At 43.0% G+C, this 72,089-nt stretch overlaps 3 protein-coding genes across 3 annotated transcripts; 1 reads left to right on the top strand and 2 right to left on the bottom strand.

Annotated features, from left to right (window-relative positions):
• Positions 1–5,213: 5,213 nt before the first annotated feature.
• Positions 5,214–8,951, bottom strand: LOC134291592 (uncharacterized). Its single transcript, XM_062859542.1, has one exon. It carries the CDS (start codon positions 8,949–8,951, stop codon positions 5,214–5,216), a length of 3,738 nt encoding a protein of 1,245 aa, XP_062715526.1.
• Positions 8,952–17,445: 8,494 nt separating this feature from the next.
• On the bottom strand, positions 17,446–28,965 carry LOC134291590 (uncharacterized). Its single transcript, XM_062859535.1, has 2 exons — positions 27,568–28,965; positions 17,446–17,526 (listed from the first exon to the last, which is right to left on the bottom strand). The coding sequence occupies exons 1-2, from the start codon at positions 28,963–28,965 to the stop codon at positions 17,446–17,448; spliced, it is 1,479 nt and encodes a 492-aa protein (XP_062715519.1).
• A 575-nt stretch (positions 28,966–29,540) lies between these two features.
• LOC134291588 (uncharacterized) lies at positions 29,541–33,530 on the top strand. The gene is made up of 2 exons (XM_062859529.1): positions 29,541–30,587; positions 33,492–33,530. Exons 1-2 carry the CDS (start codon positions 29,541–29,543, stop codon positions 33,528–33,530), a joined length of 1,086 nt encoding a protein of 361 aa, XP_062715513.1.
• Positions 33,531–72,089: the final 38,559 nt, after the last annotated feature.

The following is a 72,089-nucleotide window of genomic DNA, read 5'->3' as shown; positions in this document are numbered from 1 at the left end:
TGGTAGCAACTATGACCATACGAAATAATCTATAAGATTCAGATTGGGTGAAGTACGTAGTCATTTTATCTTGATCTTTAAAATTGCTAAAATTGTCGCTGTACCTGTTTTAATGATTTTTGTTTTGTAAAAAAAGCATGGCTGTGTTATATCTCAGTTCAACCCATGATTATATTTTTCCAAAACTTGATTACATCCCTATGTTGGCAAATTTAAACCAAAATTGGCTTTATATTATGTATTTATGCCTTTTTCATAGATTTAAGCACATTTTGACTAAACTTGCAAATTTATCGCCATATTATTACTGAATCAGCAGTGTAAAACTTTTGTCTATTAATTTAGTTATTTTAATTCAGTATAGTGAGATGTAAACTCAAAAGTCAACGTTTTAGACTTCTGTAGCATGAGTAACTTTTCGAAAATTATTCCAGCGTGCCGGAGCCAACAAACTTTAGATACATCTTAAGCTTATAAAAAAAAATAGAAAAAGACGTTATTCAAAACCATATGCTGCATTTGATCAGTGTTATATGACCTTTCAATATATACAGGGGATGGCCAAAATGTTTGGGATAGGCAACTTTTTTTCTCCCACAAAAAAATTCAACATGCTGTAACTTTTCATAGAGTGCATCAAAATATCTCAAATTTTGACTGTTTGTCAACCTATTATATGTGCATCATTGGTACAAATTTGGGCTCGATTGATTAATGTATCGCAAAGTTAGAACCGTTCGGCTAAAACACTATTTTTAGACAACTCATTTTTGAGCTGTCATATCTCGGAAACCAGTAAACCGAATTAAATGAAATTTTGAACGTTAACTAAAAATATGTATATGCTTCACAAACGATTAAAACATAGGTACTTTTTAAACGTTGAAAAAAGTTATCATGGATTGACACTTTTTGGAATTTTCTCGAAAAAATGTAATTGTTTTACATCAATGTCAATAAATTTGAGTGTTGATATCCAAAGATTTTCCACTTCTGTTCTCAAGTTATCTCTAATCAGATATATAAGAGCCTATTTAGATTGAAGAAAGAACAAATTTAGTAATTTTTGTGTGGTATTGTAAATTTGACTTATTTTCCTCTATATGGGTAAAAATTTCAACCCGGTATAACTTAATTCGCCGTGAGAAAATATAACATTTTATAACGTCGTATTAAGTATCAATATATTGTTGATAAACGTTAAAATTTGTATTCAATTCGGTTCACTGGTTTCCGAGATATGATAGTTCAAAAATGAGTTGTCAAGAGAAATAGTGTTTTACCCGAACGGTTCTAACTTTGCGATACATTAATCAATCGAGCCCGAATTTGTAGCAATGATGCACATATAATAGGTTGACAAACAGTCAAAATTTGAGATTTTTTTATGCACTCTATGTAAAGTTACAGCATGTTGAATTTTTTTGTGGGAGAAAAAAAGTTGCCTATCGCAAACATTTTGGCCATCCCCTGTACATTTACTTTGAAAATCTGAATTACAGATGTGAAATTATTTCAAGTTATATGGTGTATCCTTGTGTCGTCGCTGCTGTGGCGTCGGTCTACTGGGTTGAATCCGAGTTCGAGGATGGAAAGGGGGTAGGTGTCCGGAAGGCCCGAGCACGAACTCCCCATTTCGGATGAGCAGAGCCGTAGCGTGGTCCCATAGCGCCCTTGGCAAGCATCCAGATTGGCGCCCCAGACAATTGGACATTGGTTATTTGCAAAAGTTAGTACTTATTTTTTTTCGGAGTTTTTTTTTTAATTTGGATTTTGGTGTTTCGAAAAAAAAATCCCCCCGATTTTTTATTATTTTATTATAAAGTTTTTCATTCGTGTTTTTCGTTAGGAATTTAAATGGAAGCAGCCCAACAAAATTTCAAAATTTATATCTTTTATAGGTACGAATGTAAATATGTACACATTTTACATTTTAAGAATCACGCTAAGCCCAGCACAATAATTAGAAATGGCATTTCAGATTCCTAATGCTGAATCCTGAAGGAATGATGCATAAATTTGTTCAAGAATATTACAGTATTTTTTTTCTTCTCTGATTTTTTTTAACTGAATTTTGTTTTCGAACATACTTGAGTTCAAGTGCTTTTCAGGAATCTTCAAACTTCTCAACTTCAAACTTTATCAAAGGTTTCTTCTTAACATTGATCAAAATATGTATTTCCCAAAAGATCTGTCATCCTGGATAAATACTAGGAGGAGTTCCTGAAGAAATTTATATATGATTTTATACAGGAATATCCGGTGCATATAAGAATCCGGGAGACATTTCAGCAAAAAATTCAAATGGAATTCATGGAGTAATTCTTGCAGAAATTCCTGGAATAGTTCGTAAAGAAATGTCTGAAGGAATGTTTGCAAAAATTTGTGGAGAACCACTGGAAGAGTTCCCGAAAGAATACTTGAAAGAATTGTTGAACAATCCTTGCAAAAGTTTCTTAAAAAAATCTCATGGAAGTTTTCTAAAAAAATACCTAGAATGTTTTATGAAGAAATTCATCGCGACATTTCTGAAGGAATCCATGGAAGGCTTTCAAAAGAATACTTTGAAGAAATTTTGTATAAAATCAATGGCAGGTTTTCCAGTGGAACACGTAGAGAAATTTCTGCAGAAATTCCAAATTTACTCAAGGAATTTATGAAAAAATACATGAAAGGTTTTCTAGGGAATTCTAGCAGAAATTTATGGAGATTTTTCTGCAATTTCGGAAGGAATCAATGTGTGGCTTCGTGGTCGTGCGGCTAAGGTCACCAAGCCTTTAGTCGCATTGTGCTAAGGAGCGCGGGTTCGATTCCCGCCGCAGCTGTCAGGAAAAAGTTTTCGACTGTGCCACTGGGCGTTGTCGTTGTCGTGCTTCCTTCAAAGAGCAAATAGCTCACTGGAAGCATTAAGCGTGTCTGTGTCTGCTTTTTTTTTTAAGGAATCTCTGCTGAATTTTCTATAGGGATCCATGGTGGAATTATTGGTGAAATTTATTGAAGAGTTTCTAGGTTATCCTTATAAACCCATTCCTGGACAAAAATTGTGAAATAGAAGTATTGAGAAATAGAGTTATGAGGAATTTTCGAAGGAATCTGTGGATGAATTTCTGAAGGTATCCTTGATGAAAATTTACAAATTTATGCCTGAAAAAATATCTACCGAAATTTCTTAAGGAAACTGTGGAAAATTGTCTAATCAAATCCTTGGGGAAATATAGGAGGAATCCTTTCACTCATTTCTGTGATCTTGTACCGATTTTTCGAGCCCTCTAAGCAGAATACCCTCTTTTCTGTATTAATTCCATAATAACTTCCTCAATTTCTTAATTAAAGAAAAATTTCAATGAATGCGAAGAAAATTTTCGAAAGTAACCTCAAGACATTACCCAGTGTAAATATTCAGGAAATTTTTAAAACAATAATCACTGTAATTTTGAAAGCATTTTGATTTTGCTTTGCTCATTAAAAACGCTAAACTAGTTATAAAAAAATAGTAGATAAATTATGATAAATGTTCATTATGATAAATGTTCAAAATAAACTAAAATAAACAAAAGAAATTTAAGAGCACAGAAAACTAAAGAACATATTACCATTCTTAGATACCGTCGTTGGGGGTGAGAATGGGTCAAAAAAGAATACTCAAAGATTGTTTGTTAAATAACAAATGCAATTGAAGTCGGAATAACTTTTTATTAGGTATGTATACTCTTCTGTGTGATATTGATAGTTTAGCAAGAAAGTATCACATTACATGAATTGCTTACCAAACTACAAATGATAGAAAATTGACTCAATCTCACCCCTTAGAGGGGGTGAGAATGGGTCAAAGTATTCGAAGTCGCCTATCAAAGAATATAAGTTTATTTTATTGATCATATCTAGTAAACCTACTTAAAATACAATGTAGCCATGACGAATAAAACTTTAGGTAATTTCAAAAGATGATTAATCCACCTAATACCACCGAAAACAATGTTGAAATTTGATAAACTAACGTTTGTATGTTGTATCGCCATTTCTAGTTACCATAATCATCCTCATTAAAAGTTTCACCTCCATGAGAGGAGAGGGGTGATAACAATGAGGGAGGGACGCATTGAAAGATTGCATAAGAAATGTTTAACCAAACCAAAATTCGACGTTCATTCACTTTCCGACATTGTACTATGTTACCGGTTTTATAGCCCCTGTATTTCCTGAATTCCACTACCGTCCGGTAGTTTCACGATATTTCCTAAAAATTTCAAAAATGAGTGGAGCAGAAGAACGTTATTAATTCTATTTTGTGATCTTATGATATTGCAGTACACTAAACGTTAGACGTTGATTAGAGGAGCTGTCCAAACGCATGGGTTTATTGTTATAAATGATTTTAGGCACTAAACGTATGAACACACTCGCTTGACACTTCTTCGACATATTTTCGAAAAAAAGTATGTGATGGCGCGTATCCCCTACGTTGTGGTTCTTTTTCAGGTTTCACCACTCCGCTGCTTACTCGGGGCTTCAATTTAAGACCACTACCCTAGCTGGCGGTCCAAATACACTCCGAGCCGATATCTTCAGCACATGCAATGCCTACGTCTCACAAGAACCAGAGTGCACAATCACCAGAACGCCGCCGGAGATAACCCAACGAACAGCAGCACACAAAAATAGCACAACGGGAACGTTCTGGCACGATAGCTCGATAGCAGAAAAGATTAAAGTTTAACACGACTTAGTACAGACGACGACCAACTTTATTCTGTAACACTCCTATCAGGTCGCCTCGTTAGGTTGTGAACCAACATACCCGCCGCCTTGAACTAGTTCAACACACAGAAACGTAAACAAAAACAAACAACTTCGATCTTATCGCTAATGTGAAATGAACTAAACAATTTTCTCTTAAACTAACAGGAATTGTGTCTTTTTAGCCTAATTTAAAACTAATGTGCTGGTTGCTGCTCATTGGAAGTGGACGCTGATGGATTTTCGCAGTTCGTGGTGACGACGGTGTTCGGAAGCAGGCATATTTTGGCGATGGGACGAGTGATAGTACCACGGGAAGTGCGCAGCAAAACAACTCGGGCTAGTTGGTCTTTTCCAGGAATCACCGATTCAATGCGCGCAAGAGGCCAACGCAAAGTGGGTTGCATCTCGTCGACTAGGATGACCATTCTTCCGGGGATGATTTCGTCGTTGCGCTTCCAACCACGAGTGTCATGCTACAGCTCTTGGAGATAGTCCTTCCTCCAGTGGACCCAAAAACGTTGAACGTGTTGCTGCAGCTGCTGGTAGTGCTCCAGTCTAGTCGGTGGTACGGTGTGCAGGTCTGGGCCGGGCAGGGCTTGTAGCGACGATCCAATCAGGAAGTGTGCCGGCGTCAAAGCTGCCAAATCGTTTGGGTCCTCGGTCATCGGTAGCAGCGGACGGGAATTCATCACGGCTTCGATTTGAGTGAGAATCGTGCACATGTCCTCGAACGATAATCGTGTCGATCCTAGCTGCCGATAGAGATGTCGCTTTGCTACCTTGACGGCAGCCTCCCAAAGGCCCCCAAAATGTGGGGCTTTGGGTGGTGTTAAGTGCCACAGGATACCTTCGTCGGCGCATGCGGATGTTATGCTGTCTTGCTGTGTTTGGTCGCTGAACCTGTAGAATAGCTCGGTCAATTCGTTCTTTGCCCCCTCGAAATTTTTGCCATTGTCTGAATGAATATGATTTGGACGTCCACGCCGAGAGATGAAACGACGTAATACATTCAGAAAGCCTTGAGTGGACAAATCACTGACCAGCTCCAAGTGAACCGCTTTTGTCGAAAAACAGACGAATAAGCACAGATATGCTTTGGCAGGCGAAGCACGTTTGTGGATGGGACGAAGGTAAAGTGGACCAGCGTAATCCACTCCGGTCACACTGAAAGGCCGGCTTGGAATGACCCGCTGGGATGGTAGTTGGCCGATTTGTTGTACCGTAGGCGTTGGATTCAGACGAGTGCAGTGGAAACAGTTTCTGACAACGGTTTGAGCCAGTCTGCGGCCACGGGGTGGCCAGAACTCTTCACGGATTGCGGTTAGGAGTTGGCGCCCGCCGCCGTGAAGCAACTTGCGGTGAAAATGTTCGAAAACCAGGCGCGTGAACGGGTGTTTGGTAGGCAGCAGTGCAGGGTGTTTGGCTTGGTAGAGCAGTAGGGCGAAGTTCAGTCTACCTCCGACTCTCAACACTCCCTCTGGATCAAAAAATGGACTCATCCGGCGTATGTGTGACTGTTTGCCGACAGTTTTCTCTTTGTTCAGCTGCTTGATTTCCTCTGCGAATCCGTCTTGTTGGGCTAATCGAACGAGAAGCGTTTTGGCTTTGGCAATTTCGGCAACAGTAAGTGCTGCGCCGATGGGAGAACTTGGTGACGATGGCATTGTACGGACTTTGGTACGGATGTTGGTGACGAAACGAAGCATGTATCCGACGACGTGTAGCAGGCGGTTGTAGGAGGACCAGCGGAGGAATAGAGGGTGAACGGATGTTGTTGTTTGGATGACCGCAACGGTGGTTTTGATTTCCAACTCTTCTCCTGATACTCCTGGGGGAATCAACACGGGCCAGTCTTGCGGCAAGTTGGCCAGCCAGCCGGGACCTTGACTCCACAATTCGCTCCGAAGGAATTCGTCGACAGACATGCCGCGCGAGACCAAATCGGCTGGGTTCTCGACTCCGCGAACGTGTTTCCATTGACAGCCGTGGGTATATTGCTGAACTTCTGAAACACGATTGGCCACGAAGGTTGGCCAGGTGTTTGGGGGTGCTCGAAGCCACTGTAGTGTAACCGCTGAATCCGACCAGAAATATGATGACGACACGTTTATACCGATGGCCTTTTTGATGCGGTCGTGTAAATGAGCTGCTACAACGGCTGCACACAGTTCTAATCGCGCAATTGTTAGCCGCTTGAGGGGAGCTACTCGGGATTTTGATGCTAGGAGATGTATACGCACTCGTCCTTGGTCGTCTTCACATCGCGCGTATGTGCAGGCTCCGTATGCAGCTTGGGAGGCATCTGCAAAGGTATGAAGTTGAACGGTCGAATTGGGAAGGAATGCGTAGCGGTCTACTCGATGCTCGGAGATCTTCGACAGGTCTTGGTAGTATGATTCCCATTTGGACTTCACAGGATCTGGCACGGGTTCGTCCCAGTCGCAGGATAATAGCCATAGTTCTTGCATCAGGATCTTAGCGCGAACCACGACAGGTGCAATGAGCCCGAGAGGGTCGAAAAGCTTGGCAATATCGGAGAGGATCGACCGCTTAGTTGGAGACTCATCGGTATTTCGAACTTGGGAATCGAATCGCAGACAGTCGGTTCCTGGTTCCCAGCTAATTCCAAGCGCTTTTATAGTTTCGTGTGGAGCAAACTGAAGAGAAGATTGCGTACCGACTTGCTCATCGCTGAGGCCTTGCAGGACTTCAAGCCGATTGGACGTCCACTTCCGAAGCTCGAGTCCACCCTTCTCCAGTAGTTCGCTGAGTTCGTTTCGTAGCTGGACCGCTTCTTCAACAGTTTGAGCTCCGCCAATAAAGTCATCGACGTAGAAGCTTTTTTTCAATGCCGGGGCTGCCTCGGGGAATGCTTGACCTTCATCATCCGCCAGTTGCTGGAGAGTCCGAGTCGCTAGGAATGACGATGGCGCCAGACCGTACGTAACGGTGAGGAGTTCGTACGATTGCACCGGGGATTCTTTGGAAAAACGCCACAGAATACGTTGGAGTGGTGTATCATCGGGATGAATGAGTACCTGCCGGTACATCTTGGCAATATCGCCCACCAGAGCGATAGGAAAGGTTCGAAAACGCAGAATAATGTTGAGAAGATCGTCCTGCACCACGGGACCAACGCAAAGAGCTTCGTTGAGGGAGAAGCCGGTGGAGGTCTTTGCCGAGCCATCAAACACGACACGGACCTTCGTCGTCGTGCTTGCCTCCTTAATTACGGGGTGGTGGGGCAGGTAATAGGTCGGAGAGTTTTCTTCGTCGTCCGCTTCGACCAGGCGCATGTGGCCGAGGGAGAGATACTCTCTCATGAAATGGTGATAATCTTCCTTCAATTGCGGGTTTCGTTCCAGTTTCCTCTCCAAGCATTCGAATCGTCGTCGAGCGTTTTCCTTGGACTTGCCTAGCAGCTGGTTGAATTCGGGTTTCCGGGGGTATCGGACAACGTAGCGGCCTTCAGAGTTCCGGGAAACTGTAGACTGGTACAGGGCTTCACATTGTCGTTCTTCTACTGAGTAGTTGTCCGAAGATGTCAGTTCTTCTGTCTGCCAAAATCGCTCCATGCTCTCCTCCAGGGAAATCATCGAAACGGTGACGGCTTCACAAGTCGTAGGCGCACAAAAAGCGGGGGAAGCCGTGCTTGAAGATCCAACGACGATCCAGCCGAAGACGCTGTCGACCAGGAGGAGGAGGTTTTGGTCTAGCTGAATACGTGCAGCGCTGGGGAAGAACGCGTAGAAATGTTTTGCTCCAAGTAGCATGTCGATGGGTTGACTTTCATTAAAGGTTGGATCGGCGAGAAACAGGTCTGTCGGGATCTTCCAACCTACAGTTGAAACATTTTGCGAAGGGAGGTTGGCCGTCAATTTGTCCATCACCAGGAAGCTGACGCCGCACGAGAAGTCCCCCTTCCTCGACTGAATCTGGGCAAAGACGGAGTCTCGTACCGAATTTGAGAGTTTGCCGGCCCCTTGGACGGTCACATCCACCTTCTGTCGTCGCAGCCTCAGAATCTTCGCCATACGATCTGTGATGAGGTTTGGTTGGGACGCGCTGTCCAGAAGCGCGCGAGCCAGATGTTCTGCACCGTAGTCGTCGATGACTTTCACAATCACGGTAAGTAGGAAAACGTTTTCACGATGATTTTGCAGAGGCGTGCTGACTTCAACACTTTGTGTAGTTTCAGATGCTGCAACCATGGATTGAGTAGGCGACTCGACTACAGACGAAGCATTCAAAGAGGGTGGAGCTGCTGATGTTGAACAAGGCGTTGTGGCTTGGCTGCCGGACCTGCGTGGAACCTCGGACTGTTCAGGGTGGAGAAGCGTGTGATGGCGTCGGTTACACCTCCGACAAGTAAAACTGGATGGGCAATTTTGAGCGAAGTGGTTTCCTCTGATGCAGTTGTGGCACAAACGCTTTGCTTTAACGAGTTGCTGGCGCTCGTTCGGCGAAAGGTTGAGGAACTTCTGGCACCTAATCACCGCATGCGATTGACCACAGGCGATGCATTTCTCCCCTGAATTAGTAGTAGTTGCACAGGAAGAGACTCGAAACTGGGAATTGTGATGATTCTTCCTCGGCGGCTGAGTGGAATGACTAGCAGAAGGTGCTGAATTCGGTGCGTGGTGGTTCACGGAGATTGATTCCAAAACTCGGGTTCGTCGCTGAAGAAAATCGATGAGGCAGGCGTAGTCTGGGTTCGCCACCGTAGACGCATGGTCCTCCCAAGCTTTCACCGTGTCGTTGTGTAGACGTGTGCACAGCAGATGCTCCAGGATGGTGCTCCACGAATCGGTCGGCTCCCCAAGCTGGTTCAGGATCTTCGTATTCAAATATATTCAAATTCGTCCACCAACCCGTGCAGTGATGCAGCAGACTCCTTCATACAGGGGACGTCGAAGAGTGCCTGCAGGTGCCGCTTCTTAAGAAGATAGTCGTTCGAATACCGATTTTTCAACGTATCCCAAGCCAGAACATAGTTAGCGGAGCTAATCCCAATAGATTCGATCAACTGGGCAGCTTCCCCTTTGACAGCTGCTCGCAAATAGTGGAACTTTTGTATATCCGGCACGTCCGGATTGGAGTGGATGAGTGCGAGAAATGTATCGTGGAATGCAAGCCATTGCATATAATCGCCATCGAACTCCGGCAGAGAAATCGTTGGCAATTTGATCCCAGAGAGAGTGGAGGAAACTTGAGGGGGTTGAGGGACTTGAGCGCCAAAAGCAGAAGGCGGAGGTAATTTGGAAATCAGACTGGCTTTAATTTCGAAAAGTCGAGGCTCGAACTCAGCCCGAACATTTGCATGATATGCCCTACCTTCTTCGGTTGTTTCACTGTCCTCTAGCTGCGACTGCACTGATTCCAGGTTGTTCCAGACGCCGTTAAGGTACTCCAACCTCAGGGGTAGCTGCGCTTGATCACGTTGAACATCGTATCCCGTCGCAAATGCCTCTGCCCGGCCCAATGCAGCCAAAAGTGTCGCTCGGCGTGCTGTGAGTTGGCTCGTTGACTGCAATAGCGGCTGTTGGATCTGCTGCTGATCGTCCATTGTCCTCGGCAGCGGTAGGAGGGATCCGAAGGCGCGCAAAATCAGTCCAGGGAGAGACCTGCCAACCAGAAGACCACAAGTAGACCCACAGAAGGTACGATAAAGCACTTGGAAAGGTACTCACCTTGTCCAAGGCAAGAATTTGCCTTGTATTATTTAAATTCCGCTCGATACAGGAAGTATGCTGTAGCTCAGGCGGTTCAGATCGTCGAACCTGACGAACTGAATGAACCACCGATGTCGTACGATGACCGTTTGAGACACTTTGCTCCGATAGTGTGCGTTGCTGCAGCTGGGGACGCTACAGCACCAAATCAACCGGTCACACTGATGGAATGTTCCAGAATTCCCGCGGCTGGGGACGCCACGGTAGACAATGGCCCAATTGTCTTCAACACTGGGCAGCAAGATGGCGCTTCGAGGCCACAAGCGATGTCACATGCAGGAATGAATGGTAGATATCGTGGAACGGGAGTCGCCGGTAGCAGTTCGTGCATGCAAAAAAGACAGAAACGCAGATCTAAAGGGCACCTGCGATGTGCGCAAAATTTTATCGGACAGGTCGTTACCTTACGCCCGATTAAACGAGCCTTGTATTGAATGACAAGCAGCAGGCAGGATGGCGAACGTTGCTTTGATGAACTGAGGTCCAATATGGCAGCGCCCAGTGGACGGCTCAGCACGTGGTGACTAGGACGAAATCCTGGTCACGGCACCAAAATTATGATGGCGCGTATCCCCTACGTTGTGGTTCTTTTTCAGGTTTCACCACTCCGCTGCTTACTCGGGGCTTCAATTTAAGACCACTACCCTAGCTGGCGGTCCAAATACACTCCGAGCCGATATCTTCAGCACATGCAATGCCTACGTCTCACAAGAACCAGAGTGCACAATCACCAGAACGCCGCCGGAGATAACCCAACGAACAGCAGCACACAAAAATAGCACAACGGGAACGTTCTGGCACGATAGCTCGATAGCAGAAAAGATTAAAGTTTAACACGACTTAGTACAGACGACGACCAACTTTATTCTGTAACACTCCTATGCACTTTATTAACTTTCACTTTCGGTCTTATTGGAATTTGCAAAAGCTGTGCTCTGTCGGGCTGTCTAACTAGGAATGGGTGGGGTGGTCGGTCTGGGTATGCTGGTCCCGCAGTCGGCTGTGAGCCGAGTTGCCAGAACGCGTAAAAAATCTCGCTCAAGTGCGAGCGGCAGCACCAACTACTGCGTGAGATGATGATTCTCACGCATCAGGTCGCCTCGTTAGGTTGTGAACCAACAGTATGGTTTAATGAAGATATGGTAAACATGGTACCACTTTAACGTCAAATTGGGACTGGAAAACAAGTAGAATTTGTTGAGGTTATGTGCACCGATAACTTGCTTGACCCAATCTCACCCCCATTCTTAATATTTAGCCATAGGGTGGAAAATATTGAATTTTTAAATAAAAAGTGCATTGACAGCCCGCTTTTTTCGTTGCATCAACCAAGTAATACCTACAGCTAACTACTTATAAGAAAATTTATGGTTAGGTGCTTGTGTGAAACATTGCGAAGGAGAATTTTTTTCAGAGTGATTTACTAGTAGTTTCATCATATAAGTTTAGCCATAATTTGAACAAAAAACGATTATTGCTAAACATCTTATTCTGCATCATGACGTGTAAAAACATCTCCTCTTTGAAATAATATGAAGTTTTCGATATAAATTAGCGATAGTTGATGAGCTATTTCAAGTTTTATGTTTCTCCGTTTTGACCCAATCTCACCCCCCAGACCCATTGTCACCCCCATCGACGGTACTGAAAATAGTAAAACCTTGATAACATTCAAGAAAACAATAGCATCATCATGATTTCCTCTAGCCTTAGACCTTTTCGGTGCCCCTCTGAGGCTGACGCACTTGGCGGGGGCCAACCTGGCTTACCGCACGCTACGGCTCTGCGGATGAGTTCACAGTTGATGTTAGAGTCCTTTACTGGAACTCGGACATTGAGCATCCGCCCTAACATGGGATACCGACGATGTTGTGAATCGCTCCTATCTTGAAAAACAGTCAATCATGCATGCAGAAGAAACCCCCCTCTTCTTCCCTGTTGGCCTGCGATAAAAGTTCCCACCATGGTAGGTGAATGCAGAAGCTACCCAAGTATTAGACAGTTTGTTGGCACAGTTTTATTTTAGTTCATGTAACATGAATCAATGAAACGCATAACATTACTTTTTTGTGAACACTGTAATTATGAGGCCCCAGGCAGAAGCACAACATTCCATCATAAATCAATCCCATTAGGACCTGGCATGTCGTCGTTGCTCGAATCATCCGACAAAAGAAGGTCCGGTTCGATGATTAGGTCATAGTGCATCACTGACTAACTAGTAGATGTAAGCTAGCACAGGTTGTTGATGCCGTTCAAAAGTCAATCTCACGAACATGAAAGGTCCCGAACTGGTTTACCTTGGTCGGCGGGTCCTATACCAACCGAAAGGAATGTTCTCTCCAATTGGGTTTGTAAACAGAATATGGCTTCCGAGCCCTGCGGCGGCTCTCATCGCGCTGACGGACCATGACGACGCGACGAGGACGACACACGGCCCGGGGAACGATGGCTCCGAAGCACACTTTGCTGCTTCTCACACACTTCTCTTATTAGATTATTCCGAACGTGGCTTCAATTAGCCTTTTTCGCTCAACCGAGACACCGCACCGCACCGGGGAAGATTCGCTTGCCCCCTGTTCGATGATCATCACCATCGAAGTTTGGTTCGAGCTGCAGGGCAGGTGATTTTTTTTAGAATGGACACGGATTTCCAGCCATCATCATCTCCAGTTGAAGCAACCAGGCACGAAGCAGGATGAGCTGTTGTTGGCCCGCTTGTGCTGGCAGGTGAAGGTCTGAAATGTCGTCGTCGTCGTCGGAGGCATTCTACCGAGCGTTTTTCACCATGCTGAGACGTACTAGAGCAATTAAAAGTGATCGGTCTCGACGGTGCTCTCCGATGTGCTGCTGATCATCTTCACCCCGTGCATAGAGCTAAAGGTGATGCTTTGCGTTGGTGGAATGTAGGTGAACGGATCGTGTTCGATAGAGCAAATAATTATAGAGCATCTTAGTCTCAGTCTCGCCGTCTCAGACGGTTGGTAGCCTCTTCTTAAAACGTAGGGCGGTCCAGGGGGGTCTTTTGTTTAGGAGCTTTATTTTTATGCTACTGGACACGAGGCTCTTGTCCAAAGGTTTGTGGTGTAATTTCCTGCCCATTCTTGCGATGGCAAAGCAGTTTTGGACACTTGTTTTATAATGGAACATCACCTGAATGACTCGAGTCAGTGGAATCCTGCACGATTGCGTAGCTGCTATTAGTTATGAAACGTGTCTTCACCTTTTAGGGGGTCGAATATGATCCCTAAAGATAAATGTGAAATATGTCTTCGGCAAATTTATAGAAATTTATTCCATGTATGTTACTGGGTTTAAGACTTTATTGACATCGATAAACATCCTGAACACTAACAAGTTTAAAGTAACAAAATAACATATGCATCAGTAGCGTTTAATGCTACTTTTGGATAAGTCATGTGTGGACCATATTGTCACACTCTGTATCATCCTGAGGCAAATCAATGAATTCCAAGATTCTCTCTATCTGGTGTTCATTGGTTATGAAAAAGCTTTCGACCGCTTCAATCACGAATACATGTGGGAAGCCCTCAGGCGCAAGGGTGTCCCTGAGAAAATCATCGGCCTTATTGGGCTGCCACATCAAGCCACGATTTGACTCATGATCAATTGCACCTACCAGAATCTTGTCGATTACGCTGAGGATCAGTAGCGGAGATGGTATACATCCTTGCTTCGCTACAGCAACGATCCGAATGGCATCGGACTAGACACCGTTGTGCAGTACGCTGCACGAAAATTACCTGCACTATGCTTCAATAAGGCCGATGATTTTCTCAGGGATACCCTTGCGCCTGAGGGCTTCCCACATGTATTCGTGATTGAGGCGGTCGAAAGTTGACAACCGAGAGTAGCGCGGACGATGAATTGTATTCAAGTGATGGTGTCGCCGCCAGGCTGTCAGTGCTGAAAACTAGATGCTATAAAGGTTCTTGTCTACACTCTTCGCTGCTGGCGCTAACTGGGAGCATTCAATAGAAAAGTAAACAGCAATCACTGCCCCATAGAACCGTGGCATGGCCTTAAAGTACCTTCCTGACATATGCCCAGCTTAGGTAGCTGAGTGGAAGTAGATTCAGATGAGCTCCTGAATAGCAATGATCCGGCTCTGAGCTCAGCTCCCATAAGGGTCTGTGCCAACCCTTGGGTGGCCTCCCTGCTTGCATAAATAACCACCAGGATCATTGGAGACTACCTCCGGCTAGGTAGGCTGTTTCAAAAGAAATGACTACTAAATATGTAACCATGTGATCGAGAGTGGAGAGACAGAGAGAACGGCGTTGAACCCCTTCGCGCGAGCAGGACTGGCGAGCTTGCCATTACGAGGGACTGATGTACCCACCAGCGAGCGTGCGGCAGGAGGTTCAACAGGAGGAGCACGAGACAACGCAGCACCGGTCGAGGAAGCGCAGATGACTGGCGGGGACCTCACGTGGGCGCTGAACCGCAACAGGAGCGATCTACCAAAGATGTTGGTTGATGCCAAACAGTTGGACGAACTGATCAGCTACACGAGCGGGCGGACTACCATCACCAAGGACCTCAAACAGGGCCTGCTGAAGCTCCGGAAATCGCTGGCTCTGGCCAAGATGGAGTATGATCTCCAGGTCGAAGAGCGAAGTGTTGCTGATGCGAGCAGGGAGGAACGGCCAACCCAAACGGACAGCTTCATCTTTGCTGGCAACGCGACGAAGCAGTACGAAACCATGCAGCTTACCCGAGCAGTAGAGGACAGGCCAAACCGCCCTACAGCTCGAGCTGCATGGTTGAAACCTGCCGAGGAGACGCGGCCCAAGAAGCGTCCGGCAGAAGCGGGAAAAAGACAAAAAGGAAAAAAGGGACGTCCAGCGCGAGTGACCACGCTGCCAAGTCGATTGCGAAATGCGCAAGGGGCAGGGACTCCAAGCCCCAAGAAGCCAACCCCTAAGAGGAACGGTGGCCAACCGGAACAAGGGAAGGAGAACCCTTGGATTTGCTGGGGCCCGTGGCGTAGTTGGGCACACGTTCGCTTCATATGCGGATGGTCATGGGTTTGATTCCCAGCCCCGGCACTTGCAATTTTTCGTCAGTTACTCTTCTCCCCGAGAGTGGCTGACATTGACCCTCTTCTGAGCCCATGGCTCAAACGAACCCGGATACCTGGACATCGGCAAAATGCAACTCATAATGGACCCCCAATCGGACTGGAAAAGGAACAACAAGCACCCTCGTGCTCATCATTCTACCGAGAAAAGAGTAGAAAAGTGAAAGCAGCACGAAGGCATCCAATTCGATATAGTAAAATAGAATACGTCTAGACGCTGCACAAAGTGTAAGTGCAGCTGTCAATTGCAATCGCTCACGTAGTGCCCTAGTGGACAATAGAGCTGTAAAATAGGTTAAGTGATCAAGAATAAAAAAAAACCCTTGGATTACGGTTGGAAAGAAGAAGATAGTGAGAAAAGCGAAGTCAGCCCGTAAACGCAAACGGAGCGACGCGCTGGTCGAGGCTGACACGTACGCCGAGGTGCTTAGGGCCATGCGTAACTCGGCACCGGCGAACAAGGGTCACACGACGGGCGGGTCAAAATGTTCAGGCACGCGAGGAGGTCGAGCCAACTGACGATCATGCAGATTACACAGCTAACCCAGAACCACTGTGAAGACGCACAACAGGTGCTGTGGCAGTCAGCCTTGGAGTCAAGAACAGCTATCGCCCTACTATCGGACCTATACCACAACCCTCCCGATAACGGGAACTGGGTAGCGGATAAAGCCAAGATAGCGACGATCTGTACAACCGGTCGTTTTCCGGTCCAGGAAATTATTACTACGTCGCACGAGAGCTTCGTTGCAATAGTGAAGATCAACGGGGTGTACTACTGCAGTTGTTATGCCGCTCCCAGGTGGCCGATAGACCGGTTCCCGTCTATGCTGGATTCGCTATCAAGCGCACTAGTGAGATTGAGTCCCGTGGTCATCAGTGGAGACTTCAACGCCTGGGAGTTTAACTAACGCGGGGCGCTGAGCTCTACTTAAAGCTATGGCTAGACTGAACGTGGATATCGCGAACGTAGGCGACAGAAAAACCTACAGTAGGAACAGTGTGTCGGTGTCCATCATTGATGTGACCTTCTAGAGCCCGGATATAAACCCTAGTTCGGACTGGAGAGTCGACGATGGATATATGCGATTCGATACAGGGTAGAACACGGAGGAAGACGGCCACAGCCGAAGATCATCGACTGTTGTCAGGGATGGCTGACCTCGCGCTTCGATAAGCCGGCATTTGTCCATAAGTGATTGATCTATTTGGAACCCTAAGTCGTGCATATGACGCCGCAATGCCAAGGCTACCCAGAAATAGACGCAAACCAGTGTACTAGTGGTGTCCAGAATACGCAGAACTCCGCGCATCCTGCCTAAAAGCAAGAAGGAGGATGCAAAGAACTCGCACCGATGCGGGTAGAATGGAGCGAAGTAAGGCCTACAGAGCGGCTAAACTGGCACTCTCTGCCAGGTAGAAATGTTTCTAGACAGAGGTGAGTTTCCGGAGAGGTGAAAACATTAAAGATTGGTTCTACTGCCCTAACCCGGGAGCCACCTCACGACCCGTCGGCATTTAGACTCATCTGTCTTTCGGGCACCACCGGGAAACTGTTGGAACGAATCATTCTGTCGAGGCAGATGGTCTATACCGAGAAACCAGATGAATCTGGGCTCTCGTTCAACCAGTTCGACTTCCGGAAGGTCGATCGACGGTTGACGCTGTTACCTTGGCTGTAACCAAAACGGCCGAGATAGTGCTCCGAACGAAAGCGACGGGGAAACTGCTACTGCACGGTCGTCATGCTGGACATGAAGAATGCATTCAACAGCGTCAGCAAGGCCACCATCGAGTGGTACCATGCACCAAATAGGATTTCCGGATAGCCTATGCTGGATATTTGAGAGCTACTTCCAGAATAGGGTGCTAAGTCATGACATCGGGGAAAGTGAAAGATGCTACAACAACACCGCGGGCGTAGCTCCGCATCCCATCCTGGGCCCGGTTCTATGAAATGCGAATTGTTTAAATACCTTCAAGCACAGAGAACAGACATCAAGGCTAGAACAAATTTCATTCGGAAAGTTGTGTAAGGATTTGAATCTTTACTTGAGTAAGGTTGCAAACCAATACACGATGACAACACCAACGCCACCAAACATCAAATTGCCACAGTCAGTGGTGAATTGAAACATTTCAAGTGGTGAATTGAATTAGTATGGGAAATTAACCGATTGCAGCGCCACGCTATTGCCACTTGTGTTGCCGATTTCAAATGGCCGTTAAATTCCTTACACAGTTTCGGAACTGGACTTGGATGTCTGTTCTCTGTGCTTCAAGGTATGTAACCTCTATGCGTATATGACCATACAAAGCTGTCCTACAAATGATAAGGAGTGGGGAATGAGAAATGAGCAATTAGGATCAAGGAATAAGCAATGAAGAGTAATGAGTGAATAGTGCAGAGTGAGTAGTTCAGTGAAGAGTAAGATGCTGGTGTTAGATATGAGGCAAGGAGTAACCAGTGAAGAGTGGAGAGTGGGGCAGTAGGGTGGGGCTAATTTCGAAAAATCTCTCCGATATATGATTTCCCAAGTGGCAAGTAATCTACTAGTCGAAATAAGTGAGCTGTACAAAAATGAGCGATTCCGGTTCATACTTAGGGGTGGCGCAAAGGGTTCAAGTGAAATTTTTGCTAGAACAAACTTTCAAAAAACATTTTAAATTAAATTTTCAAACTTATTTTTTCTAGACTAAATCGGTGATTCTAGAACCCAATAGGGTCAAGCTTGGGCTCAAAATTGCGATATCTCCACTGGTTTCCGAGATATTTGAAAAAATATATCATATTTTGATACCCAACCCAAAAAACGACATTTTTTTAAATATCTCAGAAAGATTTTGAGCAGAAATTTGGCCCAATCGGGTTTTTAAATTTAAAAAAATGTCTATTTTTTTTTTTGATTTTATACGAAAGAACACCTTTTTTTGAGCCACTTTGATTTTTTTCAGATTTTTAGAACTTTATTTTGATACCTAAAATCAAAATATGGAATTATCTCAACACCGCTAAAGAAGCCAATTGGGTTCTAGAATCAGCGATTTAGTCTAGAAGGATTATGTTTGAAAATTAAATTTGAAATGATTTTTGAAGGTTTACTCTTGCAAAAATTTCACTTGAACCCTTTGCGCCACCCCCAAATATGAACCGAAATCGCTCATTTTTGTACAGCTCACTTATTTCGACTAGTAGATTACTTGGGAAATCATATATCGGAGAGATTTTTTGAAATTAGCCCCACCCTAGTGAGAAGTCGGTAGTGAGAAATAATCTATGAAAAGTGAAGAATGATAACCAAGAAGTGCAGTGTTTGGAATCAGAAGTTGAAAAAAGGTATGGACACGTTAAATGCTTCCAGTGAGCTATTCGCTTTTTTAAGGAAGCACGACACTAGACTACGGACTATGCCACTAGCCGCACGACCACGAAGACACACAAAAGTTAGTAGTAAGCAGCAAGAAGTGAGTAGTTAGGAGTGAACGACGAAGAGTGAGAAGTGAGTAGAGGGCAATGAAGAGTGAGCGAAGAAGAGAGATCAGTTTAGAGTGAGAGGTGAGTAATAAATAAGGAGTTGGCACTGAGGAGTAAGCAGTGAGGAATGAAAAACTGCAAAGTGAATAAATACAAGTGTGAATCATTGAAAAGTGAGGAGTTAGCAGCAATGATTCAGTAGGGAGCGACAAGGGGTCGTCCATAAACGACGTAGCATTTTTAGAAGATTGTTGACACCCCTTTCCCCTTAGACTATTTTCTCATACCTAATACATGGCTCGTAGCATTTTCGGATACCCCCCTCCCCTTAAATTCTACGCCATTTATAGACGACCCCTAAGGAGTGAGAAAAGATAAATTGAAGTGAGGAGCAAGCAGTTGAGCAGGATCCTGCGCTCGAGTTAAGGGTGTTTCGGTTGAAATTTTGTCACACAATTTTAAGTCTCATGAAGTACATATGCATGTCAAAATGTTGTGTAAAACTTTCATTCGATTCCATCCAGCCGCTAAATAAAATATTATTTGTTTAGGTGGTACCCAGTCCGATTTTTCGACTCGAATTGCAACAGCTTTGGAAGTATTCCTACAAATTAGCTTAACATTTTACTGAGGAAGCATTATTAGAATAGTATTAAACTGTAGAATTTTCGGAATTCGGAGAACTCGGAGCAGCATTGATAGTTCTATATTAAAAATCAAAATTATGCTTTACGGTTCTAAAAGTGCCGAATATAATCTATAGAGCGAAAAGTGCCAAATTTTAGGATGTTGACTTCATCAATATGTCCATCAATACTAAATCGATTTTGATGACAATGTTATGGTAAGCTACATATAATATACTATTGTTGGTCTAAAAATGAGCAGTTTTGGTGTACGCAATATAAAGTAATGAAAAAATAAAAATGCGAGACCAATCTTTGGCCGGAGCACCCTTTATTTAGGAGTGATCAGTAAAGGTAGGGTAAAGATAATACATAGAAAAGAGAGAATAGTGAAGTCAGTAATGGGATGAGTGAGCAGTGACGAGTTAGGTGTGAGAAGTGAGTAGTGAAGAGTGGGCAGTGAAAACTGAAGAATGAGTAGCAAACAGTGAGAACTGACCAGTAAGGAGTGAAAACTGATCTGTGAGAAGCGATCAGTGAGAAGTGATCAATGAGAAGTGATCAGTGAGAAGTGAACGTTGAAAAGTGAAACACAAGGAAAGAAATAAGAGAAGTAATGAGTGAGCAGGGAAGAAAAAGAATTGAACTGAAATCAATGAGCAGTAAAAAGTGAAGAGTGAGGTGTGCAATGAAAACAGGAGTGAAAAGTGTGGACTGAAGAGCGAGCAATGAATGAGAAGTAATTAGGAGTGAGCATTGAAGAATAAGTGTGAATCAGTGAAGAATTCGAAGTGAGTACGTGTGCCGAGAAAATATTAAATTCGCTAGATTGATCGGCAGTTTTTCTTTAAAAAAAATAAAATAAATTGAATGACCTATGAGATTTCCTTCTCTGAAGAGATGAATAGAAATTATCACATTATCCTGATGAATTTATCCCTGTTTTGTACAACACTTATCGGTAAAGAAGCAAATAATGTTGAAACCAAGATTGAAACTTTAATCACGCTTTCTCAGTTTGCTATTTTGAAACATGAGACAACTTAGCTGAGCTGTACACGTCAGTGAAGCCTTTCATCAATCACTGCTATCATGTTGACCACTACCTTTATCTCACGTTTCCGTACAGCACAACTGTTACCGCACACACAATACCTCCAGCCAGAAGAGCCGCCAACGGCAAACAAGAAGCCTCGCGCTGTTCGAATGCAAATCGCCCATTTAGCGTTGGTTAATTCAAGCCCAACAGCCCGCGTAATGGCCCGGTATTAGGAATCGGTGGGATAATTTGATCGCAAATGAGTCATTAATTTGAAAATTGACTTCTGGGCAGCCCAAGCCAAGCCGCAGCAACAGCAATAGACCACCCCGTGGCAGGCCATTCTGCCAAATCACTACGAATTCGTTCGTGGGATCCGAGTACATCTTGATAAGTATTGCTTACTCCGCGAAAGGGGGCGCTACCGAGCGGCCCTGTAAGCCATCACCCATCTGCTACTTCGACAGAGAGCATCCCGGAAGGGGTCACGCAGGCCAAATCGTTTAGCCTAAAACCAGCTGCTGGCAGTAGCAACCAGAGGTTTGCCAAATCGAAATGGATTTCCAAACGTTCCGAGGCAGTTCCATTCGATTCGGTATGCAACTTTGGTGGGTAACTAAGTGTTGAACGCACACGATGCCATTGGCCCGATCGCGTAAAGATCGGATTACCCAAGTCTTATTGGAGGAGAGATGATCATTGCTGCGCGCTAGCCGAGGGAAGTCAGAAGACAGTAAATAGGCAGCAGAGGGCCATCACAGCCCTCCTGCCGTGGCGTGGGCCTTTCTCAACCTTCGCCGAAGCAAATGCGCGTGCACAACTGCCGAAAAAATTATGCACTCCGTCTAAACGATGAATGCGCAGATGGAAATCATGGGAACATTACGGCTCATAAAAAAAGATGATTTTTCTGTATCGAAATATCGAATTAATTAAAAAACGCGAAAATTAAATTATCTCGTTTCTTGCTGCGCCCCCAGCCAGCGATTACTCATCTTTCGGGGGTGAGATGCTCAATGCCATTTGCCATCGGAGTCAGTAGAGGGCGTGCGAGACGGAGTGGCACTCGAGGAGCCAATGTTTGCACCGTTGGTGTATTGACTTGACGCGGTGCAGTGGCGGCGTGGCGCGTGTATGCTTCAAGTGCTGACGACAACCAAGCCGACGACGACGACGACGACCCAGTGATCTTTAGGAGCCGGCAAATGAAATGTAAGTACGTACCTCTGATTGAAAGTGCAGAACTTACCACGCAGGCGCTAGGTAGCTAGGTACCTACCTATTTAAGTGCACTTTTAAACAGTTGGATTGCGCGCGCGTAGTTCGCGAACGAACGATTTGCACAAATTTGGGTTGACTGACACCAATCACCGTGAGATGAGGTACTTTATGACTGATTTTGAGTGCATCATCAACCTCCAGATTTGCTCGCACAGTTGAGCAACGTAGGAAATTAATTCATTATTATTTATTTTACATCATAGTTTTTCAAACTGTCGGCTGTAAAATGATGAGTTTTCAACCTGTAAAAAGTGTTCAATGATCTGGTCCTAAAAATTTCCCACTAGATATGTGCGCCGACTACATTACCTGCAGAAATTACCGAAAAAATCCCGATTCCGATTGCAATTTTAGAGCCAAGAGTTTCCCAAAAGATTTTCAAGGCGAGTCCCTGGAGGATTTCCAAGAAAAAATCCCTCACAGAAATATCTGAAGGGATTCCAGAAGAATTCCCTAAAAGGCTTTCAGAAGGAATTTCTGAATGATTTCCAGGAAGAATTGTGTGGTATTGAATCAGCATTGTTGTTCGACTAGCCTTCCAATTACGCTGGTAACACATGGAACTTCTGTAAGAAATTCTGTCTCATGGCGACAGTCCACAGCGCGTCCGGATGACCGCACTCTTACTTTTGTAAGAAATTCTGTCTCTTAGCGACAGTAAAAACAGTCCACAGCGCGTCCAGATGACCGCACTCTTTTTTTTACCGCACTTTTACTTTTATAAGAAATTCTTTCACATGGCGACAATAAAAACTGTCCACAGTCCACAGCGCGTCCGGATGACCGCACTCTTACTTTTGTAAGAAATTCTGTCTCTTAGCGACAGTAAAAACAGTCCACAGAGCGTCCGGATGACCGCAGTCTTACTTTTATAAGAAATTATGTCTCATGGCGACAATAAAAACAGTCCACAGTCCACAGCGCGTCCGGATGACCGCACTCTTACTTTTGTAAGAAATTCTGTCTCGTAGCGACAGTAAAAACAGTCCACAGCGCGTCCGGATGACCGCACCCTTACTTCTGTAAGAAATTCTGTCTCATGGCGACAGTAAAAACAGTCCACAGCGCGTCCGGATGACCACACTCTTACTTTTATAAGAAATTATGTCACATGGCGACAATAAAAACAGTCCACAGCGTGTCCGGATGACCGCACTCTTACTTTTATAAGAAATTATGTCTCTTGGCGACAGTAAGAACAGTCCACAGCGCGTCCGGATGACCGCACTCTTACTTTTAAAAGAAATTCTGTCTCATGGCGACAGTAAAAACAGTCCACAGCGCGTCCGGATGACCGCACTCTTACTTTTAAAAGAAATTTTGTCTCATGGCGACAATAAAAACAGTCCACAGCGTGTCCGGATGACCGCACCCTTACTTCTGTAAGAAATTCTGTCTCATGGCGACAGTAAAAACAGTCCACAGCGCGTCCGGATGACCGCACCCTTACTTTTAAAAGAAATTTTGTCTCATGGCGACAATAAAAACAGTCCACAGCGTGTCCGGATGACTGCACCCTTACTTTTGTAAGAAATTCTGTCTCGTAGCAACAGTAAAAACAATCCACAACGTGTCCGGATGACCACACTCTTACTTTTGTAAGAAATTCTGTCACATGGTGACAATAAAAACAGTCCACAGCGCGTCCGGATGACCGCACTCTTAGCGGCAGTAAAAATAATTTGTCTCATGGTGAATGGATCTATCATATGGTCTGACGTTGAAACTTCCACTATTTGTTTGTTGTATAATTGATGACCCATTAGAATCCCATTAGACGGTATGACATTTGTAGAAGATACTGCAGTTTAAGAATAATACATGCAGAAGATACACCTAAGGGAAGAGCTATGAGACTTGGGTAATATATTTTGGTTTGGTATGCAGTCATAAATAGTAAAAAAAAGTTTATTATCAAAGCTTTGCAAGTTTATCGTGATGAATGATCCGTGCTGATTAAAATGCGAAGGCTGCGCACAACTTCCACCACGAATAAAAAAATGTCGTGTCGTGGCTCAGTTGTGCGACGTCTGATTTAATGACAGTACTATAATACTAGTGTGCGCAGGTATTCAGTAAAGCTTTGCTGATGGCAGACATGTGTACATACAGTAGATATATATTACCGCTCAGTGCTCATCGATTATCAATTCTGATAATACAAATTAAATAAAACAGCAACAACATCAAAACATGAACAACTGTGGAAGACTGATGTTAAAATTGAACAAAAAAAATTCCTGAGAAGAGGGAGGTATTGAATCAGCATTGTTGTTCGACTAGCCTTCCAATGACGCTAGTAACACATGGTCTGCCAAATGCACATCAAGCAATCTAGTAGGCGTGCAAACGGTCGTCGCGTCATCACTTCGCGGACGTCAAAAGATAAACTCAAGTTACTTCCTGGGGGCACCCGCTTGTCCACAATAATTCGAAGCTCCACAGGAATCACTGAAAAGTTTCCAGGAGGAATCCATGAAATATTACTTGAAGGAATCTCCGTAGAATTTTCGGTAGGAATCCCCAGAGGAATTCTAAGACTAATTCCCGAAGCATATTCAGGAGAAACTCCCTAAGTAATTCCTGAATGATTTTCCGAAAAAATCTTCGATAGATTTCCAGGTAGAGCCCCAAAGAATTTCCAGGAGGAATCCTTGGAAGACTTTCAGAGGGAATTGCCGTAGGGTTTCCAGGAAGAATCTCTCGGAAGAATTCCACGAGGAATATTCCAAGGAACTCCAGGAGCAATCTCTGAATGTTTTTCAGTGGAATCCCCGAATGATTTCCTGGAGTAATCCTGGAAGAAGTTCCGGGAGGGATCCCCGTATGATTTCCAGGAGGATTCTCTGAAGAAATTCTCGAAGGAATTCTTGGAGGAGTTTGCATTGCATTCCAAAAGAAACCCGCGAAGGAATTCCTGAAAGATTTAGAAGAGGAACTCATTATAGCCCTGAAGAAATTCTCCAAGTAACTCCTAGAAGAATCCCTGAAGGAACTCCTCTAGGAGTTCTTGTAGGGTGTTCTGGAGAATTCTCTGATGTAGCTCCTGGAGGCATCTCCGAATTCTCCCGGAAATATCTCCGAAAGACCTTCAAGAGCGATCCCTGGAAGAATCCCAGAATAAACTTCCGGAGGAGTCCCTGAACGAACTCCTAGAGGAATCTTAGAAGAAACTCTTGGACCAATCCCTTCTGAAGGAATTCCTGAGGGAACTTCTGGGGTATCCCTGAATTCTCCTGGAGATAAACTTGGATACTTCTGTAAAACCTATGAAGGAAAACATGGAAAGATCTATTAAGCAGCTCCAGGTTGAATCTCTTAAGAAATATTTACACAAATCCCTGTGACTCTTGGAGGAACTTCTGTAGGAACGTCTGAACGACTCCCTGGAGGAATCCTTACACTAATCTCTAAAGGACCTCCTGCAGCGAAGGATCTTCTGCAGGAGTTTCTGAAGGATACCCCGGAGGCATCCCTGAATTCTCCTGAAAGGGTCTCTGAATCAACTTCTGTAGGAATGCCTGAGGGAACTCCTGTTGGGATAACTGAGGGAACTTCTGAAAGAATCCATGATGAAGCAACTGGAGGCACCCTTGAACCCTCCTGGAACTACTGAGGAGGTCCCAGACGGAACTCCTGAAGAGATCCCTTCTTCACTTCTGGAGCACTCCGTGTAAGAGTTACTCCACTGCGAGAAATTTTTGAAGGAACTCCTGGATTAATACCTGGAGGAACTTCTATAGCAATATCTAAAAAAAACTCCCAGAGAAATCCTCTAAGAACTTCTGAAGGAACCTTTGAGAAATCTCCATAATGCATCCCGTAGAAAATCAAGGAGGAATCCACGAAGGAATTTCAGGAGAGATCCTTGTCAAAATAGCTATAGCCTCTTGTAATCTTCTCGATTCAAAAATGTGACTTGGGTGAAGAAATTTCAGAGCAATTCTAGAAGAAACTTCAAGAGAGAAATTTCTGAAAGAAATCTTGGAGAGATTCTAGGGGGAACTAAAAAATTATTGACTGGGAACTAAAACATTATTGAAGGATCTCCTGGGATAATTGCTGAGGGAATTCCATAAGGTATTTCATTTCTAATGAAATTCTTAGAAAAATGCTTGATAAAATTCCAGGAAAGAACTCCTGTAGGAGTCCTAGAAGAAACTCCTTCAACAAGCCCAGATTCTGGGGAGAATCTACAATACCAATACAGGACAGAATGTGTTGAATCTGGAAGCAGGGTAATGAATCCAAAGAAAGCTAATGGTTTCAGAAAAATACAAGGGTGCTGGAAAGAACCCGGAACAAACCACTTACCTAACCTTATTATTTTTCAGATGCTGGGTAGGGCTTCCTCCAGGTGCTCCTCTATTTTTCTAAAGATTTCTTGATCTTCACACTTTCAAGAATATTTCAAAGTATTCCTTGAAAGAACGTTTCAGACGTTACTTCAAAAATCATGAGATGCTCGTTAATTTCAGGAGTTCCTAGAGAATTCGTTCAGAATTTCTTGGGAATTCTTCCAGAAACTGCTCCAGGAAATCCTCCAGAAGTTACATGGGAATTCCTTCAGGCATTCTCCATAGAAGTTCCTTGAAAATTTTCGGAAGTTCTTGGAAAAATCTTGCAGGATTTCCTCGAAAGTTTTTGCGGTAGCTTATCGAGAATTCCTCCTTTTTCATTTCCTCCAGTGTTCCTTGGGTTCCAGGAGTTCCTTGGGTGGACCTTCAGAAACTCCACCAGAACTTCCTGGAACTTTCTATAGGAGACAATTTACTTTACAGTTGCACTAACGTAAGAACTTCACGACACACACAATACGCGACGCGACACAAGACAACACTTATCGTTCTTACAATCGTCAAGAAAAGATTTAAAAAATTACCTTTTGTCGACCGGTTTCGGGCGTGATCTAGCCCATCTTCAGGACAATGTCCGACTGACTGCGGTGTGTTCGTACGTTGTTCGTATACGTCCAAAAGAAGAGAAATTTACTCTATCGTCAAGTCTACTAGGTCGAAGAGACACGATGCGATGGGAGGGTCATCCTCATTCATCAATTGCTTTTTCGACCCTGTGATGAACATGGACTCCCATGCATTCAAATGCGAAGATTTGTTGACACATTTGAGCAGTTTCGCTTCTTCCCAGTTGATGTTGTGATTACTGCTCGCTGTATGAACTGCCACGCTGGATTCGTTTTGTTTGTTTGTGTCAACGGCATTCTTATGTTCCCTGATTCTGGTTTTGAATTTCCGGCGTGTCTGACCTATGTAGACAGCTGGACAGTCCCTGCATGGAATTTCATAAATTCCTGACTGCTCATCCGGGGGAACCTTATCCTTCAGATTGCATAGTAGTTCACGTAACGTGTTGGCGCTTTTGTGCACTACTTGCAATCCATGTCGTTGAAGCTTCGATTTTATTGGGTTGGTTACTTTAGGGTAGAACGGTAGGCTAATCCTTTTTGTTTGTCCTGCTATTGGCTCCAGCGTTGTTATGTTCTGACGGTGTTTTTTGCGTTTGTGTTTTTGTAGAATTTTGTCTACGAAAGTTCGGTTGTATCCATTGACCTCGGCTGCAGCGTAAATTCGATTCTGTTCTTCCTTGAATTCTACGCTATCCAACGGTACATTGTAGAGCCGGTGAGCCATAGAATGGAAGGCGGCTTGCTTTTGGGCACCAAAGTGGTTGGAATCGGATGTTATGTACCGATCTGTGCTAGTTGGCTTGCGATAAATCCCAAATTTCAGAGTGTTATCCTCGTTTCTGCTAATCATCAGATCCAAGAAAGGCAACTTCCCGTCTACTTCCTTCTCAACCGTGAATTTGATCGTTTCATGTTGTGAATTTAGCATGCTAAGTGTCTGGTCTACGTACCGTTCCTTCACCGGGGCGAAAACATCGTCTACGTAGCGCCACCACACTCGGGGAAAAAGCTTCTGTTTCTGGGCTTCATTTTCTAGATCGCTCATAAACAAATCGGCCAGAAGTGGTGAGAGCTTACTACCCATGCTCAGGCCAAAGGTCTGTTTGTAGTATTTTCCCCGGAAGTTGAAAAAATTTTGGTTCATACAGACCTTGGCAACAGAGAGATAAGCCTCGATGTGGTTTAGCGGCACTCGGCACCGTTCCAAGTGTCGGCGCAGGCTTTGCAGAGCTTCAGTGGCTGGTACGCTCGGAAATAGAGCGGCGACATCGAACGATACCAGAATTTCACCTCGTCGCAATTTGAACCCCTCTAGCTGCTCAACCAAATCCACCGAGTTTTTAACACTTTTGCCATGCTTCACAGGGTATTTTCTCATTTCTTCCACTAGCCACGCTGCCATTTTTTCGGTAGGGGTACGGATGTTGGACGAGATCGGGCGCATACCTACCGGATTCTTATGAATCTTTGGTAGGCAATACAAGGATGCCACCGTCGGGTTTGGAACATGGAACTTTCTTTCCAACCTGTCTTCGCCCATCAAGTTAGCTACCTTCTTCCGGACATGATTCACTTCCTCAACCATTCTGTTAAGAGGATCTTTCGGCTTTCCGTTTTTGAAAGTAAACTCTTCATACGGACCGGCACTGATCATGTCCCGAACGCGCGAGTCGTAATCTTCTCTATCCATAATCACTACCGCGTTCCCCTTATCGGCACGAGAGTATATCACATCACGAGATTTCAACAGACGGATTGTGCACCACGTATCGAAGTTGGCGCGATTTTTGTTCTCCTTTTTGCTCGCCGTTCTCACTATGCATTCCTTAACACTGTGACGGGTGGCTGCTTTATACGCGTGATTCTCGAACTGAATGGCACTTTCGATATTGCTCACGATATCGGCAAGGGGGGCACACCGGGGGGAGATAGCGAAATTTAACCCTTTGTTGAGCAAATCTAGCTCTGCTTTCGTAAATTGGATGGAAGAGAGGTTCACTACGAAATTGTCTATCGTTCGCGGTGCACTTTTCGTTTTCATGGGTGCCTGTGTGTTTTCGAGAGATCGTAGCTTTTGGCGGTGTCGTAACTTCGTGTCGCGCACTCGTTTTTCTAGATTGTGGGTAACACTCCACAGGCACCCATGAAAACGAAAAGTGCACCGCGAACGATAGACAATTTCGTAGTGAACCTCTCTTCCATCCAATTTACGAAAGCAGAGCTAGATTTGCTCAACAAAGGGTTAAATTTCGCTATCTCCCCCCGGTGTGCCCCCCTTGCCGATATCGTGAGCAATATCGAAAGTGCCATTCAGTTCGAGAATCACGCGTATAAAGCAGCCACCCGTCACAGTGTTAAGGAATGCATAGTGAGAACGGCGAGCAAAAAGGAGAACAAAAATCGCGCCAACTTCGATACGTGGTGCACAATCCGTCTGTTGAAATCTCGTGATGTGATATACTCTCGTGCCGCCCTAATAAAAATGTATTATACACTGGCGATTAGGTGAATGATTGTACCATTCCGTGTATGATCAAGATGATAGCCCGAAAGGGTTGTTAAGCACGTTGTATCATATTTTTCTATTAGGGCGATAAGGGGAACGCGGTAGTGATTATGGATAGAGAAGATTACGACTCGCGCGTTCGGGACATGATCAGTGCCGGTCCGTATGAAGAGTTTACTTTCAAAAACGGAAAGCCGAAAGATCCTCTTAACAGAATGGTTGAGGAAGTGAATCATGTCCGGAAGAAGGTAGCTAACTTGATGGGCGAAGACAGGTTGGAAAGAAAGTTCCATGTTCCAAACCCGACGGTGGCATCCTTGTATTGCCTACCAAAGATTCATAAGAATCCGGTAGGTATGCGCCCGATCTCGTCCAACATCCGTACCCCTACCGAAAAAATGGCAGCGTGGCTAGTGGAAGAAATGAGAAAATACCCTGTGAAGCATGGCAAAAGTGTTAAAAACTCGGTGGATTTGGTTGAGCAGCTAGAGGGGTTCAAATTGCGACGAGGTGAAATTCTGGTATCGTTCGATGTCGCCGCTCTATTTCCGAGCGTACCAGCCACTGAAGCTCTGCAAAGCCTGCGCCGACACTTGGAACGGTGCCGAGTGCCGCTAAACCACATCGAGGCTTATCTCTCTGTTGCCAAGGTCTGTATGAACCAAAATTTTTTCAACTTCCGGGGAAAATACTACAAACAGACCTTTGGCCTGAGCATGGGTAGTAAGCTCTCACCACTTCTGGCCGATTTGTTTATGAGCGATCTAGAAAATGAAGCCCAGAAACAGAAGCTTTTTCCCCGAGTGTGGTGGCGCTACGTAGACGATGTTTTCGCCCCGGTGAAGGAACGGTACGTAGACCAGACACTTAGCATGCTAAATTCACAACATGAAACGATCAAATTCACGGTTGAGAAGGAAGTAGACGGGAAGTTGCCTTTCTTGGATCTGATGATTAGCAGAAACGAGGATAACACTCTGAAATTTGGGATTTATCGCAAGCCAACTAGCACAGATCGGTACATAACATCCGATTCCAACCACTTTGGTGCCCAAAAGCAAGCCGCCTTCCATTCTATGGCTCACCGGCTCTACAATGTACCGTTGGATAGCGTAGAATTCAAGGAAGAACAGAATCGAATTTACGCTGCAGCCGAGGTCAATGGATACAACCGAACTTTCGTAGACAAAATTCTACAAAAACACAAACGCAAAAAACACCGTCAGAACATAACAACGCTGGAGCCAATAGCAGGACAAACAAAAAGGATTAGCCTACCGTTCTACCCTAAAGTAACCAACCCAATAAAATCGAAGCTTCAACGACATGGATTGCAAGTAGTGCACAAAAGCGCCAACACGTTACGTGAACTACTATGCAATCTGAAGGATAAGGTTCCCCCGGATGAGCAGTCAGGAATTTATGAAATTCCATGCAGGGACTGTCCAGCTGTCTACATAGGTCAGACACGCCGGAAATTCAAAACCAGAATCAGGGAACATAAGAATGCCGTTGACACAAACAAACAAAACGAATCCAGCGTGGCAGTTCATACAGCGAGCAGTAATCACAACATCAACTGGGAAGAAGCGAAACTGCTCAAATGTGTCAACAAATCTTCGCATTTGAATGCATGGGAGTCCATGTTCATCACAGGGTCGAAAAAGCAATTGATGAATGAGGATGACCCTCCCATCGCATCGTGTCTCTTCGACCTAGTAGACTTGACGATAGAGTAAATTTCTCTTCTTTTGGACGTATACGAACAACGTACGAACACACCGCAGTCAGTCGGACATTGTCCTGAAGATGGGCTAGATCACGCCCGAAACCGGTCGACAAAAGGTAATTTTTTAAATCTTTTCTTGACGATTGTAAGAACGATAAGTGTTGTCTTGTGTCGCGTCGCGTATTGTGTGTTTCTATAGGAGTTCTTCGAAAACTCCTCCAGCAGTTCTTTCAGGAGTTCCGCGGGAATTTCTCCAGAAGTTTCAAGAATTTCTACAGGAATTGCCTGGGAGTTCCTTCAGGGATTCTCCGGAAATTCCTCCAATACTTCACTGGAGGAGTCCTAGAAAATATTTCCAAGAGTTCCCTGGAAATTTCTCCAGCAGTTCCATGGGAATTCTTCAATCTGTTCATTGGAAATTTCTCCAGGAGTTCCTAGGGAATACTTCCAGCAGTTTCTCGGGATTTATTATGAGCTCCTCGGTGATTCTTCCAGTACTTCCTCAGCAATTGTTCCAGGAGTTCCTCCAGAAGTTCCCCAGAAATTCCTGCTGGGTTCTCTGGGAATTCCTACAGGAGTTTTTCGGGAATTCATCCTGGAGTTCCCCGGGAATTTATCCGGAAGTTCTCCAGAAAATCCTCCTGTTGTTCGGCAGGAATTCCTCCAGGAGATCCCCGATAATTCTTCCAGGGGATCCGAGAATTGCTCCTGGAATTTTTCCGGGAGTACCAGGGAGTTCCTAGGGAATTCTTCCAAGAGTTTCTCGGGATTTCTTACAGCAGTTCCTCGGGAATTCTTCCGAGAGTTCTTCGATAAATTATGCTGAAGTTCTCCGGAAATTCCTCCAGGAGTTCGTTAGGAACTCCTCCAGGAGATGCCCGATAATTCTTCCAGGGGTTTTGAGAACTCTAGGAGAAATACCCGAGGAACTCCAGGAAGTGTTTTGCGAGAAATTTAGAGGGATTTTCTGAGAAATGCAAAATTCCTAAAGAAGTTTGAAAAGATCTCCAGGAATTCCTTAGAACTTATGGAGGCAATCTCAAGGGAAGCTCCTGGAGGAATACTAAATGAACTTATTGAGAAATTTCCGGGGGTCTCCATGGAACTATTGTAGGATCTCATGGAGGAATTACCTGGAGGAATTCTCGCGAAACTTCTGATAGAATTCTCAGGGAAATCCCGAAGGAATTATCGTGGAACTCCCGAAGAAAATTCCGGAGAACTCCTGCAGGAATTTCTGGGGAATTCTTGGAGGAATTCCCGGGGAACTCCAGGAGGATTTAACAAGGAATTTTTGAGGATTTTCGAGAACTTCGCTCTCTCTCTCTCTTCTCTCTTCTTGGCGTAACGCCCTCCACTGGGATAAAGCCTGCTTCTCAGCTTAGTGTTCAATGAGCACTTCCACAGTTTTTAACTGAGAGCTTCCTCTGCCAATAGGGCAGTGCATGAAATTATCTCCTTCTCTTTCACTCTTACAGACATTTTGTAAACAACAAGGCCACGAAACGTCAAAATCCCATACAAAATCAAAACAGTGCGGTGCCCTATGACCATTTTGCATGTGTATATCGTGTGGCAGGCACGAAGATACTCTATGCCCAAGGAAGTCAAGGAAATTTCCTTTACGAAAAGATCCTGGACCAAGCGGGAATCGAACCCGTCACCCTCAGCATGGTCATGCTGAATACCCGTGCGTTTACCGCCTCGGCTATATGGGCCCAACAATTTTCGGGAACTTCGCTTAAATAAATTTCCAAGAATACCTCCATTCCCGACAAACTCTTGGAAGAATGGCAAACTGGAAATCCTGAGCAATTTCTTTTTGGAAACTCCTCCAGAAATTCCCTATGAACTTCTGGAGGAAATCCTGAGGAACTCTTAGAGGAAATCCTGGAGGAATTCCCCAGCGTAGAACTGAACGTCCTTCTTCTGCATCAAGAGTGCTGCCTCCTTGTGTTTGCGCCTTGTTCTTGTCGTGGCTCAATTGAGGATCGCATACTTTCCAAAACTAAAAAGTATTTTTCTCCAGATGTAATTGAGGATGTCCGATTGCCGTAATTTACAAAATTGACGTTTGGACAGTGTTTCCTTCGATTTAATAATCATTTTCGGAAAAAGTGCTTTGGGGGTTCACGGAGTGACGAGTAGAATGACTTTTTTTTTCTCAAACCCTAATTATATCGGTAAGTAATTTTTTGGGTGCAAAAACGGTTCGCAGAATCATTAGTCGTAACGACTGTTAATTATACCTTCTAGCAGAACTGAAACTAATACTCATCCATTACGGGCATCAGCTCCGAATTGCGCTCATTTCATCCAAAATTCGTTTCAGAATGCGCCGAGCAAAAACGTCATGAACCCACTTCTATGAGGGTCGATTTCAATTAAAGTACCTCTACTATTCAAAAGGCAATTGGCACAGACAGAGACGTAGGTACCCTGCTTCTGAGGAGCGGACCTTCGCCGCCAATATGGCACGCAGCAATTGATGAAATTTTTGGCAACGGTCAATTTCAATGAAATCACTTCCCAAACCGATGGTGAAGGAAAGGATCAATTGAATTGTCCAAAAATCGTCGAAAAACTGAGAGCCCCTCAGCCGCAATTGGCGACGACGATGGGTGTGCTCCGCGGTGGAGTGAAGCACGTGTTCAAGCTGGAGACCTTCGATCATGATCGCGAATTGATGGGTGGATCGTTCGTTGCCGTTGCAGTCGCGTCGCCGCAGATGATTGTGCCCAAATTTTCGGAAGGTAGCAATAAGTAAGTACCCTACCGCGTTGTTGTTTTGCGAAATCGTCTCTCGATCGGTTGCTTCCCTTGTGAGGGTCGGACGCCCGTTGTCTGTCGTCGTCGTGATGGGATGTGGGTGAGTCTCCGTTGGTTGTCGGTATGCAAAGCGAGACAGTTAATGGGACGGTGATGAAACGATGGTGATCCGATGAAGGACACTTCGGTGGTGAATTGGATGATTGGAGTACGGGGATAATGCCGTAGTAAGATGAGGTTGATGAACCGGCTTCTATGCGTTACTCTATTCAATGTGAGTGGAAGTCGCTGGAGAGCGATCTTATTCGGTTACTGATTCGATGTACTTTGATGGAGCACCATCTTCCAGATGAAGTGACTTTGTCAAGGTTTCCACAATGTTCAGTCCAATGCAAAAGTCCATAGTCACATACCATGAACCAATTGGACTGAATGCCACATGTGCGAGGTTATCTGCTTTTCCAGTATAGTCGTCCGTAAAAGTGAATGTTGCAATCATGCTCCTTTTTACCCTTCTTACACCCTTAAGAAGGGTATAAAAACCACTTGGAAATCCGACTTTCAATCCGAGGCCCGAAGGGCAGAGTCTCATATACCAATTTACTCAGCTTGACGAACTGAGCAAATGTATTTTTTTATTTATTTTTTTCTACATCATAGGGGGAAAAATCTGCTCAACAGACACCCTAACAGGAAGATTAGAGTAGTGTGGGGTTAAGGCCGTCTTCTACAACACAAATAAAAGCCAGGACTACTCTCTCCTCGACCCACTAAAACACATTCCTATGGTCGCCAAACCCTTCGTCTCTCCGGAACCACCAAGAAGGTATTGTTTCAGAGAGAGGCTAGTACACATCGCACCCTCAAGGTTAGCTGCGTAGCCTAGCAGCTACGAACATCGATGACTCACTCTGGAGAGTCCATCACGGTAGCATGCTCGCGCTTAGCCAGTTTCCCAAGTGGTCCTCGCCACTACCTTTGTCCTCGGAAGGCGGGAAGGATCAACCCCGCCCGCGCCCAACTGCAGCCCGATCTGACCTGCTGAAGGCAAGGGTATCACTACCCTTCAGGCCCTATCAGCTGCACCAGAAGGATGCTGACAGCAGGGTCTCCACCTACCCCGACCCTTGCCGGGGACTTCTTTCCAACCGCGGGCTCAGATCCAACCCAGTAGACCGACGCCACGAAAGCACCGTTACCGGGACTTCCTCTCCGCGGCCACTTAATCGCTGTAAGGGTCGATCTCGACCGCAGGGCACCGGTATGACCTACGAAGCCGACTCCGAACCCCTGGACCACCTCTTGTACTGCAGCTGGACTAGCCATTCTCCGAGTCCACGCGCCACCTCCTCTGTAGCTCCCAGACGATGTGGGTAATAGCCGTTGAAACGGCGTTCCAGCCAAACTCATCCCTACACATCCTCTGGACCAAGTTGTCCGGAGTTGTGTCCTCCCCGCATGTGGCAAGCATGCGGTCACGCATTGTGCGAAAAAGCGGGCACACGAACAAAATGTGTTGCGCCGTTTCCTCTAAGCACTGGGCATTCGGGAGAATCCGCATGCCCGAAACGGTGTAGATACTGTCGGAAGCAACCATGACCTGTAAGCAGTCTTGCGAATAATCGCGACCATCACGAGACAATCACTTGAACCGCTTTCTGGAGTCACCGTTCCCAAGGTGATACGAACCAGCTAGCATGTCACGCCTGGAATGACAAAAATGTTGTGGGTTCCACCCTTCGCAGCTTTGCAGCGATAGCAGTTGCTGAGTATGCTTCAGGCGGGTTGCGAGAGAATCAATCTCTCTGAGCAACGATGCATAACGGGCGAAGTGAAAGCGTTTGCCGTAGCCAGGGCGAACTGCGTAGTGCGCTCAATGTGTGCGTTTAAACTGAGCTATGCAAAACGAATAGGATTTATGATGTAGTACCGTGCTTGTGATTATACACATGCATAGGGCACTGCACTGTTTTGGTTTTGTATGGGATTTTGACGTTTCGTGGCCTTGTTGTTTACAAAATTTCTGTAAGAGTGAAAGAGAGAGAGATAATTTCATGCACTGCCCTATAGTTTTACATGCTGTTGCGCGTGCATCTGCTTGAGACGACGGAGAGAGTCATGACACTCACATGAGCCGTATCCAAGTCAGGATGATTGTAGCAAAACAAGGGTGACCGGGTGACTATGATGGGATTCTGTCTTTTCTGGTGTTAGCGACTGTAGAGAGAGCGAATCAGAAACAGTAGAGACAGGGTGACACAAGCTTGGTGTTTATCAGCTTTTTTGTGACTTGTACGCTGATGCTTCGCGACACTGCCTGTAAGGACCTGTGTCAGGTGGAATGAAACTTCCCCATGGCGCCTATTAATCCAACTATCTACCCTCGGTATCAACCTATGGGTTCACCTTCCTTTGGTGGAACTGTCCCACGCGCGCTGCCATTTGACCATAGAGGCCATCCTGACAGTCTTGCGTATGCCTCTTGTGCCGCGCATTTCGAAGCACTCCATGTCCTCACTGATAAGAATGCTGATGGGCACCATACCAGTAATGACGCAGAGAGCGTCGTGTGACACGGTACGGTACGCGCTCGCAAACCTCAGGCACATAAGCCTGTAAGTACTTTCCAGCTTCCATCGGTAGCATTTAGTACTTAGCGCAGTACCCCACGCCGGGCCGCCATACCTAAGTATGGACGTAGCAACACTAGCCAGAAGCTTGCGCTTACTGGCGTACACCGCAGAGCTATTGGACATCATCCGGGACAGTGCCGCAATAGCTGTGGAGGCTCTTTTACAGGCATATTCGACGTGGCTACCGAAGGTAAGCTTATCGTCGATCATCACGCCCAAGTGTTTGAAGGAGCGCTTTGACAGGATAGTGCACTCTCCTACACTGATCTCCGTCTGCTGCTCCGACTTCAGGTTGTTAACAACTGTCACCTCTGTCTTGTGGTGAGCCAGCTCCAGTTTCCTGGACCGCATCAACGCCTCCACAACCTTGATCGAGTGGTTGGTAGTCATCTTTACCTCCTCGATCGTTTCACCGTAGACTTCGAGCGTAATGTCGTCGGCAAATCCGACAATCACCACTCCCACTGGATACTCTAACCTCAACATCTCGTCGTACATGACATTCCATAGCACCGGACCCAGGATGAAACCTTGCGGGACTCCTGAGGTTATGTGAAAACACTTCCGACCCACCTCCATGTCGTACACGATTCTGAAAGTAACTTCCGAGAATCTTGTACAGGTACTCCGGTATCCCCAGACGCAAGAGCGCATCGGCAATAGCAGACCAGCTGGCGCTATTAAACGCATTCCTTACATCAAGAGTCACTACCGCGCAAAAGCGAATTCCCCTCCTCTTAGGCTCGAGTGCTGTCTCGGCGGTTTTTGTAACCGACAAGATAACGTCTACGGTGGACCTCCCCTTCCGGAAGCCGTACTGGTTACTCGAAAGACCATTTATACCCTCGGTGAACCTCAACATTCTATTGAGGATGATCTTTTCGAGCACCTTCCCCGCCGGCTGTCCTACGAAAGGAGGTCAAGGACTAGGATCATGACGCGGAAAAAGTCCTCCAATGATCCCATCCAACATCTCTGGAGATTGCTCTGTAGGAGCCATCACACCTCTCGTTTTGGCCATAACTATCCTATAGGCGTCACCCCACGGGTTCGCATGGGCACTCTGACAGAGACCCTCAAAGCAGGCCTTTTTGCTTGCTCTAATCTCGGTCTTAAGCGCGGCTTTTGCAGCGGCGAACACCACCCGCCGTTCGTTTCGCTCTTCCTCTCCAGTAAGCCGGTGGCCTTCCATTTCTAGAGTGGACTCGCCTAGGCATGGTCGCATCACACGCACGTGAGATCACCGCTACCAGCTCGTCGCCGTCTAAACCGATTAAGTTTCGCTCACGACGGAGCGCCTCCAGAAATACCCCTTCGTAGAAGTATGATGTCTTCCACCTGCAAGGGCTTGGCCTTGGCCTAGCCGCATCTTCTTCTATCCGCTGTCTGCTGTTGTTGTAGTCGATACTGTAGCGAACCACCAGGTGGTCGCTGTAAGTGTAGCCATCATCTACTCTCCAGTTCGAACTACTTGTTAGGCCAGGACTACAATAGGTCACGTCAATAATTGACTCCGCTCCGTTTCGACTAAAGGTACTCTTGGTACCGACATTAGCCAAGTCGACATCTAAGATGGCCAGTGTTTCTAGCAGGATCTGACCCCGCTGGTTCGTGAAACGGCTTCCCCATTCCACGGCCCAGGCATTAAAGTCACCCGCTACGCTGTTAGCACGGTCGTAAGGCGGTCCAGCATTTGCGTGAACTGCTCGATCGGCCACCGCGGAGGCGCATAACAGCTACAGAAGAAGACCCCATTTACTTTGGCGACCACGAAGCCCTCATAGGTAGTAGACACCAGCTCCTTGACAGGCTTTTTACCAGTCGTCCATATCGCCGCCATTCTTCTGGTCCCATCCGCGACCCAGTTGCCGTTGTCGGCGGGTACTCGGTATGGGTCCAATATGATGGCGATATCCGTCTCCCACTCAGAAACCGCCTGACAAAGCAGTTGCTGAGCCGCATCACCAAAGCTATCTGTGTCCCTGCTGGCCCTTTCCGTAGCTTAACGGCTGCGGCGGCCACCTTCACATCGCACTGTTGCCGCAGTGCCGTGACGAGCTCTTCCACTTCGGTGATCTCATCAATGTCCTTGACCTTCAGAGTCGCCTCATGTGTCAGAGCCCTCACCTGCACACCCTCACCAAGCACCTCTTCTGCCAGCCTTTTATAGGCGGCGCCCTTGTGCTCCTTCTGGCGCTTCAGCTCCAGGATCATCTCGCCCGTACGAGTACATCTAATACTGCGTACGTCGGCTCCAAGACCCTCAAGCTTGGCGTCGCTTCGCATCATCTTCAAGACGTCCGAGTACTTGGACTGTTACGTCTTGATGACGATCGCGTCGCCTTTCTCGCGCTTGGCACCTGACCTCCTACGCCTTGGCTTGGCGTCCTGCGCTACTACCTGCGGATTCGCCTTGTTCTTCCTCTTGCGTTCTACCTTCGTCCAAGGGGGGGTCCTCCCCTTGGATCTCCCTACTCTGTGGCTGTTGAGGGCCCACCAGCGGTCGCAATCCCTTGTTCCCATCGTTCCGGGACGGGCCAGCCTTTTCAGGCCCACCCTTCCCAGCTTTCCGGGAACTCTGGCTGGGGTCCGACCTTCCGGCATTATTACCGACTTTCGAGGTAATGATTCGCCTGGCCTTGCGGGCACCGCCAGACTGCTCCTCGCCTGACGGTTGCCTCGCCCGCTTCTGCGATTGCTTGCCCCGTTTGTCGCGAGCAGTCGCTTCCGCCTTATTCGGACTTCCTGCGAAGGAGAAGGCCTCCGTTTGGGTAAACTTCGGCACTTTCTCATTTTCAGGCTCCGCTGCTGCAGTAGTCAGCAACGCGAGTGCCGCGTGCTCCTGCTTGGCATCGTCGATCGACGCTCTAAGTCGAAGCAAGGCCGTTTTCAGGTCCTTTCTTATGTTCGACTTAGTGGACGCAAAGTCGATGATTTTGCCAAGCTGCTGCTCAGCCACCTCTATTGCGGACCGTCCTTTGGATTCTCGGTTGACGGCCCTCAACAACCATGCTCCGTCCATAACCTCCACCGGCTGGCTTGCCGGGAAGTGGACTGGAGCACCCACACTTGAGCTGGGTACGCAACTCCGAGCGCCTATCTCCTCACTTCTCCTTGTCGGAGATCTCATCAACCCGCTTCTTGCGAAGCCCGACGACATGACACGGTACTTGCCCAAGTACCCCGCAGGCTCCGTTAAAGATCGAGCATCTTTTTCACCCCCTCGATCACTCATTCCTCAGCACGGATCGCTTGACACCTTGAATTGGGGTTATCAGTTTGTTACGGAACCGAACCCGGTTGTCCCGCCCAAGGTAAGTAAAAGGAAGGTAATCCAATATGTCAGATTCCACCATCCGCCATATTGAAAAACCAAACGACAGCTGGCAAGTTTGTATTAAATTTTTTTTCACTATAGTGAGATGACAAATAAAAACTTTCAGCCCTAGCAACGTAGCAACCCCACAGAAACCATGCACGCTTAACTTTCTCAGCACTAAAATCGGACAAACTCCATGACATCGAGTGTTTCCTACTTACACGGATTGCAAATTAGTTCGTACACCCACTCAAGCAAATATTTTGCAATATTTTCGGCAAAGCAATCTCTTTTGTTTAAGAAATCACCATTGTATTCATAATACACAAAAATGCGGGGGTACGAGCAAATTTTAAACCCCGCATCCACTTACTGCTTTTACGCTAACACCTTCCTCATAAACATCTTGGTCCCGCCATAAATGGTCAAATGTAAAAGAGAACCAATACATGTGACATATCAATGACTTATTCAGTAAGGTGTCAGGCCATTCGGCCGAAGGTCATTAGGCCGAATAGTCATTAGGCCGAATGGTCATCAGGCCGAATGGTCATTGGGTCTTCTTCTTGCCGTTACGTCCCCACTGTGACAAGACGAGTAACCCACCGGAAGTGGTAAAATATAGAAGGGAACTAAACCATAGCGGCGTTTTTGATAATCTGATGAACGGTCAACAAGAAAATAGTCTCAGGCCACATCTAGAAATTGTAATAATATTTCGGAATCGGTTGCGGGTGTTCCATCGGAAGTGATTCAATAGAAGTAAACTTAAATCATGCATGCGATACATAAAATCATGGCTTTTCAAAAATTTGCTGAATTGTTAGCAAGAAAATAGCCTCAGATCACATTGTTTTCAGATTTTTAGGTAACTCAATGAACAGTTGACAAGAACATAGTCTCAGACCATATTTGAGATAACCGGAATCGGTTGCAGGTGTCCCACCCAGTGCTGTCATGCTAAAATCAGAGCTGGTTACCCAAGTTTTCAAAATAGCTGCGCCCCTTATGATGCTACGCCCCCATATAAATAATTCAAGCATTGCGCTCAATTTAACTATTTTGCTGTTCCCAAAATAAAGCAAACAAGACACTTTTCCCGCTCACAAAAAAGTGTTAGTCTTGGATGTTAAAATTGCGCTCATCTTATACCAAAAAAGGATAATAGATTTTTCAGTTCCCAAAATATAAAGTGGCTATCTCAGATTCGAAAACAGCTGTCATCGTAAATCAATAACAATGTGAAAATTCCTTCGCTTTTCAATGAGCTGCGATCTCAGTCGTAGAAATTCCCTCAAAATATATCATTAACAATGTAATATATGAAATTACGGATTTATATGATTTTGTTTGGACAAGTTTAATCATATTTGAAAAATAATAGTGTAATAGTTTTCAATTTATCAAATTTGTTGGTCGGAAAAAAATACATATCATAATTCAAAGATAAGTGGTGTAATAGCTGGAAACTTCATAAAATAAAAAAAAAGGTGGTGATATCAGATGAAAAACTTGCACTCATAATATCAAGTAAAATGTGACAAGATTTCATTCAATTTAACTATATTCTATTTATACTAGAAAATTGCTCTCATCGCAAATTGATAAAAATGTGAGAATGTCTGTCTACCCATTTAAAATAAAGGATTTGCAATCTAAGATAATAAAATATTTTATCTAATTGAAAACATTGAGACAATTGTGAAGTACTTAAACAAAATAAACGAGTTTGAATGTTAGATGAGACCATTGCGCTCTTCATACATTAAAAACAGAACATTAATTTGTCGGCTCCCCAAAATAGAAGCGGCGATCGAGGCGGCGATCTTATATTCATAAAACTTCACTCATCGGATAGCTATATGAAACTTTGTCGCTCTTTATAATAAAAGAGTCGCGTACTTAGTTGGAAAAATGTTGCTGTCATATTAAATAGATGATTTGAAAATTGCGCTCATCAAACATGTAAAAATGTTCGCTCTCCTCATAATATTAAAAAAAAAACTGAAAACTGAAACGATTTCTGTTAACTGGCCAAAAGAGAAAAAACTTTCGCTAACTTAGAAAAATTTGACCTACCCTAACACGTTAACTACTTTGAATTACCCTAATGAACTAGATGTAACTTGTTTTCCTTTCCAAGTAAACTTACACTACCACAACTATAGACAACTTGTGTAACCCAGTCAGAACAGAAATAAAATGAGTCTATTAGCCTGTGTACACACACCATATGCTGTCAAAATTCCTTTGGCTTTTGACTTTTACTGCGAGCTCTGTTTAGGTGCTATCCTGCTCACTCATACAGGAATTTTGAACACAGTGCTCGCAGTAAAAGTCAAAATCTCACAGCATGCAGAGGCTAATTGCAAACAGTAAAGCTGTTCGGGCGCGTTCTTTCGTTATTTCTCCCCGTCCGAATAATTCCCCGCGAGTTGGAAGTCCGCCATATTCGAAGTCCGCTGCGAAACCCTCGAAGGCCGGTTCCCGAGATTTGGTCGGTTGTGAGTTGTGACCGGGACCGGAAAAAAATCTGGATTTTACATGGTCCTTCGGCTCGGATTTTCGGTTCGGTCGTTTTCCCGGTATGCAAAAGTGCAAATCCGTCCGACTCGTGTTACTGTGAAATTACGCCAAGGATTGGCTGACACCGACAAGGTGTAGTGAAATTGAATCCTCCACATAAAATTGTGCGAGAAACGGTGAAAAAAGTACGAAAGTGGCTAAAAATCGACGAAATTCGGTCGATATCCGAAATTGCGCAGTGAAATTTCTCGAAGCGCCACCGAAAGAAAAGAGAAGTTCAAGGGCGGCCATCTTGTGCCGAGAAATTTCCACGAGATTCAGCCAGGTTTCAGAGTGTGTGAGTGAAGGAGATCCAACTTGGATCACGAAGTACAGTGCCAGTGTATTGTGGGGAAAGAAAGCAGAGAAGATACGGCACTTGTGAGTGTCTTTAGTGGTGGCTACCCCGACCACTGCGGCTGAGTGGTACAGGCCATCCAAGTGAGAAGAGAATAGTGCGCCGTTCAGTTGTTGCTGTGTATTCCCCACGCAGACCGAGGATTATTTGCGTGTATGCTACCTGCGCCGCTGCTATGTGCATCGGCGAGAGCAGAGCAAAGAGCGAACTGCCGTTCGTTTGCTCGCGTTTCATTTTCCACGCTGTTCCCGAGGATTCTCTGCCAGCCAGCCACAACAGGGATCGACTGCTGCTGCCGTCATTGAGTGAGTACCTACGCTGCTTCTTTATCATTGCACACGACTCGCGTCGTGGTTCGTAACCCGTGCCGTTGTCGTCGGCGTCGGTGAGGTACGACTGTTCGTCGTCTCGTTTAGTCGGTTCGGTTGGTCGAGCCTATTGCTGGCACGGAAAGAAATTCGTTTCGTTTCGACTATCGCGTTGAGCCACCGTAAAGACAATGATTAAGGTTGAGGGTGATAAGCAAGCAGATGTCCTGAGCAGGGTTCCTGATTTCCACTTTTTATCTTCTTCCACATTCGAAGACAGTCAGCAGCGAACGGTTGTCGCTTTAGTTCGTGTGTATGCTTGTCAGCGACCACAGCAAACTCCGGCGAACGGTGGAAAGCCACACTTGGAAATTACTCATTCGTCAACATTCGCATCGCAAGCGAATGCGATTCGTGAGTGATGCGATTGATATTGTGCATACGAATATTTGATGTTTTCGAATTATTTTCTTTGCTAATCTAGCATTTCAACAACAATACAGTAAAAATGTACAGGGGATACTCAAAATAACTGGGACAGGTAAAATTTTCACTTTTCAAAAAATGTTCAATTCGCTGTAAATTTTTGAAAAGGGCATCAAATATTCTCAAATTTTCACTGTAAGTTCATCAACTAGTTGTGGAGAATTCCCAGAAGAAATTCCTGGAGGAATCCTTGGAAGAATTTCTTGAGGATTAACTAAAAAAAATTCAAGAGAAATCCCTGGAGGAATTCCTGGACGAATCCCAGGAGGAATCCCTGGAGGTATTCCTGGAATAACGCCTATAGGAATTCCTGGGGGAATCCCTGGAGGAGTTCCTGTAGGAATTCCTGGAGGATTTCCTGAGAAATTCCTGGAGGAATACCTAGAGGTATTTCTGGAGGAAATTCTGGAGGAATCTTTGGAGGAATCCCTGGAGGAAGCCCTAGAGGAAGCCCTAGATGAATTCCTGGAGGTATCCCTGGAGAAATCCCTGGAGGAATTCCTGGAGGAGTACTTGGAAAAATTCCTGGAGGAACCCTGGAGAAATTCCTTAAGAAATCCCTGGAGAAATTCCTCGACGAATCGCTGGATGTATTCCTGGAGGAATCACTGGACGAATTCCTTGAAGAAACCTTGGAGGAACTCCTGGAGCAATCCCTAGGGAAAATCCAGTAAGTATTCCTGGAGGATTTCCTGAGGACTTCCTTGAGGATTTCCTGCAGGTATTTTTGGAGAAATTCCTGTAGGAATGCTTGAAGGAATCCCTGGAGGTATTTTTGAAAGAATTATGATAATTAGCTTTATTAAGGACAGGGCCCCTATAGCCACAGCTATAAAGGCGTGGGTATTCAGTATGACCAAGCTGAGGGTGACGGGTTCGATTCCCGGTCAGTCCAGGATCTTTTCGTAATGGAAATTTCCTTGGGCATAGAGTATCTTCGTGCCTGCCACACGATATACACATGCACAATGGTCATTGGCAGAGGAAGCTCTCAGTTAATAACTGTGGAAGTTCTCATAGAACACTAAGCTGAGTAGCAGGCTTTGTCCCAGTTGGGACTTTACGCCAAGAAGAGGAGGAGCTTTATTAAGGAAATTTTCAGCCCTTGGCTGGTCGATCTCCGGTTTTTTTGAAAGAATTCGTGCAGGATTTCTTGGAGGAAACCCTGGAGGAAGCCCTGGAGGAATTCCTGGAGGTATCCCTAGAGAAATTCATGAAAAAAAAATCCTTGGAGGAATACTTGAAAAAAAAAAACCCTAGAGAAATTCGTTAAGGAATCCCTGGAGAAAATCCTGGAGGAATCGATGGATGCATTCCTGGAGGAATCCCTGGAGGAATTGCTTAAGGAAACTTTGGGGGAATTCCTGGATGAATTCCTTAAGGAGTCCTTGGAGGAATTCCTGGAGCAATCCCTGGAGAAATTCCTTGAGGAATCCCTGTAGGAATTAATGGAGGAATTTCTGGAAGATTCCCTAGAGAAATCCCTGGAGGAAATCCTGGAGGAATCCGTGACGAAATTCCTGGAGGAATCCTGCAAAAATTATTTAAAGAATCCCTGGAGAAATTCCTGGAAGAATCCCTGGGGAAATTCCTGGTGGAATTTCTTAAGGTATACTTGGAGGAATCCCTGGAGCAATTCCTGGAGGTATTTCTGGAGGATCCCCTGGAGGAGCCCTTGGCGAAATTCCTGGAGGCGCCCTGGAGGAATTCCTTAAGGAATCCCTGGAGAAACTCCTGAAGGAATCCCTGGAAAAATTCCTGGTGGAATTCTTGGAGGTATTCCTGGAGGAATCCTTCAGGTATCAGTAGGTCGGCTCCAGAGGCACGTTCTCCTCCATTTGGGAATTTCCTGAGGAATTCCTGGAGGAATCCCTGCAGGTATTTTTTAGAGGAATCCTTGCAGGAATCCCTGGAGGAAGCCCAGGAGGAATCCCTGGAGGTATTTTTTGAAGAATTTCTGGAGGAATCCCTGGGGGAATCCCTGGAGGAAGCCCAGGAGAAATCCCTGGAGGTTATTTTTGGAGGAATTCCTGGATGAATCCTTGGAGGAATCCCTAGAGAAAGCCCTGGGGAATTCCTTGAGGAATCCCTGAAGGAGTTTCTGGAGGAATCCTTGCATGAATTTTTTGAGGAATCCCTGGAGAAATTGCTGGGGGAACCATTGAGAAATTCTTGGAGAAATTCCTGACGAAACTCCTGGAGGAATCTTTGGAGAAATTTCTTCCGGAATCTCTGTAGGAAATCCTGGAGGAATGCCTGGGGGAATTCCTGGAAGAATCCCAGGAGGAATCCCTGAAGGTATTTCTGGAGGATAGCCTGGAGGAATTCCTTCAGGAACCCCTTGAGGCATTCCTGGAGGAATGTCTGGAGAAATTCCTGGAAGAATCCTTGGAGAAATTCTTGAAGGAGCTCTAGAGAAATTCCTGAAGACATTCCTGGAGGAACCCTGGAGGTATTCCTGGTGGAATCGCTGGTGGAGTTCCTTGAGGAATCCTTGGAGGAATTACTGGGACAATTCCTTGAAAAATTCCTGAAACCCTGGAAGAATTCCTGGGGGAATGCCAGGAGGAATGCCTGGTGGAATTCCTGGAGGAATCCCTAGAGAAATTCCTGGAGGAATCCCTTGAGGAATTTCTGGATGATTCCCTGGAGGAATCCCTGGAGGTAGCCCTGGAGGAATTTTAATTCCTTAAAGAATCCCTGGATAAATTCCTGGAGAAGTTTCTTGAGGAATCCCTGCGGAAATTCCTGGAGGAATCCCTGGACGAATTCCTAAAGGTATCTCTGGAGGAATACTTGGAAGTATTTTTGGAGGAATTCCTGTAGAAATTTCTGGAGGAATCGCCGGAGAAATTCCTGGAGGAATCTCTTGAGGAATCGCTGGAGGAATGCTTGGACGATTTTCTGGCAGTTTCCCAGGAGGAATCCTTGGGGGTATTCTTGGAGGAATCTGTGGAAAAATTCCTGGAGGAATCCCTGGAGAAATTCCTAGAGGAATCTCTGGAGAATTTTTGGAGGGATCTTCGGAAGAATTCCTGGAGGAATCCCTCGAGGAATCGCTGGAGGAATTCCTGAAGGAATGCTTGGATGATTTCTTGGAAGAATCCCTGAAGTTTTTTATTGAGGAATTCCTGGAGGAATTCCTGGAGGAATCCTTGCAGAAAAGAATGCGAATCTTCACAAGAATCAACGATTTTTTTTCTCATAAATTCCGAATTTTTTCTCATTAGTTGCCCAAGAAACGTTCAAAATAATATACGAATATTTTCCCGAATTATGCCGAAAGAATCCCTCAACATAATAAGATGAATTTGCAAAGTAATTGCTGGAGAAATCCCTCAAAAAAAAATATGAAGGAATTTCTAAAAATTGCCTAAAATAAATTTCAAATTATTTCTCGGAAGAGTTTTTAAAGAAATTTTCAAAAGTAGGTACTTCTGAAAGGATTTTATAATTATTGCTGAAAACGTTGTCGCAGGAAAGTTGAAAATAATGTCTGGAAAATTCTGAAAATATTGAATAAATTCGCGGAAGAATTGCTTAATGAATTCCCAAATAAATTGCCAAAAGAATTATTGATGAATTTGGCAAAATAACTTTAAAGCGATTTACGACAATATTTGTTAAATATTGCCGCAGGAATTTTAGAAATTGCTGTTGAAATAATTATATTATTTCCCGAAGAAACTTATAAAGGAACTACGAATAATTCCTCCAAATACTACCGCTGGAATTTCTATAAAAATTGCCAAATAAGTTTCCCAAAAAAATATTTAAGCGTAGAATTAGCTTTAAGTTGAAATAACATAAAATAAAAACCAAAAATGATTTCGAGAATTTTGAATAAACTTCTAAAAGAATTCACAAATAAGTTTTCCGATCAAATTTAAATAAAATAATGTCGAAGAGAAAATAATTGTTCTTGGACTTTTTATGGGAATTTCCGAATTCCATACCATATTCATATTTATTATGGTTATAATAAGTGATTGCAGGCGACGAAAGGTACAAAACCCCTGGAATTCCGGCAGCTGTCTCCGATTGACCATCGCGGAAACCCTCCATACCGAGCTTGACGGTGTTCCCTCTGATGGTCACATTGTCCAAAAACCTTGATTTGCAAAATCATGATGCTGGATGTGTCGCAAGCCAGGTTTCGTAATTGTTCGGGAAACGGCCACTATTTCCGGGTAGCCCCAGGTTCCCGAAACATCCGGGATGGTGGTCAATATGTCCAAAAATTTCTGAATATTCCTCCCAAATACTTGATTTGCGACACTATGTAGAATGGGACATGACAAATGTGTTTTTTAGAATTAAGCTATGCAAAATGTCAGGTGTCAGGAACTTGCGAAATGTGTCTCCTGAAGGCACCCCAAACGTGACCCAGAACATCCGAAACCAGAACCAGGTAATCCCAATTTACTCAAACAATGCATTTGCAATAATAAAACGATAATTGAACACATTTGCAATCTTTTTCCATGTGTTTCTCACAAATAATCAGTGATTAAAAGAAAGTTGGTCCATTTTTGACCCTATTTGACCCCCCTTCAATAACTTGGGCTGCAAAACGGTGAGTCGATAAGGAGAGCGTCCAATATAGCTCTGGTCCTCACAAGTTCCTACCTCATGCTTCCACGGGTCAAGCGATGACAAAGACCGCCAGCTAAGAGTTGTGTGCTTAGCTGGTAGTGCAGCCTGGGCACTGTTGTCCTTCTGACTTCAGCTAGATTGAGGAGGTACGATTCGAGCGTCTGTTCACCAAGAAGGTGCGGCTCAAACAGCGTCTATTCTGGCATCCAGCGGCTGATTAAGAAACGCTGCACCACGCCCAGCTAGACCCAAGGTGGTAGCCCCATCAGCGTGGTCGTCCCAGTGTTGGTTGGGACGTTAAACAGAACTGGCTCGATGGCCCTCCGGCGAGACAGGAGTGTTGGCGTAGGCCCAATAAGCCACCCGTAAAAATCCCCATTGCGAATAACATAGGAGAAAATACGACTCGATACAATCGGCAAAGACCCACGCGACGAAATAAGGACTACGATTGGAAACTTGGAACATGGAATTGCAAGTCACTAGGTTTCGCAGGATGTGACAGGATAATCTACGACGAACTACATCGCAACTTCGACATCGTGGCGTTGCAGGAACTTTGTTGGACTGGACAGAAAGTGTGGAAGAGCGGGCATCGAGCGGCTACCTTCTACCAAAGCTGTGGCACCACCAATGAACTGGGAACAGGATTTATAGTGTTGGGCAAGATGCGACAACGTGTGATCGGGTGGCAGCCGATCAACGCAAGGATGTGCATGATGAGAGTTAAGGGCCGTTTCTTCAACTACAGCATCATCAACGTCCACTGCCCACACGAAGGGAGACCCGATGACGAGAAAGAAGCGTTCTACGCGCAGTTAGAGCAAACATACGATGGTTGCTCGCCGCGTGACGTGAAAATCGTTGTCGGCGACATGAACGCGCAGGTAGGAAGGGAGGAAATGTACAGACCGGTAATCGGGCGAAACAGCCTGCACGCCGTATCGAATGATAACGGCCAGCGATGCGTAAACTTTGCAGCCTCCCGTGGTATGGTAGTCCGAAGCACCTTCTTCCCCCGCAAAGATATCCACAAAGCCACCTGGAGATCACCCGACCATCAAACAGAAAACCAAATCGACCACGTTCTAATCGACGGTAAATTCTTCTCAGATATAACCAACGTCCGCACATACCGCAGTGCGAATATAGATTCGGATCACTACTTAGTCGCTGTATGCATGCGCTCAAAACTTTCGACAGTTATCACCACGCGTCGAAGTCGAACGCCGCGACTCAACATCGAGCAGCTGCGTAACGTAGAAGTGGTTCAAGACTACGCGCAGCAGTTAGCAGTGGCCCTACCAACGGAAGAGCAGCTTGGCGCAGCTACACTTGAAGATGGCTGGAGGGACATCCGATCCGCCATAGGTAGTACCTCGGCTACAGCGCTAGGCTTCGCGACTCCGAATCACAGAAACGACTGGTACGACGGCGAATGTGAACAGTTGAAAAACGAGAAGAATGCAGCATGGGCGAGAATGCTGCAACACCGTACGAGAGCGAATGAGGCACGTTACAAACAGGCGCGGAACAGGCAGAACTCAGTCTTCCGGATGAAGAAGCGCCAGCAGGAAGAACGAGATCGCGAAGCGATGGAAGAGCTGTACCGCGCTAAGGACACACGAAAGTTCTACGAGAAGCTGAACCGCTCGCGCAGAGGCTTTGTGCCACAAGCCGACATGTGCCGAGATAATCACGGGAATATTCTCACGAGCGAGCGTGAGGTGGTCGAGAGGTGGCGGCAGCATTACGATGAGCACCTCAATGGCGACGTTGCAAGTACCGAAGGTGGCGTGGTAACAGATCTAGGAGTATGTGCACAGGACGAAAGACTTCCGGCCCCTGACCTTCAAGAGATTGAGGAGGAGGTTGGCCGGTTAAAAAACAACAAGGCCGCTGGAGCAGATCAACTACCAAGCGAGCTTCTAAAATACGGTGGAGAAGCACTAGTGAGAGCACTACACTGGGTCATTACCAAGATTTGGGAGGAGGAAGTATTACCGGAGGAATGGATGGAAGGTATCGTGTGTCCCATCTACAAAAAGGGCGACAAGTTGGATTGCGGGAACTACCGCGCGATCACACTACTGAGCGCTGCCTACAAGATACTCTCTCAAATTTTATGCCGCCGTCTATCACCGATTGCAAGAGAGTTTGTGGGGCAATATCAGGCTGGATTTATGGGTGAACGCGCTACAACGGACCAGATGTTCGCCATCCGCCAGGTGTTGCAGAAATGCCGCGAATACAACGTGCCCACACATCACTTGTTCATCGATTTCAAATCGGCGTATGATACAATCGATCAAGAACAGCTATGGCAGATTATGCACGAATACGGATTCCCGGATAAACTGATACGGTTGATCAAGGCGACGATGGATCGAGTGATGTGCGTAGTTCGAGTATCAGGGACACTCTCGAGTCCCTTCGAATCTCGCAGAGGGTTACGGCAAGGTGATGGTCTTTCGTGCTTGCTGTTCAACATTGCTTTAGTGGGTGTAATAAGAAGAGCGGGGATAAACACGAGTGGGTCGATTTTCACGAAGTCCGTTCAGCTGCTTGGTTTCGCCGATGATATTGATATTATTGCTCGTAAATTTGAGACGATGGCGGAAACGTACATCCGACTAAAGAGTGAAGCCAGGCGAATCGGATTAGTCATTAATGTGTCGAAGACAAAGTACATGATGGCAAAGGTCTCCAGGGAGGAATCACCGCGCCCGCCACCCCGAATTCATATCGACGGTGATGAAATCGAGGCGGTTGAAGAATTCGTGTACTTGGGCTCACTGGTGACCGCCGACAACGACACCAGCAGAGAAATTCAGAGGCGCATTGTGGCAGGAAATCGTGCTTACTTTGGACTCCGCAGAACTCTACGAACGAACAAAGTTCGCTGCCACACGAAGTTAACCATCTACAAAACGCTGATTAGACCGGTCGTCCTCTATGGGCACGAAACATGGACCCTACGTGCAGAGGACCAACGCGCCCTTGGAGTTTTCGAACGGAAGGTGTTGCGTACCATCTACGGCGGAGTGCAGATGGAAGACGGGACTTGGAGAAGGCGAATGAACCACGAGCTGCATCAGCTGCTAAGAGAACCAACCATCGTCCATACCGCGAAAATCGGGAGGCTACGGTGGGCGGGTCACGTCATCAGGATGTCGGATAGCAACCCGACTAAAATGGTTCTCGAGAGTCATCCGACCGGTACAAGAAGACGTGGAGCGCAGCGAGCTAGGTGGGTCGACCAAGTGGAGGACGATCTGCGGACCCTACGCAGAGTGCGGAACTGGAGACAAACAGCCATGGACCGAGTGGAATGGAGGCGGCTACTATGTACAGCAGAGGCCACCCCGGCCTTAGCCTGACCGGTAAGGTAAGTCAATAACTCAAACCCCAAGAACCAAAAAACCGTTTTGATATTTTTCCATGCAACTAGGGATGTAACGCGGTCTTCATTCCAAATTTTGTAAATATCGGTTGAAAAATGAAGTCACGGCGATTTTCTGAAATTAAATTTCTAACTAAGACCAAAACGGGTTAATCAAAGGTTTTTCTTTCGAGTGGCATTGTTGTGTAGCTTATGGCAGTTGAACTGTTAACTCTATGGTAGATTTTTTCCGTAATTACACTGATAAAGGTTTTACTAGCAACCAAACTGCATAGTTCATATGAGATTTTTCCTTCTTTTAAAAATAGGCTGTGCATTCGAATTACACTGTTACACAATAGTGGACCTTCCTTTCTTAGTCAAGTATATGGAATCATGAAACACATGGGAACAAATGCCCCAAATGGAAGATATTGTGGATTTACCGGCTACTTGTATTCTACCGGTCGCTTCAGTATGGCCTCCAAAGTAGCCGTTTTATAAAAAGAGTAACTTAAAAATGATTTAAAAAAATTTTTATTGTACACGCTATTCCTCGTTGCCACTAGCTACTCAGCGACATTCATTTTTTGACAATCAAGTTGATTTTTATATGAAAACGGCTACTTTGTAACGGTTACTTAAGTAACCGGTAGAATACAAGTAGCCGGTAAATCCACAATAACGTGCCTCTTTAGCCGGCCTTCCAATGTATATGAGTAGACATATAACTAATAAACGAAAGAAAAAATTATCAAAACTAATGATCAATTTGTTCGCAGGCTGACTGTGTTATGAAAATAAACAAAAAACATTAGAAAAACTGTGAAATTCTTATAAGCTTTATAAGAAGAGAGAAATTTAAAACCATCTCGATTAAACCAAGTGTCGTAGTGCAAGAGCCACAATTGAAATGGGCAATACAAGGTTTGCCGGGTCAGCTAGTGAATACATAAAAATAAAGAATCAGGGAACAAAAACTGTGTGCTAAAGTTTCCAACTGTTTTTTTTATTTGTCAAGGACATGTATAAATTGGAACAATGCAAATGTACACACATTTTTCTGATTGGAAATTTTGCCAAGGAAAACAAATTTTAAACGCCCAAATGTATGCACAAGAAATCAACCGTATACAAGTTATAAGAAAAAGTTAAACATTTTCAATCCAACGACAGTATCGCAAACGTAACATGGACATGCATGAGGAGTACACAGGGTGTGAATTTACCATATATAATATACTAATGTTTCAGTTCAGTTCAGTGAAGTGAAGTGATCTGAAAATTTTTGAAGATGTGCACCCAGCTGGTGGTAATAATAACATTACACATTTCTTTGGGAATTTTGAAATAAAGCGTTTTTGGCTTTAAAATAAAACTCCTTAGCGTTAATGCCCTGAGGGGGCGGTTCAGAATGTCGAATTGTTTAAAAATCCATATTCACTCAAACTGATGTGGTCAGGGCGTTAACAGTGTGCACCCAAAATAACCAAAATTGGCATTTTATAATATTTCGCTTCCTGAGGGGGCGGCTCAGAATGTCGAATTGTTTAAAAATCCATATTCACTCAAACTGATGTGGTCAGGGCGTTAACAGTGTGCACCCAAAATAACCAAAATTGGCATTTTATAATATTTCGCTTCCTGAGGGGGCGGCTCAGAATGTCGAATTGTTTAAAAATCCATATTCACTCAAACTGATGTGGTCAGGGCGTTAACAGTGTGCACCCAAAATAACCAAAATTGGTATTTTATTATATTTCGCATCCCGAGGGGGCGGTCCAGAATGTCGAATTGTTTAAAAATCCATATTCACTCAAACTGATGTGGTCAGGGCGTTAACAGTGTGCACCCAAAATAACCAAAATTGGCATTTTATAATATTTCGCTTCCTGAGGGGGCGGCTCAGAATGTCGAATTGTTTAAAAATCCATATTCACTCAAACTGATGTGGTCAGGGCGTTAACAGTGTGCACCCAAAATAACCAAAATTGGTATTTTATAATATTTCGCTTCCTGAGGGGGCGGCTCAGAATGTCGAATTGTTTAAAAATCCATATTTACTCAAACTGATGTGGTCAGGGCGTTAACAGTGTGCACCCAAAATAGCCAAAATTGGTATTTTATTATATTTCGCATCCCGAGGGGGCGGTCCAGAATGTCGAATTGTTTAAAAATCCATATTCACTCAAACTGATGTGGTCAGGGCGTTAACAGTGTGCACCCAAAATAACCAAAATTGGCATTTTATAATATTTCGCTTCCTGAGGGGGCGGCTCAGAATGTCGAATTGTTTAAAAATCCATATTCACTCAAACTGATGTGGTCAGGGCGTTAACAGTGTGCACCCAAAATAACCAAAATTGGTATTTTATTATATTTTGCATCTTGAAAAAAAAAAATTATTTTTGAACTGAAGAGCTGGTTACTCAGTGAGTAACTTGGAGTAACCACGATGACACCACTGGTCCCACCGGAAGTGGTCAAACGTAAAATTTAACAAAACCCATGCAAGCTGCACATCAAATAGCGTGAACAAAATAAATATCAAAGCGATACATCAAATCGTGGCTGTAAACGTTCGGTAAGATTATAAGTGAAAAAATGGTCAAAGTCTTCATATATGCAAGAGAACAAAATCGTGACCAAAGCGATCTCTTCAAATCACACCATTTCAGATTCCTGAGGTGTAAATGTATAGTAGGATGGATCAACGTTTTATGTAAAAATTATAATCTAATCGCATCAACACCTTTTCTGTTTTTTCAATCTTCAATCTTCTTTTGCTTCTAAAATTACTGCTCACAATTTGGGTGCGGCTGGTTGAGCCCTCACTCTTCTCATTGCGATTGAAATTTGAATGAAAAATTGGCATTTTTCGCATTTTTCTCGTACGAAGGTCACATTTTACATGAATCGTTTTACCATTGGTAATAAAATATAGCCTAAAGTGTACTGAAATAAACATTGCCGAAGATCACAAAGTGATCTGCGATTGTGAATAGCGTTAACCTTCTTCATGCATTAGCTGACGCTCACCCCGCTGCCGCAGTGCATGGAATGGAGTCATAATGTACCCAATACACGACTAGGGTTAAGGTGGTCTGAGAGGTCTGAAAAACTGAATGCAATTATAAATGAAAACAAAACAGAAATATCATTTAGAAAAAAGTCCATGAGAATTAGGAAGCCATACATAAACAATGAGTTATTAGTTGAAATTAGACAAAAAAATGAAGTTTATAAACAATACAAAAATGCTACAACAGATCGTCTAAAAAATGAGTTTTACCAAGTGTATGTAAGAATGCGTAATGCATTAAAAAACAAGATCAAATACTCTAAGGAGCAACATTATGGGCGCAAATTGTGCCAAAATGCAAAGGATTACAGAAAAACTTGGAGTATACTGAGGGAAATAATTTTCCAGAGAAGTTGTTCAAAATCAAATGCAGAAGTGCTGTCACTCAAGGAGAACAATGAAATTATTCCAACCGATGCTTTGATAGCTAATTGTTTCAATGAATACTTTGTTAATATTGGTTTATTGGTTCAAAACAACAGTATACTCCAAAGAATAAGTTCAGCGAATAGCAATTTTATAGTATTTATGAGTCCACAACCAGATGTTTTGTTCTCTTTCTCTGTGGTTAATGATGAAAAAGTTACTACTGTGTTAAAATCATTAAATGCTAGTGCTGCTGTCGGATTGGATAAAATTTCTACGAGGTTTCTTCAAAAATGTTCTTCTTTCATAACTCCTAAACTGACACAGGCAGTCAACAATATGATTCAGTCCTCACACTTTGAAGATTGTTTGAAAATTGCAAAAATAGTTCCACTCTATAAATCTGGTGATAAGTTTACTAAAACTAACTATAGACCTGTTTCAATTTTGCCAGCCCTCTCTAAAATTCCAGAGTACATTATAAATGAACAAATCAAATCCTATTTATTACAAAATAATCTTTTGAATAAAAATCAGTTCGGTTTCCTACCCAAAAAAAGCACCGAATCGGCTTCCTTAGAACTATTGAATTTTATTGTGAAAGGTTTAGATGAAGGAGAGTATGTTGGATGCATATTTATAGACTTATGTAAAGCATTTGACTGTATTCCTCATGATTTATTAATTGCTAAACTGAGTTTCTATGGATTCACTCCATCAGCAGTTAGTTTACTGAAATCCTACCTCTCGAACAGGAAACAGCAATGTTGTGTCAATGGAGTTCTGAGTGAGCCGCTTCTTATAAAATCTGGTGTGCCACAAGGGTCCATTGTTGGCCCTATATTGTTCAATCTTTTTGTAAATGACATATTTAACGTGCCACTCAAGGGAACACCGCAATGCTACGCAGACGATGCCGTCTGTAAATATAAAGCAAAAGACTTAGAATCACTTCAAAATATGATGCAATATGATCTTCATCTACTTCCCAGTTGGTTTTCTGCCAATAAAATGCAAATAAATAGTAAAAAATCAAACTTCATAATTTTTTCACTAAAAAATCCAAACCCACGATTTGAACTGACTATAAATAACGAAAATTTAGCTCAAGTTACTGAGGTAGATTATTTAGGTCTAGCAATAGACGAAAATCTCAATTGGAAGAGACATATTAGACTCGTAAAAAATAAAATAATGCCCATAATATTTGCTCTAAAGAAAGCTAGGCATTGTCTAAGTATTCAAAGCTGTTGGCAATTGTATAATGCTTTCATTTTACCGCATCTGACTTACATGAATACAATTTGGGGTTCAGCAGGTGTAACGCATCTGAATGTACTGAAAGTTTTGCAAAATAGAGCAATTAAATATATTCGCAAACTTCCACTATTTTCTCCTACTGCAACTTTGTATTCACCTGAAATATTGCCGTTAGATCTATTGCATAAATACAACTGCCTGCTTTTTGTTTATAAAATAAAACATAACTTAGTGGACTCCAACATACGTTTAATTGAATTTCAAAATATACACGCTCACGAAACTAGAGCAAGGCAAAACTTTTTTGTTTCAAGACCACGAACTGAGCTCGCTTTAAGGCACTTCTTCTACACTGGTGTGACTCAATTTAATGCGCTCCCTAATTACTTGAAAACCGAAGAACGTCTGACAGTTTATAAGAAAAAATTAAAAAAATATGTGTTCGAAAATGTTTGAATTAAAAATTGAATTGTTTGTAATGATTTTTTTTATTTAGTTTAAGTGTAGTTTTAAGATTTGTACATAGTATTTAATATGCTTGCTTACTAGAATTCATTCACTATTCAAGTGGCTGGCCACAGTTAGGTTAAGTAACTTCTACAGCTGCATTGTTAAATAAAGCAAAAAAAAAAAAAAAAAAAAAAAAAATTTCAGCTTTGTTTTGCTGTTGAACATTACATCGGAATATGTACCATCAATAAGCTTCCAAAATCGATCATGGATTTGTTAAAATTGTTGTTTTTCTATATATAAAGTGTTTTCAGGATTCAGGAACATTTTGGCTAACGTCAACAGAAAGTTCATGAGTACATATTCGACGAGAAAGGCACTATCACCACTAGGTGGATTAATCTGGGTTTTTCGGAGATCAACCCAAGTAACCACAAGCATTATATCATTACACTAATTCAACCGTATTTTAGTATATGTAATGCAAAGCAACTTTTATCCAACAGGTCTAAAGAAATAAAGCATTTTCCCTACATTTCGAATGCTTTGTAGCATTAAGGTATTTTGACAGCTAAGTTTTGTTCTATATGACCAGTGGTTAATGCTGCATTGCATTATCGTGCTAAAAGCATCCTAGCACAAAATAATGCAAGCATTTATTGTTCTATACACACCATTTACAAAGCTTGCATCTTCTTGAACTGCATTTGTAAACAAGATGGATTCGACGTCCGGAGAAAAGTGGAAAACTTTTTTAAAAAGTGGAATTTCACGGAAGCGAGCTAGCATTCGGTGAACAGTTAAATCCATCAGGCGTAGAAGAATACCCGAAAATTGCAAGCCAGAATGAAACCCTACACCAGTGCCTTGAAACTATCTCTGAGCTTCGTGCAAAGGGATACAAAGATCAGGATCTTGAAACATTCTTGAGGAATTGAAGCATTGAATACATGATTTCCCATCAAGCATTGAAACCTCTGCTTCAAAAGCTAAGCGAAGGGCATGCTCAACTACCATCTGATGCGAGACGACTTCTGAGAACACCTCGTAGTAAACCTTTGATCCGCAACATCGAAGGTGGCTATTACTGGCACCATAGCATAGGTTAAATTGATTTTGAATGACTAGTTTTATGCAATTTAGGTATTCACATTTTTTCTGCATTACAGAACACTGCTTGCGTTTGCACTATGGAAATGTCAAAGAACCATGTACAGCATCGATCAATATTAACATCGACGGTCTCCCGTTGTTCAAAAATGGGACTGCACAAGTGTGGCCAATACTGTTCAATGTGTTTGAAAGACCAGAAATACCCCCTTTGATAGCTGGTATTTTCTATGGCAACAACAAACCCAAGAAAGTTGAACAATTTTTGGCTCCATTTGTCGAAGAGATCCTGCCTATTATGGAAAATGGGTTAATTCTGAACAACCATAAGCTGACCGTGAATATCCGTTCCATAATATGTGATGCTCCTGCAAGGGCATTTGTAAAAGGCATGTAATTTGTTATAATTTCCTAAATAAATATTCTAATTGTATGTAAATATTATAGGTGTTGCTAACTTCAATTCGACAAATGGTTGTCTAAAATGCTGTACTCAAGGTGAATATTCTAAACAGTTCCGTACAACTGTTTTCCCCCAGACGGTTGCTGATTGTCGGACCGACCACGATTTCCGTAAGAAAGCCTACGGCAAGCATCATCAGGAATACAAAATTCGTCGTGACGGAAAAATTGTTAGGATTCCCGTTGAAACACCGCTTTTAAAATTACCTATTAACATGATTGAGGATTTCATCGTTTCGGATTCGTTGCATCTGCTCCATCTTGGAGTTACAAAAAGGCTGCTTTTAACATTTCGGGATGGTCATAGCAATCTTACAAAATGGTCTAAACTAACAGTGGAGAAAATCTCGGATGTGCTAAAATTAGTTAAGTTGCCTATGGAAATACATCGCTCGGTGCGAGGAATGGACTACGCCAATCATTGGAAGGCATCAGAGTTCGGTTCATTTCTGCATTATATTGGAATAGTAATTTTGAAACAGTTTTTGAACGACGAGCATTACATAAATTTTGTTAGATTGTTTTGCGCAGCCACAATCTGTTCTACTAAATACTACCGAAAGTATCTACCAGTGGCACAGATGCTATTCAATGAGTTTATCGCGAAATATCCTGAACTCTTTGGAACAGTAACAAGCAACATTCATAATTTAACGCACATAGTTGAAGAAGTCGAAAAGAAAGGTTCTCTACCATCCATTTCAACATACCCTTTTGAAAACCACTTATACCAAATTAAAAAGCAGGTCAGATCAGGAAATCATCCGTTACCACAAATAATCAATCGAACGACAGAGAGAGATAGCCATTATACAGTAAAGCCTTCAAATACTGAGATTTTTCCTTTGCTTAAAGAACCATCTAAACAACATGAGTCTATGTACCTAAGGATCACGCTTGATCCAGATTTCACGCTACGATCAACCTTTGTCGATAGATGGTTCATGTCCAAAGATAAGGAAATAATCGCTATGGATTTTGCTAACACTGCTGGCATATATGGACGCAAAATGATAAGTCGGTTGTCTCATCTGTTTGAAGATCCTTTAACATCCGTTTGTATGCATGTGTATCAAACAAATGAAAATCTAACTTTTCAAAACCGAAAGCTTTATCCAGTAAGTTGCATCTTGTGTAAGCTTGTAGTTGTTGTTATGGCTAATATCGCCGTATTTATTCCGTTAGTTCATACACTTCCGTCAGATACCGAAATGTAATTAAAACACCAGCAAGGCGACTTCAAGTAAGACCATATTGTGATAATCTGTACTAGAGACATGATATTACTGTTAAATAAATCATGATCCCGTATATGAACTATTTTCGTGTTTTTAAAACATTTTTCGAACGATTTGAATAGTCATGAATGATTTGATTGACACAGCAAAATACCAAACGACGGTCCTTTTACATTGATGTATTTCACCTTAAGCACGACACACCACATTTAGCACCATCAGAAACCCCACCCCACCACCCTTTTCGACACCTGCATCCATAGGAGTTTGTTTTACTTTCAATTCAATAAATTAGTTTAAAATATTTGTTTTATTTATTTATTGACAGAAATTCAATTTCAAAAATTCATTTATCAAGCGTCTCCTTCTGAGATAGCGTTCTCTCTTATACTTAAGAACATAAAACGAAGCGTTCTTCGTTCTTCAGTTATCATTAGCAGTAACAACGGTCTCTTCAACAATCATAAATTTCGAATCATCAGTCGATATGTTTGGGTCGCTATCTTGTTCGACGATTTCCTCGATGTACTGGATATTTGATCCTTCTGCCAAGCCATCTTCTTCTCCTTCTTCGACGTAGTCGCTTGAATCAACCCGAACCCTTTTTGTCCTATTCCTGGCAGCCGGCAACCTCAACATCTGTTCGCCAACACGTTGCTTGGAATTTCGGAGACACTGTTTGAAGAACTTATTGCATTCTTCCTTGGTAAAATCCTCATCTGCATTGCCGATAACTCTGTAGAACAAGTTAATGAACTTTTCGTATTTCGAGAAAGCAATTTTTTGAACCAGTTTTTCATTCTCGTCGAAGGTTTTGCTAATCCCGGTCCACGAACACTGGCGGAAAAAGCGGCGATCGACGAAGTGATCGATTATTTGCAGGCAGACAGTTCCACCTCTGTTTTTGAATCGATTTTTTCCATGCATTTGTCCCATTTCACGGATAACGCTTTCAACGTAACTGGCATTCTCACATCGCTTTTCTGCATCCTCCAATTCGGCCAATCTGTTGACCGCAGTGTTGCGAAACTCATGCTCACGAGTAAAAAATACTCACTCACCTTACTCATTTGCGAGTAATGCTCACGCTGTGAGTTACTCGCGTATGAGTATACTCACGCTTGAGTAATGACGTCATACTCTCGCGTGAGTATTACTCCCTTGCGAGTAATACTCACGCGAGAGTATGACGTCATTACTCACGCGTGAGTTACTCATTTTACTCACGGTGAGTTTGATGAGTAAGTTATATTTGTTGGTTTGAAATGATGTTTTCGTTTGTTCTGTACTGCAATGGTGATTATTTATATACAAGGCACAGTTTTCGAGGAAAGGTGAATCTGCTCGAGAGCTTTGGCACCATAGGCTAAAAACTCTTATTGTTTACCTGCGCATGCAAAGAAAAATCATCAATTAGGAAATCTCTATATTTCACCACACTTTGTCAATGGTATAACTTTTTTCGCATACGTCGGGTCACTTTACGGTATTCAATAAAGATGTTTGGCATACATTTAAACTTCATTGGATCTGAACCAGCTATTCCGATATCGAAGTGTTGGGTTACCCAAGTAACACAACTTGTTATATAATAGTTGAAAATGCACCTTTAATACTTATTCAGTTGTATTTTTCGTGTTATATTTACTTAATGTCGAACACCTATAAACTCAAAACAGCGCAAAAAATGGCGGCTTATAGAACATCTTGCGAGTTATATAAGATGTATTCTAATACACTTGTACTACTAACTATTAACCTTCATTCAAACGTTCAAGTGATGTTTAGTTATAATTGAGTAAATTGTCAACAATAAATACTAGCGAAATTGCTATATAATACAATAACATTTATAAGTTGGAATGAGGTTGCTTCCAAGTGATATAGCATAAATAAAACAGTTATATAACAAACTATTTGCATGTGTTGAAATTAAGCTATATGCAAGTGAAACAACTTGCAAAAGCCATATTCATAACAAACCAATAAAAATATTGTGAAACGGCATTGACAAAACAAAAGCAAACATGAAACAAAATATATTTTACTTATAAATATACTTAGACTGTTCAATCCGAAATGTAATATGATGGCCGTGATGGATTCAACATCTTAAATTAATCAGATTGAGAATTCTGAAATGAGATTTTCTCAGTGGTGGCAGTGATGTTTTACCTGCGGTTCAAGATTTATGGCGAAACATCTGTTTTTATTCGGTCATAAATCAAGCGCCACCTAATTTCTTAAAAAAATCAACATTATTCAACCAATAATTTCGGATTGGCAAGAATTTATTCTGAATCTAGTTGAGGAAGCAACATGGTTGATTTAACGAAAGAGTAACAGTGCCGTTTAAAATGTTATGAACACCGTTTTGATTGAACCAATGGTGCGAAACATAAAACATTGTAAACATTGTTACAGATAATGGCGCAAGTGAGATATAAATTTGATATTCAATAATATTTGATAATTTTGCAACAGCAAAAACCAGTGTTAGAACAATTGACATATTGAGGAAAAAAGAATGTCATCATATTTTCAACCGTTACTGTAATCTATTTTTTATTTTAGGAGTATGAACATTTTTATATGCTTTTACAAAAATAATGTTTAAATGACTTCCAAATTGCATCCAGACAACTATTCAACATTCAATCATAGTGGGTGCCTTGGTAACGTTTATAATATGACTTGATAACATTTCTACAACATACGCGCATCAAACTTACGGTTTTGTTTTACAACAATCATAACTACACGAAAATAACATAATTATAACTTACTCCTGGGCGAACCTGGAGCTGCCAAATGTCAAAAAACTATTGCCAATAATCGTGATGTTCGCTTTGTTTACAATCCGTATTCTCGATTGTTTTACATTAGCCGTAAGATATCTAGTGCATTTTATACGTTTTTCAAAGATTAAGCCTTTGGAATAATCCTCAAATGGATGGATAGTTCGCGAATGTATAACAATGCATCCAGCGTAAGGTAATGACCAGGAATTTAGCAGTCCCCAAAATTAAGTGCGCTATAAATGACGAAAGAGCTCATCGTATCTTTTCAACCCGGTACCAGTGCACTTCACATTCACTGTCTCGACTGATTATCTGCAGTCATCTGCAACTACCAGCTAAATATTAAAAATATCAACAATCCCGGGAGAACTCTGAGGTGGGAAGGAGGACGAGGAAGCAGACGAGTACACAATCAACATAACCTGCATTACAGCGCTACTGAAAAGTTGTCAGTTCTATTTGATGCGATAACGGAACAATTATAACATTAGTGATGAAAAAACAAAACAAAAAATGTTGAATCGCGATTTGGTTTGTTGTGAATAGTGACACCATTTGGAAGAGCAAACTGCAAGATAAATGACATGTGGGACCGAAGCATGTATTCATTCACATTTTTCATTTGATTGATGTTCTATATATGTTGTATAATTGTAAAATAATAAATTTCATACATTATGAAGCCGAAAAGCGAATAAAATTTTATTTTTGTTGTTTGTTGTCGGTCAACATAATTAGAGCTTAGTTATAACAAAACATGTTTTCTAAAACACGTATATAGCATTTATAATACATCTTTTTCAATTTTTGTTTGAGAAGATGTTTTCTGTGTTACTTGGGTAAGCTTCAAATTTACACCTGGGCTGCCATTCAACACAGACAATACTGGAATAGTTTGGAGTCATGTCGTCAAACCAAATTGTATTGTACTTAGCCATTTCCAAGGGTGGCGAAGTATCTTACAAATCTGTCAAAGCAGAATTGCAGCATTCTGGACAAAGCATTGACTGGCCATTGCCGACTCAGCTATCACATGGTGAAGATTCAGCAAGCTGATTCATTTGTATCTGATACCTGTGAATACGATTATGGAACTTCGTATCATTTGATATGTAACTGCCCTGTTTTTGCGCAACTGCATTTCCGAGTACATATCCGGTTAACACTTATTAAGTGAAACTGATTTCAGAAACCTGAATCTTCAGGATATTCTGTTCTGTACCGATCAAAATGTCTTCAAGGCAAAGATCAGATTATTTGTATTAGTAGGGGGATTAGGGGCATAATGGACACCCGGGGCAAAATTGACACCCCTGTTTTTGCCGAAACCGTTGACTTTTATGTTAAACTTTTAATGCAAAGGTGTAAAGGATCAAGTAATGGTTCTATTTTTCAAAAGTTCCATTTATATTGCTCCAAAATAATCAAAATATCATTGAAATTGAAATGTTTTTCATATGGTGAAATTCTTATAATTTCGAAGCAGCATCAAATAAGGTATTACGAGTGTTTTAGTATGTAGTATGTCCTTCATAAAAACAAGTGAATTTTCTATTATTATAAAATTATATAAAATTATCTACATAAAATATTATAAAATTATCTACATGTATACGAAGATTTAGCAATGGATGAAGTACATAGTTTTTTTCTGATCAGAATTTACTTAAAATAGGCATTTTAATGTTGTAGTCGATTCGGGGCGAAATGAATACTGGCAATCACGAATGGATGTACGCGCATTGCATACTGTTAGGCGTTTTAGACAGTTTGGAAAAATTGAATCCGATTATTTTAGCCTAAAGTTTATTTGATTAACTTTGATGTTATGTAAATTCATCTAAGATGGAGTATTACATCTGTGGTATTGATTTCCGTAGCAAATTATTTAACTGGTCAATTTAACCAAAGAATTAGCATAAAATATGCAGGGGTATCGATTATGCCCCAATGGGTGTCCATTTCGCCCCGTACCTTTCCTGCCAGCCCTGAAAACACACGGTTTACAATTCATTATTTCTTCACAATACAGACATTCTACCTACTGTAAATGATTGAAAGACGTAGGAAACAAGTTAAAGTTGAAAGTTAACTGGTAGTATGTTAAGTTTTACACTGTTATACAGGCCTCACGTACTCATTTGCTTAGGGTGTTTTATGTCCCTAATCCCCCTATTACTTCCATCGAACAGCACTTTGTCTACACTCCACATGAAAACCTTAAGTACTATATATTACCAGAAGTCGACTTCTTAAACTATATGTCAAGATATTGAAATCAAATAAAGCAACAGTTCATGGGGCCGCTTACTGCTGAAATCTCTGCTTTTATGTGCGGAGTGCAATCAGCACTTCAGCAACACGTAATGGGCAAAGTAATATATTTCTGTTCTGATAGCCAGGCTGCTACTAAAGCTGGAACCCTAAGGCTATTGAGCGTATCAGGATTATTTTTAGATGTTTGTCGAAATGAGCATATACAACACCACCATATTCAGAGCACAAGGTTGAATTCACCAATTTGATTGCAATCAGCGGAAGCGATCTGATCCAAGGACAACGGGGCTTAAACTCTCGATGGTCAAATATCTTCTTGGCTATAAAAATCGCCCTGAATTGCACCACCTGTCGTGCCGTGTCAGCGGAACGTCATGAGAGATTTCCTGCGCAAAACCCATCAAATGTCAAACCAATAAAACTGACGGCATGTGTGGCGTGCGAAAATTATGTGATATTTTGGCTTGACCAAATAGCAAATAGGTGCTTCTTCTTCACACTAGGTACAGGGTTTTAATGACTCCTCCTGTCAGCAGACCGCACACAATGCCGTCCGTCAAAGAGCTACGGCTGTTCCGGGGCCGGCCACAGATAAATAATTACTTCGCCTAATTAACACTCTTGGCGGCGCAATTGACGACGAAGACATCGGCGTCGTCGTCGTCGGCCGGCGTGAAATTACAATTGAGGTCCTCGGCTAAAGTGACATTTGGCTTCCCACTTTGATGAGATAAGTCATCTTTACGCTTCATGCTTCTCTCCACATGCGCAGTACGCGATTCGATTCAAGCTTACGGCGATGATGGGACGTGAACACCGAACACACGGTGCATTACGTTAGATTTAGCATCGATTAAAAGCGAGATTCCATCATGTTTGGGAGAGTTTTACTGCGATGCCACATTTGACCACGGTCAGCCACCAAACGGTGCGCATCGTAAATTAATTTTATGGCCCCGAAGGATCTCGCACCAGCTAGGGTTACCATTCGTAGACACCTCAGAACTAGACATTATTGGTAAACCTTCACAGATGTAATGCCTGTAATGAGGATATTGTGACAATGTGATATTTCAAGACGTTTTAGACGCTTTAAGGGGTTGCAAGAGGCTTTTCACGGAGTTTATAGGGGTTTCGAGAGAAGTTTCAAGGCATTTCAAGGCGTTTCGGGTGATTTCAACAGGATTTGGAAATGTTTTCTAGAGGTTGCACGATGCTCTCAAGGAGGCTACTTGGATGTTCCAGAGGGGGCTTTCAAGGGAGTTTTAGAAGGAGTTCCAGAAGCGCTTCAAGTCGTTTCAATGCGTTTCTGGTGGTTTCAGTGGTGAACCTATGAAACTTTTTTGAATTTCCCTGGAACGATTCTGACACCCCCTAAAATATCTTGAAACACCTTCAAACTTCCTGGTATGCCCATCAAACCCCATGGAGCATCTCTAAAAACCTCTGGAATGCTTCTGAAACCTCTTGAAACACACCTGAAATTCCCTGAAATTTTCCGGGGCCCCTGAAATCCACTCAATCACCCTGAAAAGCCCATAAACCCCCTGGAATGTCAATGAATGTCCGAAATCCCCTAGGTTCAGAATTTGATTCAGGAGCACTTCTGTAACCCCCTACAACACGGGCTTCGTGGCCGTGCGGCTAGAGGCGTCAGTCATCTAGGCATTTCGTAAACCTCGAAGTGTGGGTTCGATTCCCGCTCCAGTCGGGGAAAACTTTTCGTCAAACGGAAAATTCTCCACTGGGTGTTATGTGTGTTGTCCGTTGTCATATGTTAGTGCTTGTTCAGTCTGTAAAACCTCCGGTTGAAGACGGTGTAGTGTCTTTTAAAAAAAACCACCTACAACACCCTTGGTATGCCCCTAAAACACCCTGAAATCCCCTTTAAGGGATCATACAACCCCCCGATATCCCTAGTACACTCCTGCAACCCCCTTGAAAACTCCTGAAGCCATCTGAAATATAGAAATCCCCTGAAATCCCTTGAAATGCCCTTGAAAACACTCTGAAACCCCATCAACCCACTGGAACATTCCTGACTTCTCCTGAAACTGAGACCCCTTGGAACGCATTTGAAACCCCCCGAATCGCCTCTCACATTCCTGAAATCCCTGGAACATTCCTTGAACGCCCCTGAAACACCCTAGTACTACTCTGGATTCTAGGTTGGCGGTGACATTGACAATGGTTGCTAAGTTGCCTTTGGTAATAACTTTGATGTTAACCTTGGTGTTAACACTGTGTTACCGCGTCGAAAGCGCATTTGGGTACCGTTTGCATCTTGAACGCACCCAGCAATACAGTGATAGACATTCGTTTAGCCGAGACCAAAAAAAGTGTCAGGAAACCCTCACAAAATATTTTATGATAAAACTTTTTTATCGTATTGATAGTATATTTAGTACTGTTTTATAAAAATGTGTTACATCACACTTACATATACACTGAAACAAAAACGAGGGTAAAAACCCTTCAAATGTCATTTTTTGCCTAGACATTCGTTTAGCCGAAGTAAATGAAAAATTGGTTTTCAATAGCTTTTTTGCAATTTCGTGAGTATATTTCGTTTAGTTATGACGTGTTAGCAAGATAATTGACCTTAAAAATTGATTTATTTGGGAAATTCAGAGGAATATCATCAAACAAATGTCCCGATAAGGAGAAGCGGCGATAAACAAATTTATTTAAGAAAAATGATTCATACTCAAACGTAAGCTAAATTAGCAGTTTTGAAAATATGGCACAGAATTATTGTTATAAATGTTCAAATTATTGCATAAAATGTGATGAAAAAATTAAGAATACTAGGTTTAGGTTGTCCAAACTTTAAAATTGTATTGATATAAGATAAAATAAATAGTTCTGCATTGAAATAAAGACGCGGCCTAATGCCTGTGGAGTATACCTGTTTGATACTAGCATTACTAAATGAGTTAGAAGACCGCTAAGTGAAAGAACTGCAAGAAGTGTCAGAATTTTTGTACCCTGTTTATTTAAAAGCAGATGCTCATACAAAAATGCAAGATATGGTCAAACAATTGGCTTATTTCATTCAATCTGAAGAAATATATTATAAATGAGTCTAAGTTGTGAACCAGATTCATTTTTAACATGATTTATTTGAAAAGAATGTCTAAATTATGAAACAAGTAGTTCATGCTAGAAATTTGAATACCTTCGGTGCCATTTCTCGAAATATGAGCCGTCCAATGTATGTTATTTCAGCCAGAATACAGTCTGGAAGATATTGAGAGCTATTAGAAGACGTAATAGTAGTAAACGCTGTAATTTATGCAAGTGAAACCATAATATTTCATCAAAACAATAATTAAATACGTGATTTTTTGATGGTTTGCTTTATTTTTTTCTATTAAAAACATTGTTTTTCGTAAATTTTCAACCTGCTTTGGTCATAAAACTTTCATTGCATTCTTTTGAAACACTTCCGATAAAAATAACTACACCAAATCTGATTTTGGAAACATTTACAATATTATGACATATTTATATGAGATGCATGCAAAATTGATATGGCAACACTTCCAAAAACGTTCTAATTCATGATTTACAAGTCGATCTATAATGCAGGTCGCCATACAAAATGACTTTGTTGGATGTTTTTCGAAATTTGTTAGTTTTTTATTATGGAATTCTAAAAAATGTTCAATTCGGCTAAACGAATGTCTAGACAAAAAACTACACTTGAAGGGTTTTTTATCCTCGTTTTTGTTTCAGTGTAATACTTACGTATACATGTATGATGTATCACATTTTTATACAACAATACTAGATATACTATCACTACGATAAAAAAGTTTTATCATAAAACCTTTTGTATGAGTTTCCTGACACTTTTTTGAAAAATTTTTAGCCTCGGCTAAACGAATGTCTATCACTGTATGCTGTTTCCCACAGAGCTGATCAGCAAGCTTAGAACTATTTGGTAATCCATTATTATGCCAACGAACCTAACCTTAAAATGACTGACAACTCTCAGGTCATTTTGGCAGATAAACATGAGCATGAAAATATCGACAACAAGAACGATAAAATAGAATATATCGTCGGTTTCCTGCAATAGGGGCACAACTCAAAATTTGTCATTTTTGAGGTTTTGAAGGCAAATGACGAAAAACTATGTAAACTTTCACCTCACAAAGACCTGTTCCGAAATTCGTTGAGAAACTCGAGATTTTCCCATTTTCACCAATTTTCCGCAGTAAGGGCACAACTCAAAATCAGTCAACTTTTTCAATAGTCGTTGAAAAATAGTTGTCAAAAATTCATGAAACAGATAGTCCTTCAGCCCCTTTCAATGATACAACAATCAAAATTTGTTTACTTTTGTCAAATGATGAGAGAAATAAGTGAATTTGCAGGAAGTGCTTCATGATTGCCAATTTTCAAACGCTTATTCTGAAAATTCACATTTTTTGAGTTGTGCCCCTATTGCAGGAAACCGACGATATGATCCGTCTTTTTTATGCATGTGTGTGGTATGTCAAAATTACCTGACTGAGTAGTGTCTGTCAAACATTTTCTTGGCTAGCTTTGTTGGTGTAATAAAGAATGGAGTTATTTGATAGACATTCTTCAACTTTGTAGGGCCACTTTCAATCCCTATGACTTCAAATCCAGACAAGTTCCAATGACGCCGTTTTCAAAACTGTCCAGCAAAGGAAGAGCAATAGTGATGACCAGTTTGCAGTAGCACCTGATTGCCCAGGATACTTGAAAAACGGTATCAACAGGACGGATCCAGAGGCACGTTCTCCTACCAATAAACAAATTTTGCACGGTAAACTCCAATTGAGTTGACACTTCTTCTCATCTTTGTATTGTGCGGGCATTCCTTTATCGAACACGACGGTTCGGAACGTTCGTGTTCCGAACAGTCCCAAAAATCGTTCGTTTTTGCCTTCACACCTGGTTTCACAGTCGAATGTGTCAAAAGTGACAGAGTGGCACGTGCTTTTTTTTGCTGCCTCACTCACATTTCATCTTCGCTCTCTTTCTTTTTTCAACGATGACAGCAGAAGGTCGCATAAAAAAACGAGGTAGTTTGTGCAAATTGGCAGCAAGGAGACATCAAATTGATGAGGTTCGTAGAAAAGGACGTTTGAAATGGGGTTTCGAACCGACCTTCGAATCCTGTTGCCAAGGAAACTCACAATACTGCAGTAAAGAAAAATGCAACGATTGTACACTCTTAAAAAATAGGAATTTACACGTGACGTAAGCCATCAACGTACACTCAGGAAAATTGCCTCATACTTAATGGCAAATATCCATGTGTCAAACCACATCCAAAGTATATGCAACCAATGCCCGATTACGCAGGCAAATTAGCGCATGAATAGTATGTGCTCTAAATTGTATGAATCGCTGCTGTATGGTGCCTCATTAAAAGTATGAGTCGCACTAATGGAAAACACGAGGGGGACGACTCTTCCCGATATCCCAGATTTTTAGCCAAAACCTACAAGAAATCACATTTTTTTTCATAATTTCAACAAAACTAAAGAAATTAACAGAAAGTCGATCAAAATCAACCATATCCGAAATATCCGATAAAATCGATAATAATGTTGGCTTATCCACATAAAATCGAACAAAATCGATGCACATCCCTGAACAAAAATGTCAAATTTTCTCGATTTTGTTTTGTTCTCCATGTTCTTCCGGTTGGAGCCGAGGTTGAAGCTTGTTTGTAAACAACAGCTGTTCACGAATGTAGCTGTTGTTTACATAGTCTACTCACTATTTTAATGCTCAGTATGATATTATATTGCAAATACATCTTCTCAATGATAACATTTCCCATATTTTCGAGGTGATCCATTGAAGCAATCGCTAATTTCAGCAATTATTACTGCTGAGCGACCAGCTGCTGGCCGACGCCTCGATCGACGCAGCTGATTGTTTACCTGGAAGAGTTGTCAAAATTTTCGGCGTGACGTCGCGACGTCGTAACATTTTAAGAGATGTTAGCCGTTTTCAGCGTCAATTTTCGCCGATTTTCGAACGATTTTTTTCATTTTATTCGATTTTTCAGATATGTTCCATTTTTACCATTTTGCTAAATATAAACCGATTTTAACTTGGAAAATGGCAGAAAATGAGGGAAATCCGAAGAAATCAGACCGATGCTCAGTATAATGAAAACAATTATGAAAAATGCAGACAATCAAAGAAAATAACCGCTTATCGCACGGTAATTAGATCAAATCGGTTACTGTCGACCCCCTCGGGAAAACATTTGTTTACCCCCATTGCAAAAATCCATGTCCCGGGCACATAGAAGGAATGGAGATTTTTTTCCCAGTGTACGTAAACATTTCATGACTGAATGGCAAATTTGACTCAATTTTACATCCATCATGTGAGATCAAGTTGATTGTACAAGATGTCAACAAACCTATCTAACCAAGTAGGTAGAAACAGTTTTACATTTATCACTTGCCATACAATTCGGTGATATGGCCGAGAGGTATGGTACGTGCTTCTCAATCAGCGAAGCAGTGTTTGAATCCTGTTCATTATTTTACTTTCATATGTTTCATCTGTCGATTCGGTTTTAGTGATTGCTAGCACGACTTTATATGTTTGTGAAAGAAGATGTAACTTTGTGTCAAACGGGCCGCTCCTTTTATGCTCCTTATATTTTATTATTTCTAAAAGTGTACATTTATTCAGCGATTCCTTGCCTGAATTTTCCCTGCATCGAAAAAAGTTAAGACATTTCATAAGATCTGCGCAAACATTCCATGTCGAGTGTCGCAGACATGGCACTGGGATCAGCGAAATCAGTAACAGAAAAGCACGGGAATCCTTGGAGGACTTCCCGAGAAAAAAAACTCTGTAGTAATCCCTAGAAAAGTTCCTGAATAAAACCTGGTGGGATTCCTGGGAGAATTCCTACAGGAATCCTAGGAGAAATTTTTTGAGAGGCTCCTTAAAAAAAACCCTAGAGAAATTCCCGGTGCAATCTCAGGAGATATTTCCGGAGGACTCTATGAAGTACTCCATAGAAGAACTTCTGAAGAAATTTCCGAAGAGAAATCCTGAAGAATCCCTGAGTAAATCCCGGAGGAATATCAGGAACTCCTGGGTGAATCCCTGGTGAAATTTCAGCAGGAATATCTGGTGAAATTCTTCTCCGAAGAACTTTTGGAAATTCCAAGAGATATTCCTGGACAAAGAAGAAAACCCTACAGGATACCGGAGAAAAGGTGTGGTGCAATTACTGATGGAATCTGTACAGAAATCCATGGAAAGATCTGGAAAACTCTTGGGAACCCTGGCAAATTTCCAGATGAAATTCTTGAAGAAGCCCCTGGAAGAATTCCTTATGCAAAATTCCATGGAATCCCTGAATAAGTGCGTAAATATATACTTTTAGGAATTTTTGTTCAAATCCCTAGAGGAATTCCTGCAGGAATACCTGGTGACATCACTGAAGAGA

Source organism: Aedes albopictus, chromosome 1 (assembly GCF_035046485.1).
Source record: "Aedes albopictus strain Foshan chromosome 1, AalbF5, whole genome shotgun sequence".
Taxonomy (NCBI): Eukaryota; Metazoa; Arthropoda; class Insecta; order Diptera; family Culicidae; genus Aedes; species Aedes albopictus.
Note: the sequence above shows the minus strand (reverse complement) of the source record. Positions and strands in the feature narration are given on the sequence as shown.

Excerpts from the sequence above, each read along its gene's own strand:
- LOC134291592 (XM_062859542.1), bottom strand. The coding sequence starts at position 8,951 with ATGGTTGCAGCATCTGAAACTACACAAAGTGTTGAAGTCAGCACGCCT.
- LOC134291590 (XM_062859535.1), bottom strand. The coding sequence starts at position 28,965 with ATGAAAACGAAAAGTGCACCGCGAACGATAGACAATTTCGTAGTGAAC. Across the intron at positions 17,527-27,567 it reads GAATTTACGCTGCAGCCGAG|AACCGGGCCCAGGATGGGAT; the intron begins GTCAATGGATAC and ends CGCATTTCATAG.
- LOC134291588 (XM_062859529.1), top strand. The coding sequence starts at position 29,541 with ATGGATAGAGAAGATTACGACTCGCGCGTTCGGGACATGATCAGTGCC. Across the intron at positions 30,588-33,491 it reads GAATTTACGCTGCAGCCGAG|AATGCGCCGAGCAAAAACGT; the intron begins GTCAATGGATAC and ends AATTCGTTTCAG.